At 36.6% G+C, this 62,720-nt stretch overlaps 4 protein-coding genes and 1 long non-coding RNA gene across 9 annotated transcripts; 1 reads left to right on the top strand and 4 right to left on the bottom strand.

Annotated features, from left to right (window-relative positions):
* Positions 1-6,350: 6,350 nt before the first annotated feature.
* Positions 6,351-9,391, bottom strand: LOC131003680 (uncharacterized). The gene is made up of 3 exons (XR_009094765.1): positions 9,003-9,391; positions 7,083-7,149; positions 6,351-6,567 (listed from the first exon to the last, which is right to left on the bottom strand). It is a non-coding gene; the product is annotated as an uncharacterized LOC131003680 (long non-coding RNA).
* Positions 9,392-11,617: 2,226 nt separating this feature from the next.
* LOC131003676 (transcription factor FER-LIKE IRON DEFICIENCY-INDUCED TRANSCRIPTION FACTOR-like) lies at positions 11,618-13,547 on the bottom strand. The gene is made up of 4 exons (XM_057930222.1): positions 12,897-13,547; positions 12,212-12,397; positions 11,960-12,136; positions 11,618-11,850 (listed from the first exon to the last, which is right to left on the bottom strand). The coding sequence occupies exons 1-4, from the start codon at positions 13,410-13,412 to the stop codon at positions 11,755-11,757; spliced, it is 975 nt and encodes a 324-aa protein (XP_057786205.1). The 5' UTR covers positions 13,413-13,547; the 3' UTR covers positions 11,618-11,754.
* Positions 13,548-31,008: 17,461 nt separating this feature from the next.
* On the top strand, positions 31,009-33,404 carry LOC131003677 (E3 ubiquitin-protein ligase RZFP34-like). Of its 4 annotated transcripts, none has more exons than XM_057930226.1 (13): positions 31,009-31,218; positions 31,299-31,404; positions 31,495-31,582; positions 31,679-31,738; positions 31,825-31,857; positions 31,951-32,028; positions 32,109-32,152; positions 32,264-32,304; positions 32,373-32,455; positions 32,539-32,630; positions 32,769-32,838; positions 32,929-32,970; positions 33,046-33,404. In XM_057930226.1, the coding sequence occupies exons 2-13, from the start codon at positions 31,310-31,312 to the stop codon at positions 33,169-33,171; spliced, it is 852 nt and encodes a 283-aa protein (XP_057786209.1). In that variant the 5' UTR covers positions 31,009-31,218; positions 31,299-31,309; the 3' UTR covers positions 33,172-33,404. The 4 variants fall into 4 exon arrangements, with proteins under 4 accessions (XP_057786209.1, XP_057786207.1, XP_057786208.1 ...); XM_057930224.1 differs by having other exon boundaries at positions 31,033-31,148; positions 31,238-31,404; XM_057930225.1 differs by having other exon boundaries at positions 31,048-31,218; positions 31,304-31,404.
* Positions 33,405-33,445: 41 nt separating this feature from the next.
* On the bottom strand, positions 33,446-36,402 carry LOC131003675 (protein SOSEKI 3-like). 2 transcript variants are annotated; one of them, XM_057930220.1, is made up of 6 exons: positions 35,684-36,402; positions 35,515-35,584; positions 35,310-35,425; positions 34,239-35,019; positions 33,898-34,151; positions 33,446-33,794 (listed from the first exon to the last, which is right to left on the bottom strand). In XM_057930220.1, the coding sequence occupies exons 1-6, from the start codon at positions 35,919-35,921 to the stop codon at positions 33,769-33,771; spliced, it is 1,485 nt and encodes a 494-aa protein (XP_057786203.1). In that variant the 5' UTR covers positions 35,922-36,402; the 3' UTR covers positions 33,446-33,768. The 2 variants fall into 2 exon arrangements, with proteins under 2 accessions (XP_057786203.1, XP_057786204.1); XM_057930221.1 differs by having other exon boundaries at positions 33,898-34,148; positions 35,684-36,376.
* Positions 36,403-53,165: 16,763 nt separating this feature from the next.
* Positions 53,166-54,234, bottom strand: LOC131003678 (uncharacterized). The gene is made up of 2 exons (XM_057930227.1): positions 54,078-54,234; positions 53,166-53,995 (listed from the first exon to the last, which is right to left on the bottom strand). The coding sequence occupies exons 1-2, from the start codon at positions 54,126-54,128 to the stop codon at positions 53,354-53,356; spliced, it is 693 nt and encodes a 230-aa protein (XP_057786210.1). The 5' UTR covers positions 54,129-54,234; the 3' UTR covers positions 53,166-53,353.
* Positions 54,235-62,720: the final 8,486 nt, after the last annotated feature.

Raw genomic sequence — 62,720 nt, 5'->3', positions numbered from 1 at the left:
TTATTCAATACTCAAACTCAAATACGGATATAAAATCTCACATCATTCTTACATCATCGAAAGAACATCTCAACATCTTAAAAAAAATAACAAGAAAACTTCATATAACTCCTCATCTCTTTACAAAGTAAATCAAACAAGGGATCTAAACCCTAATTACTCAAACTCAAGAAATTAAACACGTCATCAAAAGTCCGGGTATTACATACCCTCCCCCTTAAAATAAATTTCGTCCCGAAATTTGTACCTCTTGTAAATGTTTCGGGTACTTCTCTCACATCTTATCCTCAAGCTCTCTTTCCACTTCTTTCTAAGTATCATATCTCCATTGGACCTTATCCAATGCAATCGACTTATTACTCGATTGCCGAATTTTATGATTTAGCATCATCTGAGGTCTCTCTTCATAACTCAAGTCTGGTTCTAAGATCATTTCTTCTTAGTAAACCACATGGTTTGGGTCGAAAATATGTATCCTCTCAATTGTGACACGTGAAACACGTTATGCACATTTCCAAAGCTAGGTGGCAAAGCCAACCTATACGCTATTGGACCTATCTTTTGCAATATCTCGTAAGGACTTATAACTCTGGGTCTAAGCTGTCCTTTAACTCCAAATCTATTCATCCCCTTTGAGGGTGAAACCTTCAAGAAAACTTCGTCTCCTATCTCGATACTTTGTCTCACATCTTATAGGCAAACTCAATTAGTGGCAACACATTCTCCCGATGTACTCCTCTATCAAGGATAGTAGTTCTTATCATATCTTCTATCGTTTGCTATGCTAAAATTCATCCTTGTACCCAACTCTTTCTGTAACTCATCCATAAACGTGATGATTTTTTTTTTTTTTGGATCTCTCTCTGAGGTGATCTACACCGGTACTCAAAGCAATCTTATAATCTCACGAACGTACAATTGTGCTAACTTATCTGGTCCATATGCGATTAGGATCGGTATGAAATGTGCAGATTTTGTTAGTCGATCTACAATCACCCAAATTGCTGTATTTTCTCTTTGACTTTTGGGTAAAGCTGTCACAAAATCCATCGTTATGTGATCCCATTTCTACTCGGGAATCTCCAACGGTTTTAACTTCCCATAGGGTCGTTGGTGTAATGCTTTCACTTGCTGACAAGCTAAGCATCGCTCTACAAACAAAGCTATGTCTCGTTTCATTCCGTCCCACAAAAATCTCTTTTTTTTTTCCACAACCTGATACATCTGTGTGCCTCCTGGGTGGGCGGTGTAAGGCGTGTCATGAGTCTCACTCATGATCGTATTCTTAAGTTCATCATCGCGAGGAATGCATCTTCTCCCCTCAAATAAGATAGCATTGTCTGATTTTTTTTTTTTTTTTTTTTTTTTTTTGTAACTCTTGAGATCTCCTGCTCTTATCCTTTCTCGTAACTTGTTCATTGTCTCATCTTTCCTTGTGCTTCAATCACCATTTTCCTCAAACTAGGCATCGTCTCAACAATACTCGCTATCGTCCCTGGTGTTTTTATCATCTCTATCCTCATCTTGTCAAAGTCCTTTATAAGCTCATCATCTCTCGTGAGAAGACATCCTAACTTTGACGAGACTTTTCGGCTCAATGCATCGGCTACTACATTGGCCTTGCTAGGGTGATAATTAATGTCGCAGTTAACATCCTTTACTAATTCGAGCCATCTCATTTGCCTCATGTTAATATCCTTATGCTTGAAAAAGTATTTCAAAGTTTTGTGGTCCGTGAAAATCTCACATCTAACTCCGTAGAGATGATGTCTCCAATTTTTTTTTTTTTGGGCATGCACAACGGCTGCAAGCTCTAAATCATGCATTGGATAATTTATCTCGTGGGATCTAAGTTGTCGTGATGCATAGACTATAACTCATTCCTTCTTGCATCAAAACACATCCTAGCCCATTCTTTGACGCATCTGTGTAGATGGTATACTCTTTATCCATTTCCGGGACTAGCAGCACTGGTGCTGTAGTCAATTTCCTTTAAGCTCTTAAAAACTCTCTTTACACTCCTCTTTCCAATTGTACTTAACTTCTTTTCTCGGTCTTGCTATCATGGAAAATCCTTTAATAAACCTCTGATAGTATCCTGCTAAACCTAAAAAGTTGCGAATCTCGTTAGGCGTAGTTGGTGATCTCCACTCATGTACAACTTGTACCTTGACGGGGTCAACTTTAATTCTTTCGGATGATACAATATGTCCTAGAAAAGTTACTTCGTTCAACCAAAACTCGCACTTGGTGAATTTGGCAAAAAGCTTCTCAACTCTTAGCGTTTCCAACATCGTTCTCAAATGTTTTGGCGCTCCTGCTCATTCTTCGAATAGATGAGAATATCATCTATGAAAACTAGGATAAATTTATCCAGTTATTGATGGAACACTCGATTCATGTGATCCATGAAAACTACTGGTGCCTTCGTCAAACCGAATGGCATAACTATGAACTCATAGTGCTCATACCTCATTTGAAAAGCTGTCTTAGGTGTATCCTCCTGTCAAAATTTGAACTAGTGGTATTATGATCTCAAGTCAACTTTCAAGAAAAACTCGCTCCTCGTAATTGATCAAACAAGTCATCTATCCTCGGCAAAGGATATTTGTTCTTGAGTGTCAATTTATTCAGCTCTCGATAATCTATGCACATTCTCAACGTGTCATCCTTCTTTTTTGACAAAAAAGACTGATGCTCCCCACGGGGATACACTACGTCTAATAAAACCTAACTCGAGCAATTCTTGTAGCTGAATCTTCAGCTCTTGTAGCTCCTTAGGCGCCATTCTATAGGGTGCCTTCGACACTAGTGCTGATCCAGGTTCTAGGTCGATAGTGAACTCCAACTATCTTGTTGGTGGCAATCCTGGTAAGACCTCGGGAAATACATCTCTATATTCCCTTACCACTACTACATCCTCAAAGTTTTTACTTGATTCTCCTTCATCATTCAAGTAAACTAGGTAAGCTTGTGCTCCTTTCTTCTTTACCAATTTCGACGCCTGAAGTGCCGAAATGATTGGAACTCTCTTCTTTCTATCAATGCCGTGAAAACATGTCTGTTCCTTCCCAGGTGGTTGGAAAGTTATCTGTCTCTTCTAACAATCAATCGGGGCAAAGTTCTCTGCTAACCAGTCCATCCTTAGAATAATGTCTACGTTCCACATAGGCATTAAGTGCAAGGTTCTTGTTTTCATCTTTAGTGATCCTAACTCAAACTCTAATTTAGAAATCATGTGAGAAACTGTAGTAGCTCTTCCTACAGGAGTGATTACTCTCAACTTGGGACTAGCTCGTTTTGGTTCGAGTTTGAAGGTAACATGCTTCAAACACTTAAAGAATGCGAGGCTCCTGTATTAAACAGGATTCTAACTGATGCATCCAATAACTTGCCCAATACTACCTTAAAGTCCTGCCTTAAACCGGCACATAAAACTCAGACATCTCATCATCAGTATCCATCTTCTGATGAGCAAATCGTGATAGCTCACAGAATTCTCGGTTATACTCTACAACCGATTTCTTTCCTTGCATCAAACTTCGATAGTCAGCCTCTTGCTGCTTACTGTACTCCTTGGTACATATTTCTCAAGAGTAGCCTTGAATTGTTCTCAGGTGTAGTTTACCAGTTGCTCGGGTGTTAAATTCTTCTGACGTGCCTCTCACTAGTCTTATACATCAAAAGAATCTACTAGGATAACTCAAAAGTTGTAAGGGTTCAACACTAGAACGACATCAAAACAAATTGTTCAAGAGACTCAAATGAATGACCAGAGGGTAGAATGAAGTAACTACCAGGTCGAACAAAAATGACCTAGAGTAAGAACCCATCTGGCTTTTCAACCGAAAGTTGAAACACGTGGGTTTATAAACCCAAAACACGTCTACTGAGATTTGGATCATGCGGACTGGCCAGGTCCAACATAATCACTCCCCAGTCACACGGGATATACTATCCCGAACTTGGAAATTCTGTGTCTTCTAAACCCTCAACATACTATACATAACAAAACTTAAGTTCACACCAGCAAGCTAAAAGCTTAAACTCAGGGTCCTATGTTCTAGACTCTTGTTTCGAAAGTTCAATATTTTTTTACTCTCCTCTCATGTTGCGGTGGTGGTGGCGGAGTATTATCCCGCCTATCCTTCACATCACACTCTTGATGACATCTTTGAGGCATTTTTAAAATCACAAAAGGAAAACTCAACTCGACCAACGCTCTAAGCATCCTCAAAACTCAAGTTCAATTTACTAACTCAACTTTAAGGAAACCCTCACGGTCACCTTAACATTCATCTGTAAGGCAATAAGCACTCACGAAATGCTAACAAAAAGACCACTCGAGTCCACAAAATATATCCATCAGTAGAATGCCTCTTTATAGAGGACTTACATAAAGGGGTTATATAAACCCTACGAAAACCATAGTATCTATCGTAATGTCCCTTCTAAACCGACACCATTAATAGTACTATGTCTCGGTCTGGACCTCCTACGGTAATTGCTACCAGTTAACTCATCTAGTTGCTACTTTAGCACACTAGGAACATCCATCTATTTAACATCAGTAGGGTACTATATTCGCATGCTCATCTATCATCATGTCAAAAGCTCAAGTATCAGTATCTCCTAAGTAAGTTATATACATCGCAAAGTAATTGAAAACTAATAAAAACAAGGGTGTACCGCTCATACTCTCAAGATCATCCTTAGCTCTAGCCTACATCGGCTTCTCTTCTCATCCTCATCAACTCTAGCCCTCCTCGGCTACTTCTCATCCTCATTATCGTTTATCATTTTATCATCTTTGGTAACTGATACTCAAGGATCGACTCGATATCTACTACACTCTTCTAGAGTCCCTGGTAGAAAACAAGCATCCGGTCAGTAGATCCGCATAGAAAATCTGGGTATCTGTAACAAATCCCATCTCCTGTGGGTCCAATGCTCAAGACGACATGTCCCATCATATTGAGTGGCTTTCTTCCTTGCTCAATCCTACCACTCGATTGGTAGCACGGGGACTAGGTGCACGATGCCATCCAGTCTAGTAACAACCATAAGGCTTTCATCCTTTCATAGTCTATGAACATGTGTTTGAAAATCTGCTAGGGTATCTCTGTACCACATACTGTACGCCTCGTCCTCGTATCCGATCTTTCCTGAGTTCGATCTCACAACAGTCCACTTTCGTGCAGTGCCAACAGTCCTGGCCAACCTATAAGGAGAACTTAAAGGTGACTCTAGGAACTAACTCTACTTAGCTCCAGCAACAGAAATAAACAAAACATAACTTAGCAAAACTCCTACTAAGTAGTACTGTTTTCTTAAAACTCAAGCTCAAAACATCTAAATTCTCATCTCGTCCCATCTTTACATAGTAGGTAACCTCTCTAAACAATGATATTAGATCCCTTAATCTAAATCATCGCGACACAGTAAGACAACTCAAACAATTCTCTCTCAAAGCCATCTCCAAAGACTATGGCTCATGATACCTTCTCAAGTACCATTCAGGTTGCGTGAGCAAAACTCGCGTTACAAAACATCTCAAACATATCGTACAATATCTCATTGCAGCATGCTAATAACTCATCATTAATCATGCTATTATACTCAAGCTCATAACTCAAACTCATAACTCATAACTCATACCAACAAGTACTTAAAGCAATTGCTAATTCTCTCAAGCTTTAGCTCTAAGTTCTCATTTCATCCTTCTACTTAGTAGAAAATCTCTCTTAACAATGACATTAGATTCCTTCATCTAAATCATCGTGACTTATCACAACTGCTCAAATACATCACATCATAACTCATAATTATGCATCCTCAATCATATAACATCATATGATATAAACTCTCTCATGATTCATCATGTAACATCAACATCATACTCTTACAACATAATAACTCATTATTAATCATGTTGTCATCCTCAAACTCAAATTATGCATCTTCAAAGTGTAACATCATAACTCATCATATAACCTCAACATCATGCTCTTCAAAATTTAACGTCAAATAAACTTTGAAATTTTACATACCTCGTTGAGCCTGGTGTGATGGTGCGCTGAGCTCACGGTTGTTAATAACTATTAGCCTAGTAACTCATTCTAGACTAAACTCAAGACTTCTAATTCAGAGCTTTCCTTCGCTCTGATACCACTCTGTCACAGCCCGCCCTAACTAGGGATAGTTAGGCCGAGTGATCCACGACTAGGGATGGGGTTAAAGAAGAAGGGGAAGAAAATGGGCGTTATTTATAGCCGTAAAACTTACTCATCTTAATAAAACTCGTCATTTTTATTTATTAATACTCAATTGAAAACAGTCTATGAAAGACAGCATAAAACTTAATTAATATCATTAATCAAGTTATACATCATATGCAACCATTCTCTTAAGACTCAAAGTATGACATAACATACTATAACATCAACAACATCTTGCAGCGGAAAGTAGCTAGACATATGTATGAAGACATATTCTAGACAGGTTAACTATTTATTAACAACCCTGGAGACTCCGCTCATTGCAGCACCATCATCACATCAGCTCAACCTGCACATTTAGAAAACATATGCAGGGCTGAGTACATAAGCACTCAGTGGGCACGTATGCCTAGGTATAAAAATACATGCTTCAAAACTGTAAATTGTCATGCCATCATAATCAGTACAGCAAGGGAGTTTTTCGCTAAAAATGCCCAAGCTTACTAAGTTCATTTGTGATTCTTAAAGTTCGTCTGATCAGACTATGTTCTTTTGTAATCTATCATATCTGAAACTGTGTGCCGGAGAGGTGGCCACCTCTCACGGTCACTTGACCGGCCAACCCGCTAGATGACTCACGGTCACTGGTGTACACTAGCCCTGGCAGGATAGCTATCAACTGCTCAGGACCCGAATTCGATTGCATCATTGGCAAAGCCAAAGCAGATAGATATCATACTAAAATTTAAACATTTTATGGCAAGACAATACTTGAAATAACTTTAACTCAAAGATTTTATCATGAAATAACTTGCTTGAACGTAACATTTAAACTCATTTGATATATATGAAAGTAATGCCCACCTCGTTGTGTCTCTGTATCAATGAGTAACGTCACTCTCTCCCTCAAGTCGTTACTTCCCAAAAGGACCTTCATCGTTATGAAGAATTGGTGAGAAGTTATAAAAGAAACCTCGATTAATAATCTAATTTCTTTTATGAAACATTAGTATCTCTAATGTTCATCTCTCTTGATTGTTAATCAATATAACAATTATTATCTCTCGTCATTACTCATTAATTATAACATCCTTATGTTATAATTAGCAGCGCTTCAATTAAAAGAAATATTTAACACATCGAAAAGTCCACTTTCTTAGCAGATCTATTCGCTCTCATCTCGTCTAATTAACGAATTAGAAAGTTAAACTTTCCATTAGGCATGTATTTGAGTCACGGGTCAACAAGAATCGACTATGCTCAAATTCTAATTTCACTAAAAATTTCGGCATGACCTATTCATATATCATGTCAGCCACGAGATTTCAACGCGTGAATCTCACTACGTGAACTCGTCTCTCGACTCAAAACTTAACATCTTGACATCTTTTCAACGCAACCCAAACAATTCAAAATCATCAAAACTCTTTATCAGTAAACTATCATTTATACTCGACACCAATTGTTCGAGTGTCAGATACCAACATTTATGTGCGTTAATCATAACTCTCACAACTCACACCATTTAGTCATATCGTATCATCCATCAAAACAAATATAATCAAGTTATTTTCTAGAAAGTTTTGCTGTTTTTGTGTCATCTTTAAAACTTCATAACAACCAACTCAATCATCATAAACTCTCATACCAATTGATCTCAAAAACTTCATGAAGTGTAGTTCACTCTAAAAATGGTAGTTAACCAAAAAGGTTAAAGATTTTTGGAGATATTGCTCTTTTAGTGCAGGCTGTCAATGATTGACAGTTTCTGCCAATTTTGTTTAGGCCATTAGAAACCAAGGCGAACCTTAATAAAATTCCATCAAATTTAATCAGCCAAAACTAAAGGTATCCTTGAAGATTTGGTTAAAATTTCACAAGAGAAAACGTTCATATGATCTGCCAAATAAACAATGAAACTCATACACTTTTACTGTTGGACAAATATGACAGCAGAACAGGGCATTTTTGAAATAATAAACTGCTCTGTTTCAGAGATCATAAAAATCGAAATCTTATGTTTTTAGAAAAGTATTGAAGTCTAGTTTCGTTTAAAAAAAACGGTGATGCAAAATCCTTCATGGATTAATAGATATAAACGTTTTTGTGAAGTCTACCAACAGTTAACAGATTCTGTCAAGGATGTTTCAAAATATCTTTAAAATAGCAAACATCATCCAAAAGACATGAAATTTTGCAGCGACGAAATACACATATCATAGATAAACATACTAAAATTTCAGAGCCATCAAGCAATGAAAACTCATCGAAACATAAGCTTGAAACTGCTGTAAAAGTTTGACAGAATTCCAGTTTTAATTTCGTTCAACAATTATCATCCATAAATTGTAAATCAATTAGCATGCTCATGTGATATCGTAGAACACATATACGCAATAATATTCATTATGCAACGTCCCAAACTTCACGAATTTAAATAATCATACTCTAAAAACTTATACAATTTTCGTGCTTGGAAAAATACGAATTTAATATATATCGATTCTAGCATACCCCTAAGCACAAATATCAAGTCAAAACGATCAAACAAAAATCGAAAGACAAGCTAATATGTGAAAAACGGGGCTGCCCTCATGGGTTTCATAGCTACGGTCCGTTCCGTTCTTACTCCCTTCATTAAACATGCTCAACATCTACCCAAGAACAACATACTAAAATTTCACGACGATCCGACGTCGTTTCAAAATAAAGTCGAGAATCGACGTTTTTCGACGTCGACGAAAATCGAAAAGAAAACCATCAAAACGTAGGTAGAGATCTTACCTACTTAGATACGTGATCGAAAAGATGATCGGCGCTCGTCTCGGTGCTCAAATCGGAAGTCAAAAGCTCCAACACCAAAGAAAATGGTGTTATGCGTGAAGTGTGTGTGTGTTTTAGGTGTTAGTGTGTGTGTTGTGGCTGATATCAACGTGATATAGTGTGAGTGAGTGGGTTTGGGCGGTTGGGGGGGTGGTTAGGGGTAGGGTAGGTTAGATATTTAGTCGTTAAATATCTCGTCTCGTCTCGTTTTAACGACTAACTACCCATACTCTTCGTTACTCGCCCTCTCAACCTCTACTCACTTTCATTACACTCGTAATTCTATATAAATATAGAAAATACAAGCTCGTTCTCGAAATTCTGATAAACGAGATCTACACGTTTATCGAGAAATCCCGATTCACTATTCACTCATCGTAAAAAAAAATAAAAACTTTCATTATTGGACTCGTATCGAAAAACTAAGAATATTTCTCGACGACGTGCACGTAAGATTTTGAAAGTCGACAAAAAGACGAAATAGCAGTATTTTACTATTCATCATCAAAAAGTCAAAATTTTCAAAAACGTTTTAACGGACTCAGATTTCACTTCCGAGTTCATCGTTCTCATTCAAATAATTATCTCGAATTATTCAAATACTCAAACTCAAATACGGATATAAAATCTCACATCATTCTTACATCATCGAAAGAACATCTCAACATCTTAAAAAAAATAACAAGAAAACTTCATATAACTCCTCATCTCTTTACAAAGTAAATCAAACAAGGGATCTAAACCCTAATTACTCAAACTCAAGAAATTAAACACGTCATCAAAAGTCCGGGTATTACAATTATGAAAATTAATGAGGTTGTTCGACCAATTTTGTAAGATCAAGCATCCGAACCAAAGGCACGAGGTCGGAAAATAAATTACGAAATTGACATGAAAAAAACAAAAAGCACTTGATACTTACTTGATGGAAGCACGTATTTGGATTGTTTGACGGCGGCGCAGAGATCGGCGGCAAGGCGCAGAGATCGGCGGCAAGGCCTAGCCCCCTCTTTCTGGGCGGCACATACGTATGAGTTATGTCGATTACTTTACTGCCTCTTTCTGTGGCCACAATCACTGGACAAGAGGATGATCTGAGGGGAAGAGGAGCCCGAGCCTCAGGCGAATGGGTGGCGGATCGGCGGATTCAGGCGGCGGCGGATGGGTAGGGATTCGGCGGATGCGTCGGATAAATGAAAATAGACGTTGGATTTTGATTAGGGTTGCAGGCTTGCAGCGAAATGAAAAAGAAAACAAAATTTAAATTTGTAAAGTTTTTACGACATAATCAATTCCGTAGTTAAAATTAGATTATATAAATAATTAATATTCTTCATTTTTAACGACAGAATATTTCCGTAGTTAAATTTAATTTATACAAATAATTAATAATATTTATTTTTAACGACAGAAATAATCTGTCGTTAAATTTAAATTATTTAAATAATTAAAATTTTTTAGTTTTAACTACGGAATAATTCCGTAGTAAAATCTTAAAGACGGAACTTCCGTAGCTAATTCCGTCGTTAAAATATTTCTGTAGCAAATCCGTTGTAAATTCTGTCTTTAATTGTTGAAATTGTATGCCGTCGTTGGTTTGTCGTTATTCCGTCATAATTTTATGACGGAATCTTGTTCCGTCGCTAATTCCGTCGCAGTTCGGCTGTTTTTTTTGTAGTGTAAAGAACTTTAAAACGTGAACACAATATATTGGGGAAGAAAATAAAATATGATGAATTAAATGAAATTTGAGAGCCCATAATTTTTTTAGGTCTGTAACTTAGCCGTTAAATGTAGGACAGTTTTTTTTCGGATTTGCATTTGCAAGACAATTTTTTAAAATTTGGCAATTGAACTCAATTTGTCCTACGGATGACGAATTTTTGTCCTACAATGGCAAAATCGAATTTTTTTTTCTACATTTACACAAAATTGCCAAAGTTACGGATCTAAAGAAACTTTGGACGCCTCTCTCTCTCTGTTCACACGCGCGCACACACACACACACACACATATATATATATATATATATACAAGGGAGGGCTACGGTATAAAAACTCTTAACATATAAAATACGAACTAACTAAAATGTATGAATTCTGTGTATAGAACACCTATGAATTCGCTGTGTAAATGTATGAATTGCGAAAAATAAACTTTTTGCTACCTATGAGATTTTGAACTTAGGACCATAAATTCATCCAAGAAGGTGATGAATCAACTGTAGATCTTGATGATCTAAAGGCTGAAAATGATTCATATTTTATAGTTTAAGATGTATTTTTATTTTAGCCCACATATATGGATTAGCTAACATAAAAATCTATTTTAAATATAAACTAGGTTATTTTCGTTTCTTGGATCGCCATGAAGATTTAAGGTGGAATAATCACTTTGCCTAATAAATTTATAGTCCCGAATTTGAATTTTATAAGGGTAATTTTTTTAAAACTCATTATTTTTCACATAAAATTCATCATGTATTTACAATTCCTATATTAATTTTAAAATGAGATTGTTATCTAACTCTACCTTATACATACACACATATCACATAAAATGTGAGAGCTAGAACATGAATCCGAACGGGGGAATTTTCTCATGTTGGCATTATAGTAATAGCCTCAACATTGAAAAACAAGAGTCGAATAAAGAGACTACAAGATCAAAATCAATTGGAAGTTTAGTTAATTAGTAAAATCCCTGCAGATCATTATGATGTCTGAAAATCAAATCCCTGGTTGAGAAAAGCGCTAGCAATCCACACCTTCACACTCTGCAAGTTCACCTCCACTCCCCCTTCCATCGTCTGCTCATTTTCATCACAAACAAAACATATCCACATATATATCAATTAATTAATTTTCCAAAAATAGGAAAAAAATAAATATAAACAGCATAAAATCATGCATGCTTACATGCAAAGTGAAGGTGAAGACATAATTCTGATCAGAAGATGCAGCCAAACTGGAGCTCCGGACGTCGAAGGTGGTGAGAGATTCAAGAGCACGGTAGAGGAGGGCGGCGACGCCGTGGCCTCCGTTTGCCACAATTCTCACGTAAAACCCTCTATCCTCTACTTGCGACACCTCCATCTACACATACAAATTACTTAAATAATCACCTTCATTTACGAGACTGTAATTGATTAAACCCTAATTTTTTTGTACCTTAAAAATCTTCTTCGTTGTGGGGTAGAAGCAGGTTGTTGAATTGGATTTGCTACCATTTTGAGTAGTTTTTTTATGTTGAGTTTTCTCCTCGAAACCTGCGATCTCAGCCCTTATCTTCCTCGCCTGAATTTGCAGGTCTTGCACGTACAACACCGCGTCGCCCACTATCGAAGCTTTATCCATCTTTAAACATGCACAACACTAAATTAATTAGCCTCTCTCGGATTGTTGAGTAATGCCTAATTTTGTACTAGTTTTTCACACGATTGTCAATTTTTTAAAAATCAATGCCATTTTAACTAGTTGAAGTGGCAAATTAATATCATCATAACTACATCAGTTCTTAAGCCACATAGACATTTCGGGCGCCCACCTAAGCATTAGCTTAGGGGCAATCGACGATCTTGTGAAAAATCAGAAAAAATGAAAGTTTATGTATTTGGAGACTGAATTTTTAGTTTATGTGCAAAATCAGAACAAATGAAAGCTTGTGTATTTGGAGGCAGAAAAAATGAAAGTTTATGTATTTGGAGACTGAATTTTTAGTTTATGTGCAAAATCAGAACAAATGAAAGCTTGTGTATTTGGAGGCAGAATTTATAGTTCGCGTGCAAAACCAAAATTTGGTAAAACTAATTCGTATATTTAAATGCAATTAATTATTCCTTGTTAGTATTATTACCTTAGTGATGTTAGGAACCAAAGAGCGCAAGGCATAGAGCTTCTCCTTCATGCGGCCTCTCCTCCGCCGCTCCGACACCAATGTTTTCGATCTGTCAGCCTTGCCGGAAGCGCTTCTCGAGCCGGTCGCGGTGGTGGTGGTGCCTGAGCCCGACGACTGATCATCCTCATCCATGAGAAGTTCCTCCTCCTCCGCCTGGGTAATCTCGCATGCATTCAGCAGCCCGAATTCATGGCCTGCGTCGAAATCGAAGAGCTCCGCCTGCGGCGGCGGAGGTGGAAGGAAATGGCAGTCCTCAACGGCGGCGGCGACATGAATGCTCTCATCTCCGCGGCAGTATTGGTAGTCTTGATCGAACAAGTTGAAAATAGGTTGATCATTTTGAATATTTTCTCCACGAATGAGATCGATGAACTGATCCACATTGGCTTCATCCATGAAATCGATCAAACCAAATTCACTTGCATAATATTGGGGAAATGGGATCCCTCCGTTTTCATCATCAAACCTATCCATTTTCTTTTCTTTCTCTTCTTGGTGTGAAGATTCTTGTTTATTTTTTGGGGTATTTATATTATGAAATTATGGTGTGAAAAGCATCTAATATGCGGGTCATTTAATTTGTAATTTTTACTTAGAAGCTGTCGAACTGAAAGAGGTTGAAACGAATATAGAACTACTCATCTGTTAATTTATTTATGTCATTAAAATAAAATACTATACTATTTGACATCACTCATGTTCTTATATATTTATGGTGATTAAGATGTTCATGAGATTCTCCACTTGTGCTTACACAACATGCACCGCAAACATTGGCCGACCACAGAAACAAATTAATCCTCTTTTATATTTAATTGATTGTCAGTTTCCAAATTAGCATGGAATAATGTATGAAAAAAATAATCCTCATCTCCCTGGATTTGTCCTAAATGATAGAATGGGTGAGTGTATGATCCAATATGTATCGAGTACACATGTATACCAAGTTCTTCGAATTGAAATTGCTACTTGGTCGAGCGAGTTTCAGCCTAGCGGTGCTCACTCGTTGGGCTCGCAAACATGTTCGAATTCATTTGTATGCAAATATCTTTGCGAGCTAGTTCGCAAGCTAATGCACGACCTTCATGCTAAAAGTAGAAAATATAAATATAGTTAAGAGTTGATTTTGAATATTTTTCAAACTTTTCACGAGCTTTTAAGGAGCTCGAACTCGAACACCTTTTATAAGAATATTAGACGAATCGAGTTTGAATTCAAGCTCAAACTCAAATACGACATTATTGAGTATCATATCACACGAGTCGAGGTCGAACTCGAACTCGAACTCGGTTATATACAAATTATAACTACATATAGGCTCTTAAAACTAGAGAACTAGAGTTATTATTGATATATTCTTCAATTCTAATTTTATAATGTCGAAGTTATTAAACTATATAGGGAGTTAAGAAATGTAATACTTAGTGTAATATTCATAAAGTTCAATGAATGCTAATACTCATAATTAAAGTTCAATGAATGGTGCGACATCTTCCCTGTAACTCACCAACCCTTTCCCCAGATGGTGGGGTGGGATGGGGGGACCAATAGTACTCATGTATAATATAATGGGTTAATAGTGTTTTATGTCCCGAATTTTCAGTATTTTTTATAAAATGTCCACAACTTTCAGTTTTTTCTATTAAATGTCCCGCTATACAAAATTTGATGATGGATTGATGACAAAAACCCTCGAACTTTCAATATTTTCCAACAATGGTGGTTCCTAATATAGTTTTTCAACAATGACGATCCCCATATTTCATTCGGCGAGATAAGTCATATTTCTGTCACCCAATTTTGTATAGCGGGACATTTTATGAAAAAACTGAAAGTTCGGGGCTTTTTAGGGAAAAAATAAAAGTTCAGGATATTTTGTGAAAAACGCTGAAAGTTTAGGACATAAAACACCATTAATCATAATATAATTAATTAAATAGGAAGAAAGTTTCTATCCATTTACCTTGGACAAACAAAAGACTCACTGCACTATAAGTGCGGGTCGACCCGATCTGAATTTGATTCGAACCTTATTCAAATTCTAACTCAAACTCGTGTTTAAATCGGGTCGAATTTAAATCTGAATTGATTCAGATTTACGTGCACTTGCGTGATAATTAAACCAACATAAATAAATATTGTCTAATCGATATTTGAACTTGTTATATCTCGGCTGATGTAGGATTTTTAGGTCGGTTAAGATTTTTTGAGAGGGTATAAAATTAAGATCGGTTAAATTTTTCTTTGGTGAAGGTTAGATCAATTAAGTTAAAATATATATATATATATATATAGGGGGCCGCTCCAGTGAGACCTCCTAATTTTAGTGAGATCTAGGACACGATCTGGTGCGTTTATTTTATCAATAATATGGCTGATATTGTATCTCGAGGGTTATTTTTTTTCGCAGGGTTCGAATCCTGGAGGGAGCAGAATATTTTAAATTTTGTTATTCATCAGTATATACTGCATTGTTCATCAGTATATATTGCATTGTTCATCAGTATATACTGTCATGTTCATCAGTATATATGTCTTATTCATTACGAATTTTTTAAATTTTATTTTTCATCAGTATACGCATCTTGTTCATTAGATATACGTTTTGTTCATTAATATTATATGTTTTATTCATTGTACTCATGTTACACGAAAATTAGGGGGTCTCACTGGAGCGCGCCCCTATATATATATATATATATATATATATATATATATATATAGGGTGTGGTTCTAGAGAGAACTACATTATTTGTGAGAACGGGAGAACCATCAAATCTAATGCATTCACTGTAAAAATTAATGCATCCGCTGTTAAAATTAATGCACTCAAAAAAATAAAAAAAATGCTCCCTTCAGGATTCGAACCCAGAATCTGCATTCATCCAACAAGATGATGCATCCACCGTAGATCTTGATGATCGAATGGCTGAAAATGGTTCTCCGATCTTCTTTTATTTATGGTTCTTTCCTGAACCTCTCCCTATATATATATATATATATATATATATAGGGGGTGTGGTTCTAGAGAGAACTACATTATTTGTGAGAACGGGAGAACCATCAAATCTAATGCATCAACTGTAAAAATTAATGCATTCGCTGTTAAAATTAATGCACTAAAAAAATAAAAAAAAAATGCTCCCTTCAGGATTCGAACCCAAGATCTGCATTCATCCAACAAGATGATGCATCCACCGTAGATCTTGATGATCGAATGGCTGAAAATGGTTCTCCGGTCTTTTTTTATTTATGGTTCTTTCTTGAACCTCTCCCTATATATATATATATATATATATATATATATATATATATATGGTTCTGGAGAGAACTACATTATTTGTGAGAACGGGAGAACCATCAAATCTAATGTATTCACTGTAAAAATTAATGCATTCGCTGTTAAAATTAATGCACTCAAAAAAATAAAAAAAATTACTCCCTTCAGGATTCGAACCCAGGATCTGCATTCATCCAACAAGATGATACATCCACCGTAGATCTTGATGATCGAATGGCTAAAAATGGTTCTCCGTTCTTTTTTTATTTATGGTTCTTTCCTGAACCTCTCCCTATATATATATATATATATATATATATATATATATATATATATATATATATATATATATTATCGATTCAGTCGTTGGCGAGATGAATTTGGTTCCAATACCAATACTACCATTTTTATTTTTAATTATTTAATATTACCAAAGTTTAAAAATATTTTGTTTGTCTTGATCGATTAAAAATAAAGAAAAAAAATGAATTAAATTAAACAGATTGCAATTCTGTCGAAATTGAACCCAATCGAATTTCAGTTTGGGTTTAATTATGGTTAATTTGGTTCGGTCATAAAATCTTGATCGATCAATTCGATTTTCGACCGTATGCTCATACTAATTATCAATTATCATAAGTTCATAACTATCATCATTCCGAAACATAACGTCTAAATTATCTAGTATTAATTTAAAATCTTAAATGAAAATGTCATTAATTTGTAGCTCAAATGACTTATATTATTAGTCGTCTAAGATTTAAAAATTAGTTCTATTTGTTCTGTTGTTTCTAATAAATATTCTATTTCATTGTTAGTTATCCATGCAGTGATCTTTTCATTGATACTTCCCCTTCTCAATCTAATAACCTCACTTCTTTTGAACACGGAGATTAAAAAATTTATTTTTTAGGTGGAAAGTAATGTGGTTCAAACTAATTAAGTATATTTTTTTATTCAAAATAGATAACGAGCTTATTTTAGTGGAATGTACCAAAAAGGAAAACGAGTTTATTAGAGTGGGACGAAGGGGGTAATTATTATGAAACAATTAAGATTAGGATATAGTATAATCGTAAAATATGTGTTCATTGAGATTTATAGATTAATTACTTAAGAGTGAACTAAAAAAATATCCACATGTAGTAATAAAGATAATAAAAAAAGTCATTAAAATAATAAAAAATAGTCACTTATATAATTCTACAATTTTTATCCTTATTATTATATTCTAAAAAATAGCATGAACTTAACCTCATGGTGAAATTTAAGATTATTGCAAAAATAACCCATATTTATCTCTATTGTTCCGTTTATAATACAAGTCAATTTTTTTTAACCAAATTAGGTTGATCATTTGATTGAGTGCTATACATCTAGACATCTGACCAACTGAGCTTTGATCATCCGACCTAATTTTGACTATTTGAGTTCGATGTATTTATATTTCTAATCTGAAAAGTGGTTTGAAAGTTTGATATGGGTTATAAATTGAATACTTGAAATAAGTACGAGCTAGTTTTGTAATAATGGTAAATTCAGGCTATTATTATAACAAATCACAAACACAAAGTTCCTTAGTCGCGAATTGACTTTATTTTGTCTATAATTTTGATCACTATTTTATAAGCAACAAAAATACCGCAATAAAACGGTGTAATTGAAGTATAAACAGTAAACAGAGTATCGTATCCACGAATACTGATAAACGAAATCACTCTAAATAATCATAATAAAAACTCTAACAATATTTAGGCAAAACACCAAAATGATGAATGAAATAAAACTAAACTCAATAATGCAAAATAGAGCAAAATAAAAATCAAATAAACAAATCAAGTATAAAAGACTGACCCTAGAGAAAATGTACTATTGTTAATCAAGCACATGCATTCAACCTATTGATTCAACAATCACTTTTAGTCTAGCCCTGATGAAAGATCGCTATAACTATAATATTCATAATCTTCTCTAATGAACAACTATGAAAGTAAATTAATAAACCCCTTATCACATTCAAGTCTCAAATGAATAAATTAATTCCAAATAGCACACAAAGAATAACTTTCTATAGCCCACCTATCACATTCATGTCTCAAGGCAAAACCATATCATGCATTCCTAATTTGGCTGGACATGCAATTATCACATTCAAGTCTCATACTAAACAGCTAGACATGCAAACTATTGGCCAGATGATTTACAAGAAATCAAGCACCAGTAATCATAAATCACAAGTTGGAGTGCAAATTGATATCAATACATCAAAAACATATATTCAATCAACTATGTACAAACCCTAGGTTCAGATAAAGAAACTAGTCAGACATCAGGAAATAAATTAAAAACATAATAATGAAGAAAGCAATAAAAGAATTGAAATTGATAAAACTCAGAATGAAATCATAATAGACAGTTTGAATATTAAAGTCTTGAATCTTGCAGGAAAATAAACCTAATCTATGAAAGCTATAAATTCTAAATGTAAAACTGAAAAATATGAAAAGAGGAAGAAAAAAGGTGTTTAATAGGTCAACGAAAGGACCTATATATAGGCACAGGGGAAAAATACAGTACGGAGTTAAGAAAATACAGAAAAATCGCACAAAATAAACACAACCGGGCTCGACGGTGGTCACTGCGTTCTTCACAAAATTCCTCCTTCCGCGAGCGACCTTCCTGGCGGTCACTGGGACCCTCGCCGCTGACGCTGTATTTCCGGCGATCCGCACGGCGGTCGCCAGCTGGATCGTCAGCTTCTTCACAGATTTTCTGTTGTCGGCGGCGATTCGTTGGTTCGCTCTGTTTCTCCATTTTTTGAGCTCTTCGAGGTCATTTTCTCGATTCTTGCACTCGGAACACTTGAAACCCAATTCTTGGATCTTCATCATCCATATTTAGTTTTCAAAACACTCAAACCTGTATCAAAATAACCAAAACTATACCGAAACATAATATCACAAAAGAATATACAACTCAAACCAAAAGACATCACAAATAGGCATAATCCTGACACTTTATGCACTAAAAGACAATATAAAATGAGTGTTTCATCAAAATCATTGACAAGTTCATCAAAATTATTGATATGTTCAAGGTTTCGCAATTTTGCAAAATACTTAATTTCTCAATTGAACCTAACCATTGATCTACCCATAATCTAACGGATGAGATCGAATCTTAGAGAAATTGTATGTAAATGTATTGAATTTTATGTAGAACACGTATGAATTCTTTGTGTAAATGTCTGAATTGCGAAAAATAAATTTTTTGGTACCTATGGAATTCGAACTCATGACCATGACTTCATCCAACAAAGTACTGAAAATGGTTTCTACTTTTTATTTTAAGAGGTATTTTCATTTTAGCCTTCTCCTATATATAGAGTTGGGTTTCGGTAGTACCGTGTCCTTGGTAGTATGTAATACCAAATATAGACAACACATTTTGTACATGTGGCGCGCTAATAACGCTGCATGTGGCATATGGCTTCCAAGGCAAAATACACGCAGTGGTAAAATAGGAATAAAAAATTCGTATATTAAAAAAAAATTATACTAAAATTTATTTAGTGCATATATATGTACACAAAAATACATATATATAATCACAAAAAATGCATATATATATCAAACATAAATATGCATAATTTCCACATAAAATGCATTGCATTGTTATGCAAAGTTATGCATATTTGCGTTTAATTATATGTATCATTCATGGGGTCAAGGGCGAGAGGTACCTGACCAGTCGCCTAATACAATGCATTTTTGTGTTCAATTATATGCACTAAATAAATTTCATATATTTAATTTTTTTTTTAATATCCAAAATTTTTATTCTCATTTTGCCCATGCATATAAGAAATAAGATGATAGAGAGATAAAAATAATACATTTTTTAAATAATCGTCATAGCATCCATACTAATTACTCCTTAATAATTTATAGTGATTTGTTTGTTTGTTAATTAAATTTGTATCATTTTATGTCATTTCTTTTATTAGTTATGTTTTAATGTTGAGTTTAAGTCAATCCTCTAGAAAAAATAAGACTATGAACCATTAATATTAACGAAAATTAATTTATATTTATAGAAGGTAAAACAATATTTAAAAAAAAAAAAAAAAGATGCAGAAGTGGCTCTTCTGTGTTGCCGCCAATATATATACATGTTATTGAATCAATGAAAAGAGAATAATTATTTATTACTAATGCCTAATTTTAAGTCCATTGACACTAATTCTATTTGGGCTCAAAAATATATTGTACGAACCGCTCAAATTGTTTTGACTCCTGAGGAGCTATTGCCCAGGAACCTTTTACAATTACTTTCGAACTTCATATTTCAACATGTTTAATCTTCTATCAACAAATCCTGAATCCGTACATAAATAGTTTGTTACCCAACTTACCCTAACTCTTTCAGAAGACTTATATGTACGAGTTGAGGGTTTCAATTGAAAATACACTAATGAAATTAAGTTCCCGTCTGGGGAAATGCTGTCTGAAAAACTTGAAAAAATCAACTTCGAGTTATACATGATATATAGATTCTTCAAGATAAGTTTGACATCGACAATGAAAGTTGTCACACCCACTTTAATTAATTTATAAACAAAAATTAATTGATCGTCAAGGTATTTTTATACTAGTTCAGATCTCGTATGCGTAACACAATCAACTTCGCTACCACACAACAAATTAATTCAAATCTGTATTTAATTTCAGTTGTGTTCGTAGCTTTCAATTGGTTGACTTTTGGCGTCAAATTGGACATGATAGCTTACTAATGTGAACGCAAATGGCGGTAAAGATATTCGCTCGACCTTATTCTAATGTATTAGCGTAAGAGATGACCTAAAACTGGATTAAGACAACATTAAAATTTCCAGCCAATGGCATCACACTGCTTAACTAACTTAATCACTATCTAATTGTCGCCACTTATCCAATTGAAGTCTCAATTAATATGCAGATTGTGGTTATTGTGTGATCTAATGATGGCGGCACGTGCCTTTATCTCATTTATATACTAAAATAATCCAAACCCACATCCAGCCACAGGCTTGCCAAGCCTCGTCCTCGCATCACGTTCAATTATTTTTTATTTTATTTTGTAGTTCATATTCATATCGTTTTGTAATTTCAGCTCCAGTTATTTTTGTTCGATTTGAATTTTATTTAAAATAAACTAGCTTAGTTATATTTGTAATTTTCATCAATTTCAGATTTTTGTCTATCTGTTCCGGTTCGGTACTGAACCGAATTTTTTATCAGCCGAAATTTTAGCACTTGAGATCACTGTACCAATTTTGGTGTTTCAATTTTGATTTTTTTTATTTCACTTTCTTCTTTTTGTCTTCAATTTTAATTTTGTATACCTTAGTTTACTTTTTATAATTATTAATTAAAAATGATTTCACATTGTATATAATTATTTTTATTATTTAATTTTATGTTTATTAGTTAATAATTCATTATTAGGATTGAAATTTTCATAATTAGAATATATAAGTTTTTAAATAGAATTTAAGTATGATTTACATTATTATAATGAATTTTATTTTCATAAAAAATATTACTGTTAACTTAATAGATATGATATTGGATATGTGGGATGCAACGGCAGGTTGCACAAAATGTAAGTGAAGCCTACCGAACCCCTAACGGCTAGCCCAAAAATTATTATTACAAATTAATTATTTAGATCATTGGAGAAATTCCTCTCAGTATTAGCAGTCCCCTTGTTTTGGGCCTCAAATCTTGTAAAGAGGGGGTTTTTATTAGTCTAAGCCCAAGCCCATTATTGTTTCAAGCATGGCAGTATCATCGTTGTGGACCACATTGTTGATTGCTATGAACTCATAAAATGGCTATGTTCAAATAATGAAGCCCAAAACAAACAAATCTGTAAATCAAACCCCTGAAAATTAGTTTAGTGAGGATCTTGAGATTAGGGCTGATAAATCGGTTCCGGTTATCCGGTTAAAACCGAAACCGAACCGAAAAAATCGGTTATCGGTTAACCGATAACCGGTTTTTACCGGTTCGGTTCGGTTATCGGTTAGCATATTTGCTGTTAATCGGTTAATCGGTTTAACCGGTCGGTTAACCGGTTAAACCGAATTAACCGGTTTAGTATTAAATTAATTAATTAAGTTTAGGAACTAAAGGTAAATTTGACTTCACTTTTTACAGCTGTACTCTTTCCAACTTCCAAGTAACATCTGGATTGAATCCGAAAGGCCTCCTCGATTGTTTCCTTTTCCACATTCCAAGATTGTCTCCTTTTCCAAATTCCAAGATTGTTTTCCTTTTCCAAATTCCAAATCAATTTAGTCTAGGACTTTGCTGAAATTAGTTCGACACCATCATCGCCGGATCTAGACCAACCACCATGATGGAGGAGCGCGAAGACGGTGGCTCGGTGCTCGCCGGTGTGCAGCGCCCGACCATCTGCCGCCGGTTGCGTCGCGTCCGAATCGCGCGGTCGGATTTGCAGAGGGCCGGCGATCTCTTCGTTCACCTGCTGCACCTCTGTTACAATCCCGCAAGGGCAGGCTTGGCCGCGGGCACGGGAGGCGACGGCGAGGTGGCGGCGAGACCGCGCGACATTCGTCCGGCGAGGCCGTGTAAAGTCCTGGCTTCGAGCGAACACGTCGCTGCTTCCTCCTCTGAAGCGCCTCTCTTCGACTCGAGCTTGGACACCAACGCAGCGAAGACGACCGGCGGGATCCGTCCGGCGAGGCCGCGTGAAGTCGTTCCGGCGGCGGTGGTGGGCTGACGGGAAAGGCAGCGGCTGCTGCTGCTAAAACTTTGGAAAAAACTTGCTAAATCTAGGGTTTTGTTGAAATTAACCGGTTAGCCGGTTAACCGATTAACCGGTCCGGTTTAACCGGACCGGTTAATCGGTTAACCGAACTGAAAATCGGTTCGGTTTTCGGTTATTATTTTGACTGTTATTCGGTTCCGGTTAACCGATAAACCGGTTCGGTTATAACCGAACCGGACCGATTACCAGCCCTACTTGAGATGATAATACTGCGTCTAATAAGATATTTCCTTTTTTTTTTTTTTCTCTTCCTGAAAATTAGTTACTAATATATTTTTCAAGGAAAAGTTAAAATAATATACTACTCTTACGGAATATTTTCAGCATCCGCCCCCACAATTAGGGATGTCAATGCAGCCCGAAACCCGTGGGCCGACCTGAATAACCCGACAAAATTAGAGGGTTAGGGTTGAAAAATCGCAACCCGAAAAAACCTCCAACCCGATTAGCCCGCACCCGACTAACCCGGAACCCGATAGGGCTAGCCCGAAAACCCGATGGGCTGGCCCGGTGGGCTGACGGAATTGTGACTGATGCATCCAGTTACAACTTCTGCTATGTTTAGATCTATGGTATTTGCTTAAATATATATATGTAGCCTCATTTAAAAAAGTGAAATTAATTAGTTAGAATATATATGTGTGTGTGTGCAATCTCATTAAAAAAAGTGAAATTAATTACGAATTTTTTGTAGAAATTGATTATTAGTATCTCATTAGTTAGAAATTAATTATTAGTATCTCATTTTAAAGTGATACCATTTTTTTTTCTGTCAATGATACGTGCATGGCAAATCCATTAATTATTAAGTAATAATCCAGATTGATTCTAGTGCATTGATACATGTTAAATTTTACTATCTCATTTTAATATAATTTTGTTTATGTAATCTTGAATATCTTATATTTTTGCATTTCATGCTTTGCTATATAATTTATATCTTTAATATCTATGTATATTTTATACATTATACATTAGATCATTAGGAATAATAAAATACAAATGATAATTTTATTTTTACGCCTTTAACCTTATTAGCCCGATGGGCTAGCCCGAAACCCGAAAGTTTAGGGTTAGGGTTGAAGATTTACAACCCGAAAAAATCTCCAACCCGATTAGCCCGCACCCGACTAACCCGGAACCCGATAGGGCTAGCCCGAAAACCCGGTGGACTGGCCCGATTGACATCCCTACCCACAATTAGTTCAAACATGTATCCCCTGCAGTAAATTAAACACAAATATCTTTAACACGCATATCCTAATATCCAAATCAAATACATTTGTGAATTATTTAATTAAACATGAATAGAAGGCGATTACATCAGAATTTCACATCATGGGAAAAAAAAAAAGACGGATTAAAATAGAAGTGAGTAACGAGGACGTGGTAGTGAGTCATCCTACTCTGTATGTATCCAACAACTTTTGTCTAATACTAAAAAACAATAGTCCCTTCTATGCTCAAGTCGCTCACGCGCCAATATCAACACATGTTCCCACTTCCCATTAAACCATCATCTTTCATTTATCGTAATCTCTCGTTCCAACTAGAGTTGAAAAAAATGAAGCCTAAAAAAAATCAAAGCCCGTCCAAATAGCCCATCGACCTAATCAGGTTTCGGGCTTTTCGACCCGTCCATTTATTTATTATATTTTATTAATTTATATATATATAAATCCCTAAAATACTAAAATACTAGATTAGTGTGTTCTACGTTTATTTATATATACATAAAAATTTGAAAAAGTATAAATCATAATTGATATATTTTTTCAAAAAAACGGCAGAAGAAAAATAAGAAAAGTGAAAAAGTAATTGATTTAGCAATGTACTGAAAATCAAGAAAATCAAAACTGATACACAGAACTGTGTATATTTAGCTATGTACTAGAAATTAATTTGTTCGTGATAATTGAGAATATGGAGTCCAAGACTTTCAGTGCATGAATTTGTGATGCTTTGATTGTGTTAGTTTTTTTCCTTTTTTTTCTTCATCTTACAGTTAAATGTTAAAATTGTGTTATTGATGTGGCTATCTAACAAATCACGCAACATATGATCATTTATATTTGTGAATTAATGATCTAATTTTATGTTAGTCGATTTAATTTATTTTATTTTAAAAAAAAATTATAACAAAAAAAATAAAATTTTTTAAAAAAAATATTGGACGGGTTTGGCCTGACCGCCCGATGGCCCAAGAGGGGCTGGGTTGGGCTTGCTAATTGCAGCCCGGTCAGATTTTGGGCCGGCCCAACCCGACCCAATATTATCCAAAAGCCCGATGGGCCCGGCCCGGGCTGTCCTGCCCGACCCATTTGATAACTCTAGTTCCAACTATCCCGAAGCATTAAAAAGTCAGATTTTTAGAATTATAAATGTATGATTAATAATTTTTTATTTTCTCTTTTAATTAATTGTCTCTCTTCTTTCTCCCTATCTCTCCTCACCGATTTCTCTCTTTTGTTGCCACTGTCTCCACTTCTCTAGCAGAAATCGTTGACGTCACATTGACTCTTCTTGTCGTTGCGGTCATACCCTCATCTCTTTATCTCTCGCTTGAAAGCCCTAGATCCCCAAAAACAATCGTCGTCGGCCTCTCTCTCTCAACGCCATCGCTCTCTCACTCAGACTGCACATCCGCCTCCGCCGCGGTCGCTTCCCGCTCGGATCCGCCTCAGATCCAGGGTTCAGCACCGAAGAATCGATGGTAGTGGTGTTCTGCAGCGGCTCGTAGGAGAGGAGGCATGGTAGCTGTTGATTGAGAGAAGACAACGTCGTCGTTTCCAAGCCATAGTTATTCATCTCATTTCATTATTGTCCCAAGTGGGGCCTGATCCCGAGAAAAGGTTTTTAATGTTCTCGGAAATTTAAGCCAAGTACAAATTCTTCCAATTTGTGACCTAATCATGATTTGATTTCTAGATTGAGTTGGTGTTTACGTGAGGGTCGTTGACTTTCTCGACATAAGCCAAAAGCACTCCCTCTAATAAAAGCCTTCACGGTCGGTTGTCAAGGACAATAGCAGAACTCTTCTCCTAACTTCCCTCAAAACAAAAATCGAACAACTGAAATTTCAGTTATTTCAACTACATTAAATGATCTTTCAAATTGGTCAAAGAAATGAAATTAAAAAGTGAGGCGGGTCAACTGTTTTAATTCAAATTTAATCTCTATCGAATTTTAATCCAATATTATGGGAAGTGGAAGTAGACTATGGTATGCCTATGTCAATAATAGGTCCTTTTAGGGCTCAATGCTTCTTAGTTTAATTTCATGTACTGAGGTGTCCCAGTATATGGTTGGTCAAAATAGTTTTCTGGCATAGGGTATCACTTGCCTTTTAACACAAGTAAGAATAGATTTAATTATATAATGGATGTGCACGTGACAAGTGAGAATGGGGGCACATGCATGCCATTGATAATTTATAACTGGTAGACATATAATGTAGTGACATCTTGATCAAGGAACGATAAAAGTGAATATCCATGGATTCAACATCTTAACCAGATTGCCTTTTATTACTGATATTTCTTGTTTAATATTTTCAGTTTGTTTAGCTTATTCGAGTCAAGTTGAGTTTAGTCCCTTCAGATTTTCAAGGAGTTTCTCGTGAGTAGGCGAAATTAATTCCACCCCACTATTTTCTATTTCTATTTTGTGACATCGATTCATGACTACACCAACTCCCTTTCGGATCGACCTTAGCTTATCACTGGCACTATGCCTATCTTGGGCAATGAGAATATAATTTTTTTTGCATGAAGTCGAAATGACAACTTCGTCATTCATTAACCACCGAATTCTCCGGATACAAATATCAATGATCTAGGTTGGTTTAAAGCAAATTAAAGTTTACAAACTGAGTCATTTTGTAATAATGTGGACTCATTAGTGAATGCAGTTACAAGTTCATTTGAAAAACTCTCTCCAACTATACTTAATAATGTGTTCTCAAGCCTACAAGGTTGCATGGTGGAGATTTTGAAGGTAAATGAACATAATAGTTACAAAATCTCACATGAAGAAATGAGCATTAATTAGACATAATGAATTTTCATTTAATCTGGAAGTTCCACACCAGTTTGTAAAGGAATGCATTTCCTACCTTATGGAGAATGAAATTGTAAAAAGTATGGATCATCTAATGAATGAGCTCAGTATAACTAAGCATTCATTATATGGAATTGAATACCAAATGAATTATTAAGGTATTCAACAACCACGAATAGTGTAGGTTTCTACATGACATTTTTGTCTCAGGCAAAGATATATTTTGTAAAGAATGTAAGTGAATGCAGATATGCCTTTTGTACTTGGAACAAATTAAGAAATGAAGAACAGTTTGTTGTTTTAACCATATATGCACACTGTCACACAGTAAACACACACACAAGGACAACTTGGGCACATACCAAGCTATGCAGCCACACATAGTATATACCAATACATGCAGCCACACTGAGGCATATACATACCAACAAATGTAGCCACATAGCACACAAGGTACACACTAACCTATGTAGCCACACATGGTACACATCAACACATGCAACCACACATGGCCAACAAACACAACAGCATCCGCACATAGCCTATAACAACAAATACAACCACAAAGAGGCAACATCTCACACATTGAAGATAATCATATATGTGAAAAATAACCAAACATATAATGAGCACAAAACTATATCATCTCAAAATCAATTATTCATCACCCAAAGAACCCAAACATGCATTCCACAGTAACATAAAAAGACAGTAAAAGGGAAAATCTCACCCAAAACAAAGACAAAAGCAAAATCTTCATCATAACTATAACAATCGGGGATTCATCCATCAAGCCCGGACAAACAGGATCTACCTCTAATATGTGACTACCAACCATATCATTCCATTTTCCTCACATAGAAATGAAGAAGGTAAGAAGTTAGACATAAAATTCACAAGAGAATGAGATGACGAAATACACTAAGAATCAATGCTCCTCAGAGTGCGTACGAGGCGTCGAAAGATTGGAGTCCAAGCAGATGGTGAATCTCAGCCTCCTTCCTACTCACACCTAGCTTCAATCTCATCTACACCGATTGACGCATCATCTGTGTAACGACCGGGCTCCAAACTTGACGGCTGTCCCCATAGACCAACACAAGTCTTTTTTAGTGTGTTTTGTCTTTACTCACATGCAACCTGAGAATCTTTCCACGGGGTCACCCATCATGAAATTGCTCCACGCCAAACATGCTTAACCTTCGAGTTTCTTTCACGTAGTCACTAGAAAAGAAGATGCATCTTGTTAGTATGAGTAGCATCAATGAAATAGGTACTTCACATAATTAGGGCATAGAATGCTTTGTTTTATAACTTAGGGCATTTTTACTATCAAACTTAAGGATGTGGGCATTTTTGCCTATTAACACTTCTTGGAATCTCTCTCTTTTTGGTTGTTCTGATTCGTTCATGTACCCCTCCGCTTCGAAGGCTTAATAAGAATCGCTCTTTTCCATGCCTTGTGCACTGACGATCACTCCTTACTTCTACTCTGGGCATTACATGCCTACAGCTTCAGCTTGGTTCGTCCCCGAACCACACCAAACCGTGAGAGGTTCAGCTCTGATACTACCTCGAGTTTCAACCTTTCAAATTCTCTTATCTAGGTCTTTTGTTGAGTTATCATTGAAGCTAGTTGTCCTTTGCCTTTTCTGCTAAGTGCATCTGCCACCATATTAGCCTTTCTTGGGTGATATTGTATGGTGCAGTCATAATCTTTCACGAGTTCTAACCATCTTCGATGAGCCCATGTCTGTGCTCATTTTTCTTGTCTTTCTAGGTCTAGATAGAGTATTTTTCCCTTTGTTTTGTTAGAGTCAATCACCTGGGTGGACAGGGCAGGCCCAATTTTTGGGCAAATGGTGCTTTTAAGGCATAATGCTGTTGCATTCTGCGAAAGATGACGGATTAGCAACCTTGGAGTATGAACTGCATATATTGATTTCGTGTTTGTGTTGAAAGATCTTTCCTTTCCATTTATTTTTTTTCATTTTTGGTGTTTGTGGCTGTATTTATTAACTTGTACTTAGGATTTTATAGAGGTGGACTTTGGCTTTGGTGGAAAGTTGAAAAAGTTAAGCCTAAAAAATTAGAGGCAAAAATTGAAAAGTTGCTAATTTTGTAATCTGCCACCAACTTTTTAATGAATACAGTTTTCTATGTTAATGCGGTCAAATGTTCATTTTCGAATATTTTTATATTTTTTTCATGCAATATTCAGGTATTTCACCAACTCTGAAAGGAATAGTACAACCTTTTCCTATTTAATTAATGCAGAAATTATTTAATTAATCATAATAAAATTAATTATAATAATGTTAACTAAAAGTCAATTTATAAATATTAAAAATAAAATAAAATAATAATAAAATATAAGCAAATAATCATCTAATCCATCCGTCCCACTCCAAATGTCTCCTTTCTTTTGGGCACGGAGATTAAGAAATGTGTATAAAGTAAATAAAGTGGGTATAAAGTAGATAAAGTGGGTTGGTAGAAATTGTTTAAATATTAAGTATAGAGAGAAAGTGTATTGCCAAAAAAGGAAATGAGACTTTTGGAGTGAGACAACACAAAATAGAAAATAAGACATTTGGGGTGAAACGGAGGGAATAATAACTTATTTATTTTAGGGCAAATAGCGTCAAAATCCCTATACTTTCCCCGTTTTCGCATATTTCCCCTGACTTTAAAAATTCGCGATAGAATCTTTGACTTTAAATCCCGTTCGCGTTTCTCCCTAAAAAATGACCGGCGAATTATAGAATGCTGACATGGAGTCCGAAAATCCACGTAGGATTAAATTTCGGCGTATTAAGCGACGTAGTTTTACTTAATAACGTAAAACGTCGTCGTTTCCGGATCAGAATTTTCAGAACCGCCCTCACCGCCGGCGCCGGTGCCGTCTGCGACCTCAAAATTCTCATCATCTCTTTAAAGAAACACGGCTTCAATTTCTCCAAAAAATTCGAACTCGTCACTTCTATGGCATTTACAGTACAATTAGGGCATCAGTCTTGGCTGAAATTTCTAATTTGCTGTTCAAAATCCACAGAATTGATTGAAAAAACTGAGGGTTTTTTTCTTCAACGATCTGCTTGTTCTCCGCCGTGGGGGACCAAGTCAGCCGTCGTCGAAACATTTCATCACATAAGAATCATCGATTTGGCAGCGCCGGCCTCCGCCATGCACTGCTGATATATTCTTACCGTCTTCGTCGCCAACGAGCTCCTCCAATTTGCTCAGGGCCTCGAGATTCTCCGATCTGCTCCGCCGGCTGCCCGCAGTGCGGATGAGCTTGATGACGGCGGAGCGGTGGAGGGGGGACTTGGGAGTCGGGATCCTATCGATCTCGCTCTTCACATTGGCGACGCACCACGTCTGAATAAGCCACCGGAGCATGTGGTTGGGAGTCAAACCGGCGGATTTGGACAGCGGCAGCTTAGTAACCGGGAAAACGACGACGTTTTTGGCTGATTTACGTGACTAAGCAAACTTAGTTAGATGACTCAGCAAAATAATGCCACACAAATGACACGTCATTGTAGTTACTCGCCGGAAACTTTATTAAGGAAAAATTACGAAATTAATCAACGGTTAAGGATTCTATCGCGAATTTTTAAAGTCAGGAGAAATATGCGAAAACGGGGAAAGTATAGGGATTTTGACGCTATTTGCCATTTATTTTATTACCAAACACATCTAGTTCCTTAAATTTCGTGTCAAAAAGAACTTTATCATGTTGGCTAAGATGGAGGGAGTATGATCTTGCAACAGCTCCATATATTTCCTAGAGAACAAAAAAAAAAAAAAAAGAGAAAATACATGAAGACACGCGCTGCCTTGAGAGTTGGCTTCGAAAATGTAATTGATCTTTTCCCCATTTTAGTTTGTCGGAGACAGATTTAAGCCGTTGTTTTTCCCGCCCTATAAAACCGGTGTGCTTGCGATGTCTGACTGCGCATCAGATCAAATCGTCGTTTAGTAATAAAGGCAAACGGAAAGAATCTAGAGATTTTCGCGTCCAGATTTTTTTCGTATATATCTCCTGAATATTTGAATTGAATCTTTTCATTAGAGGATACATATTTGAATCTTTTTCTTAAGGTATGTTTTTTGTTGGAAGGCAACCCATTAAGGGAGAAACACAGTTGAACAAATGGATGACGATCTGTTGAATTTATTAGCGCAGTTGAATATGATGTGTGAATTTAAGGAAGAAACTCCAGTCCTTGTGTTGGACGACCTGAACACAGATGGGATTCAAATGGATTTGCCTTCTGCCAATTATGGGTATTTTTTTTTTTTTAATTTTTTATATTTATGAATTGAGTTTCTTCTTTTTGTAAATTTCAACCTTGTAATTGGATGTTTGAATTTAAGGTGCAAGCATTACAGAAGGAGATGCAAGATCAGAGCTCCTTGTTGTGATGAGATTTTTGATTGCAGACATTGCCATAATGAAGCTAAGGTCTCTCTCTCTCTCTCTCTCTCTCTCTCTCTCTCTCTCTCTCTCTCTCTCTCTCTCTCTCTCATATTCTTGCAATAATTCTGGTATTGTTTGCAGAATGACCTCGAAATCAATCCGATTGATCGGCACGATATTCCCCGCCACGAAGTGAAAAGGGTAATTAATAAATCTTTTAGTATATAGTTTGATTTTGGAATGCAATCAATTGTTGATGGACAACTTGGACTTATTAATTTGCGCAGGTTATATGCTCCATTTGTGACACGGAACAAAATGTAAGCACACTAATTTTGTTCGAATATAATGATTAACTAAAATTGGTTACGTTGTTGGTTTATTAAATTTGTGTTGCCTGAATAAAATCTCAGGTTCAACAAAATTGTATAAATTGTGGAGTTTGCATGGGGAATTATTTTTGCGACAAATGCAATTTCTTTGATGACGATGTAAGAACATCTTCCCCCCTCTTTCCCACAATCTTTTATTCGATGCTTTAATTTACCTTGTTTCTTTAACATGAATTTAGGTGTCGAAGAAGCAATACCACTGTGACGATTGTGGAATATGCAGGTGAAATTCTCTAAATACCAAATTGTTTTTTATTAATTAATCATCGGTCTAAACACTTGCAATAATTTGCAAACCATACAATACATTTTCTGAATCATTTTTTCATTGCAGAACTGGTGGGGTGGAGAAATTTTTCCATTGCAGCAAATGTGGTATGAAAAATACATCCTAACTAATTAAATTGGTTGTAAAAAGCTTCATCCATTGGCTTCCTGCACAGGATGCTGCTATGCGTTATCCATTAAGGATACACATCGTTGTGTAGAGAGAGCGATGCATCATAATTGTGCAGTTTGCTTCGAGGTAACAACATATCTACATTTAATTAGTTGGAGAAGCCAAACAATTAAAAATTTTGCATTTTCTTACAACATGTTTTGGTGCAGTATTTATTCGATTCCACCAAGAACATCACTGTTCTACCATGTGGACATACCATACATTTGGAATGTGTTCATGAGATGAAGCAACACTACAGGTCACCTATCCCAATCACTACCATAATTTGAATCCTTGCAATTTAATTACAATATTTAACAACTGAAAATTGTTTATATACCCAAACACATTTCAACCATTCCCTAGCCGATTCACTTGTAGTGTTTGTGGTGTTCAGATACTCGTGTCCCGTCTGCTCCAAGTCCATCGGTGACATGTCAAACGTATGGCAAAAGCTCGACGAAGAGGTGTGTGTATGTGTGCATATACACCATCTTTTCTATTACATATATATTAATCTTCTAGTTATTTGACTAACTGTATCTGATTTCCAACAGATTGCTTCAACTCCAATGCCGGAGATGTACAAAAATAAAATGGTAAGAAGAGCATTGATGTGTCATACTACTATATTTATTTAAGACAAGTATCTTAGCATACATGAATTGATATAGGTTTGGATACTATGCAATGACTGTGAGGAAACATGTGAGGTGCAGTTCCACATTATAGCATACAAATGCTCGGGTTGCAATTCTTACAATACTCGACGAATTCAAGGTGCCCCCGCCTCCTGCTGATAAAACGACGTCGCTTTGAGACTGAGTAATCTTTGGAGGGGAGGAGACTGCATCAACTCAAAAGCTCATAGGAAAAATGAGATTGTTTTTAGGTTTTTTACTTTAGTATATATATTTGGTTTATTAGAGCTCCCAGTTTCTCCTGCCCCAATCACTCAACATCTGTTACTTTTTCTTATAATGTTGACAGCATTTTTACACCTTTCAATGCAAAGTTTCCATATTTATAACAAGCAAATAGTGGTATAAAGTAGGGCACTGGAATACAGAATATATTCTCTACCAAAAGGAACGGAATTTATCTAATGCTTTTCATTTATGTTTAATGCTTTTACAACTGTCAAAGGAGAAGTTGAAATTTGAAACCTGAAACCAAGAATCAGATCTGGCCACATTTGGAGATTCACTTGTTTAAGTTGGAACCTCAATATCAGTTTCTTGATTTTGTACTAGGATGTTTCAAGATTGATCCCACTTCTCATCTCTGCAATAAAAATCCACCTCCCCCCCCCCCCCCCAAAAAAAAAAAAGAAAAGAAAAAGAAAAAGTGTACCTAATTTTCTCTCACTTAATCCCACGATGATGCTTTGGATTGTATTATAACTCGAGCTCCTGAAGCAAGCCTGTAAAAGAAAAAGTGATAGAGAAAACATTTTAACTCTCAGTTTAAATGGGAACGAAACTCTGAACTAGGTAGCTGCCAGTTTAGGGGAAATGAAACTCAACTTTCTTCGATTCTGATCACGTTCTCTGCAGAACATGGCTCTGTCGTCCTCCTGCTCCGGCTTGAGGCGTCAGGGTCAGTGATTCGCGAGCTTTCCCCAATCTCAGATGAACGTCGTCTCTCAGATTTAGGGGATCTCAGTAGTTCACATCTTAGCTGCTTAGTGAGAGAAGCCTTGATTGACAATGGGACACATTTTGAATTTGTGGAACTTCCTTCTTCCTTACAATTGATAGAATCAATGTGCTGAGTGCTTCTGAATGCCACATTATTTTTGTTAACTCCCAACTGATTTTAATTGATTAGCAGCAAAATTTCAAGAAAAAACAATAACTGATGATACCTATCAGCGTTGTAAGAAGAAGATCGTTTAAGAGTGGGTGCAACTTCTTCGAGCAAACTCTTCTCAGCCAAACTCCCACTAAAGCACTTCTTATCTGCAACCCTCTTTCCCATCGCACGAGGATTCTCAGGCAGGTGATCGATCTCTCCCAACGTTAGTGAAGTCGAGAATGGGGACTTAAAATTGGAGCTAGAAAACCTTGGCACAAAGCTGTGATCTTTCTCTTGCACATAGCCGCAGGAGATTAGCTGTGTTATCATGTTAATAATCTTGAGCTTTGTTCTTGATGGGAATCGGTACCCTTCTTCTTCGAGTATCCTAAAGCTGTTCATCTTCCTCACATCAGCTCTAATGAGAGATTCCAACGTATCCGCCCCACCACCACTTGATGCTGCAGCACCGGCAGCAGAGGGAGGTGGCAGAACAGAGTTCCCGGATCTCTCTGCATCCTCGGAGACTTGAGTTTGATGAGGTTCCAACGAGCCATCATCAGTTGAAACACCTGTCTCAATGACTGCGCAGGCTTGTGAATCTGTCTGAGTGGAAGCATTAGCAATGCCCTCACTCTTGTACTCTGTCAGGCATAAAGGACCGTTCCAAGACGAAATCTTCCCCACACCCGATTCTGGGGATGCAGCGGACGCACAAGGGGGCTGCAGTCGAGGTGACAGCTCATCATCCTGCGAACTCTTTGTAGTTCCGCCATTCAAGCTAGACGAAGAAGACGATTCCTCCTGGTTCTGGGGGCAGGGCGTAAAAGTCGGAGCAGGACTAAAGCGACCTAAGAAACAAGATTCGTCAATTTTGCAGAAACTAAGCACATCTACCTATTCAATCCCTTCAAGAACTGCACATTCATCTCAAAAGTTGGAGGTTTATGCTCACCAACTCAAATAAAAATGACAATTAGATTGAAACAAGATTCATCAAAGCTGCATATTCATCAAACAAGCTGAAAATTATGATAAAGAACTCGAATGAAAATGACCTAAAGCAATCTAAGAAACAAGATTCATCAATCCAATCCAATCCAAACAGCAACTTATTAAAGAGAAACAACAATTAGATTACCGGGATCCGAATCTTCAAAGATCTCCGAACCCTTGAGAATGTACTCATTGCCATGAGCGGGATGAATTACATCATCATCACAAAGATCATGCCATACATACCCATTTTTGTAACTCCTGCAGCCACAAAAATTGTGGTAATTTGAATATATTGGATTTCAAACTCAGAAATGAAATAAAAGGTTTACGTAGATAACTAAGTTCACCTTTTGCAAGACCAAGAATACAACGAGCCGATGCCTCTGCCTCTCAAAACATTAAGCCTTTCAATCACGTCTTCAAAACAGAGCATTAAAAGGAGAAAAAAAAAAAATCAAAATCAAGCTGCAGCTACATTTGTAATTAACAAATGATTTCCAAAATTCACATTACTACCTCTCAAGTAAAGATCATCACTGGACAGAGGGACTTCCATGAAGTGCGGATGCTCAAGCTGGCGATTCCGGCATAGATAGTAAACAACCGGAACTTTCCCAGTATGATGCGGCGGCGGCGGAGGAGGAGGAGGCGGAGAGTTATAATGTTGATTATATCGATATTTGGGAGATTTCTCAGTCCAAACTTTTGCTCTATCCGGACTCAACTGCCTATATTTCTTCATTCTCCCATCCATTACTCCAACCCTCGAAATCCCAATCAAATCCAAATATCATCAAGCATCAACAAGAAGCCAAAACCAACTAAATCCTCGATATCTTTTCATCGCCAGAGCTCAAGTATCACGCAACAGATCCACGACCACGCAACCAAGCATCAAAACTAGCTCAAGCTTTGAGAAGCCGCAATAAATGTAAATATATCCGGCACATGTTCGATGAAATGACAGAGAGATTGATGAGAGTGACGGGATGGGGGAGTGAGTGCCTGAATTTGAGGGGAAGGAGCATCAATCTTTATGGTGATTCCACTTGGGCTCTTTTTTCTTTTCTTGCTTTTGTGGATTCGATTTTTGGCCTTTTTATGAATTTGGGAGTGGAGTGATACAGTGTGGTTTGTATGGTAGTGGGGTTATGCTATTGTTGATTCAGTTGAGAGTTTTTGTGGACCCAAGATTTTGTTTCGGGACTTATTATGTTTGTTGATTTAGAATGTTTAGTTTGCGGTGAAACATTTGGAACAATTTACTTGGTTTACATTTATGGGTTAATCTCATTTTTTTGCCCATACCTTTCTTTTTTCTACCTAACTTTATTTTATGTACAGCATCATAACAGATTGTGTAAACATAAAAATAAGATTGCCGTTATCTTTGTCAAAGCCTTACATTAGTCTGTATCTATACCTATTATACAATACTCTAGTTTTACAAAATGGAGTACAATTTATTTATTACTCTCATCCCATCAAAATATGTACTTCGTCGTCCCATCGAAATATGTACTTCGTCCATCTACAAAAACAAATTTCATTTAGAGCATCTCCAATGCATGGTGTTTTAGGGGATGTCTTAGATGGTGGTTCCCATCTAAGACACACCTCTCTCCAATGCATTGGTGCTTAGAGGGTGTTAGATTTTCATTTCCACAAAATTCATATTTCTATGCTTTTATTTTTAAATTTTCAATTTCATTAAAAATAAAATTAAACATTACAATAATTAAAATAAAATTAAAAACATAATTAAAAATTTATCGAATGGAGGCTTGTGAAAATGGAGCAAATCCCATCACTGGAAGCCTCGAACCGCCTTGTTGCTCGAGGTATTCATCGAATTCGAGATCCATTACAAGCAAAATGTAGAAGAGAGAATTGTTGTTGGGATGAGAAAAATTTTAACGAGAGAATTGTAGTTGAGAAAGTGGTGAATTTGATATTGTGGAAGAGTGGTATTTATAGAAGGGAAAAAAGGAAAAAAAATAAATAAATAAAAAGTAGTCGTTTAACAGCAACGGTCGAATTTAAAAAAAAATTAGAACGGCTGTATTTTAATTTAAAAAATGAATTTCGGATTTTTTTTTAAATGGGGCGCGTTCGGAGGACGCGCCAACCATTTCCTTCCTTCGTCCCGGGTCTTCGCCAAGACACCGCCTCACACCTGGCCGTGTCTCCACCGCAGCCGCCCTCCCAGCGACCCGCGTCGATCCCCTCTAAGCAACGAGCATTGTAGATGCTCTTAGGAGTGGATACGAGTTTTAATAAAATTATTAAAGTTATCGTAAATAGAATAAATGTACAATTTGTAGGGATGATATTAATACCAAAAAATAAAATAAAAATATATTATTAATTAAAAATGGAATAAAAGTATAACTTATGAGAAGAGAATGAGTGAAATGACTCTTTTTCGTGGACAAAAAAAAAAGGTAAGTAGGATTTTTATTTTTTTTGTATGGATGGAGAAAATAACTTTTTCTATTTTCGTTTGTCCCATAAGAACACTCACATTGATTGAGTAAGCTCCTCACTTTGAGTGAGGGACCACTTATGAGTAAGGAGCCAACAATGACTCATTATCTTACTCATTTTCTTTAATTTTGATTTTTGTATTTTTTATTGGGTTAAGGTGCAGATCCACCCCTGAAGTAGAGACCCCTATAGCGTTTACCCCCTCATTCTCGATCTTGGTGCAAACATCCCCCCATAGTCCAAGAAAATGGTGCAATTAAACCCAGACCTCTAACGTCGTTAACGTCCGTTAAACGTTTGGATTTAATTGTACCCTCTACTTCAGGAGTGGATCTGCACCTTAACTCTTTTTTTTTTTTCAATTTCCGCAACCCACCTCTGGTATCAGCTTAGCCGCCCCTGTACTTATCGACTCTGGCTTACACCTTGTCAGCTCGCACGTGCCCAATCTCTCGGTCGTTGACATGCGGCAGCGCAAGCAGGTCCAGGACCGAATCCTACTTGGTTCAGATCCAGATCTGTATTTTTTACTTAGGTCCGAATTCGATCAAGATTTATTGGATTAAAAAAAAAAAGGAGATCCAGGTCCAGATCCATAAAATCCACAGGATTTCGAGTCCTGACCCGGATCCATTATTTTTTCTCTTTTAAAATAAATTTATAAATATTGAATTAACCAAAAATAAAATCATAATTATCGTTTAGAGTTTTACCAATTATTCAAAAATAAATAATTAAACCATAATCTATAAAAAATATTATAAAAATTCAAAATAAGTAAACATATAATAATCAAGCACTAAATAAGTTAAGGTATTGTAGGAGATGCTACTGTGCGGGGCGGTGAAGAAGCTGGTGGTGCTGCTGCATGTGGGTGGTGGACAGTCGACAACCAAGAGATTGGGCGCGTATGAGCTGACAAGGTGCAAGTCGGATCCGATGAGTACAAGGGCGGCTAAGCTAATGCCGGAGGTGGATTGCCGAAATTAAAAAAAAAAAAAAGTTAAAGTGCAGATCCACCCCTGAAGTAGATGGTGCAATTAAACCCAAACGTTTAACGAACGTTAACGGTGTTAGAGGTCTGAGTTTAATTGCACAATTTTCTTGGACTATGGGGGGGGTGTTTGCGCCAAGGTCGATAATGGGGGGCTAAACGCTATAGGGACCTCTACTTTAGGGGTGGATCTGCACCTTAACCCTTTTCTATTTAACTTTAATTGCAGCAATTTAAATTACACAATTACTTAAATTTAAATTACATTAAATTACTAAAATTTAAATATAAATTTAAAATTTTAAAAATTGAAAAAATTGCAATAAAAAATACAAGCCCAAACATTTTCAATTTTTCTTTACTACTCATTTAAAATAAAAGCTCAAACATTTTTAGCTCAATTGTAATTTTAAAATTAAAACTAATTTAAAATAGAAGCCCAAATTAATTTCAACCCAATTATAATTTTAAAACCCTAAACTACTCATTTAACACAGCCTCCTGCTCCTCCGCTTCATCTTCACTTCTTCCCTCTTCTTCAATGGCACAGCAACTGTCCTCCAGGTAATGTTCAGTTTTTTTTTTAATTATGCGCGTGTACTACACGCATGAGGAAAAATGACGGATGACCTTACTCGTTTAATCGAGTCATACTCCAGTAAGCGTCCTCCCACATCGAGCTTACTCGTTGGGAAGTGATAAGGAGTGAAATATACATCATATTGATGATAATCGAGATAGAGGATAATTGATTATAGGATTAACTGTTAAGTACCAATTTCCCCCCTATCGATGGCGTCCCTTTCGCGAATAACACCCTATAGTCAGGGTAAGTGCTGCTTACTAGCTTAACGTGGCAAAATCGAAGCAAATTCCCACCGCTACTTAACGGACGTTAACGCCGTTAGAAAAAAATATTTTTTCTTCTCTCTCTCTCTCAATTCCAGCCAAATCTATCTGCGACGCCGGAATCGAACCCAAACTCAACTACAACATGTAGTTTCCGGCCAGATCTCCCTCCGCCCTCCACCTCTTCGCCGCCGCCTCAATTTAATCACACTGACACACACATCCTCGCACGATCACCTATGTTCTCAATATTTGTGAAATCACAACAAAAAAATAAAAAATAAAAAACCAGATCTCCTTCTCAGTTTTGCACCTCCCGTGGGTGCTCCAGCGTAGCCTCCATCATCTGTTTCAGCCGGCGAGCAGCAGCAAAAATCATCCGTCGTTGCCGCGCGTTCTCTCTCTCTCTGAGTCGACACTTGCGGCCGTTATTCACCACCGCGCGGTCCATCTGCGATTTCGCACCTGTTCACCACCGACCCCCTCATTCTACCGCTTCAAATCCAATTAATTTGCCAATCAGAGGCCCGTAAAACGGAGCGAATAATGTCTCATCATCCTCTCATCTTGGTGGTGAAAATTTTCCAACCAAACTCAACTGTAGCATGTGTGTTTGAGGGAGGAAGAAGGTGGCGAATTTGGAGGGTTTCGGGGGCGGAAGAGGAGGGGGAAAGCTGTTGGGTTTGGAGTTGGAGGAGAAGAGGGCTTTGATTGCGGCGGAGGCAGACGAAGGGCAGCGGGAGGAAAACAGGCTGTTTGAGGAAGAGTTATCGATGGCGATCGACGGTCCTACACCGGAGGAAGGCCGCAACGATAGATTTAATGGAGAGGACGGACAGATTTTGAGAGAAAGAGAGAGAGAGAGAGATGGGCCCACCATAAATAAAAATAAAAAAATATATTTTTTCTAACGGCGTTAACGTCCGTTAAGTAGCGGGGGGAATTTGCTTCGATTTTGCCACGTTGAGGTAGTAAGCAACAGTTACCCTGACTATAGGGTGCTATACGCGATAGGGACGCCATCGATAGGGGGAAATTGGTACTTAACCCTTGATTATATTATTTCTTGTATATACATAAGTTTATCTCCAGCAAGAGAGAAAAGCCAACGCTGGCTGATCCCTATGAAATGTGGGAACCGATACTAACTTCGACTTGGAAAGAATGAAAGGTATAAAGCCAACATGGAAGTCAAGAGCTGGTTCATGCCAGCGCTGACCTAGCCAAGACAATCGAAGATCGACATTGCAAAGATAATGACACCCGACAAAAGTTGACCAATCGGTTTTCATTAGTGCTACTGAAGATATAGTTAGTTAGACACCATGCAGTGTACGTGAACATTGTTAGATTTACCGTTTTATCCCTTTGTATCTATTGTGTAAATAGTGTATTGTATTCATTTAGATCGGGATCAGGCATCTCTTTCTGAAGAGCAGAAAATATGTAAAGTGTAAATTCTCTCAAACATAATGAGAACTCCGGCAATCTCCCTTGGATGTAGATCATTCGATCAAACCACGTAAAATCTTTGTGTTCTTTGTTCGTTTCATTTAAAGGTGTTGATACTTATCTCATCAACTGGCGCCGTCTGTTAGAATTTTGAGCTAAGGCGTTGATATGTTCATCTTTTTCAAGCAAAGTTCTTCTTTGGTTTCTGGAAAAAATCTCATCGGAAAAATCGTGACAATTCGCTCTACTGTTATTTCCGTTAGAAATTGGATCTAGATCTGGTTGCTTGGAATTTCATGAATCAAGCCTTAATTTTTCCATATCTCCTTTCACAACGATTTCTTTGGGGGTGAGATTGAGAGGCTTGTCGGCCATGAACAATGGTTCCGGTTGTTTTCTTAGAATTCTAATTTCTCGGCAAAGATCTGCAACTAATGCGCTTCGTGAATCTGCTAAGAAGATAAGTTATTTCTGCCTTTCTTTCTCTAAATCGAATCTGGTTTGGGCTTAATTAAGGAGAATGGGCTAACTTATATCTAATTTTGTGAAGTTTAATTGGGTTGCTTGCTGTGTTTGGCTCTCATGATCATACCCGATGGGTCTACTTTAGTTTAAAATTGCATATGCTTTGTTTGAATCTATGAATATTTGTTCTATTTTGATTATGCCATAGATTATGGAGCCGGCCAAGCCATCGCCGGAAAAGGAAAAATGGGGAAAATTCAAAAAATTCTCATAGCTTGATTCGGCCTTGTCGCCGGTCACATGGACTCCGCCTGTTGCGTACCGCTGTCGTGCGTGTCGCTGACCTCCGATAATTTATTCCCAAATTATTTCAGGGAAGAATCATGTATTATTATGTTGATATGTGTGTCAATCTTGAAAGCCAGCGTTGGCAGCTCAACTCAAGTCAATGCTAGTCGACAAGGGGTCAGTTCTACCAAGAGTCGGGCTATCTTCAAGAAATTTTTTATCCAAAAAGGATGGCTAGAGAGGGATATCAAAGTAGTACGGGGACGTATGAACACATTCCTGACAAGCCATCGCTGCCCTCATGCCCGAAGTTGATATAGGCTTCTGAGAAGCTCGAGTTATCAGAGTCGTCTTTCTTTTGATGGGATATACCCTTTGATAAAAGAGGAGTGAACAATAGTGGGGCCAAAAGCAGAATGTTTCAGTAGCCAGGGTTGTGTATGCTAACTCAAATAATCACATTTTTCATGATCCGCTAAGCGCTCTGAATGCCGACATTGCACGACAGCCTTGTGTTGGATTGATGAATCTCTAGTCTGATAGGGGTAGGGGTGCCACCGGGCCGCGGCCCGCCGATTCCGGGCCGCCGGAACCATGGAACCTGAACCGGTCCTTATTGGATTTGAGCGGGCCGGTTTCCGGGCCCGAAACCGCCGGTTCCGGGTCGGGCCGAAAATCGACGGTTCCCGATTTTTCACTTTTTTTTAAAAAAAAATTTGTATCATTTTTAATGAAATTAAATTATTTGTGTTTAAATTTCATAATTTTCACTTTACAAATGTTGAAAAATGTTAAAATTACTCAACTTATACTATATATATAGTCTTATAAATTATTATGTAAAAAACTTAAAATGTTAAAATTACTCAACCTAAAGTCTTAAATTACTTAATAACTTATATACTATTGTCGTATAAATATATAATTTTTAAATATATGTTGTGTTTTTAAAGCTTGTAATTACTGAAGTTACCAAGTTAAATAATTTTCAAATTTACTCAACTTAAAAATCTTAATAATATAATAATATTTTTTTATGTCATCTTTTTTTTAAATGACAATTGAATTGAAATAAAATAAAGGAAAAATAATTAACACATTGAGAATCAAAAATTCAAATGAATTCATAAAAATAGATATCTTTATTGAATTTATTCTATGTACCACAAAAATATTACAAGGATATAAATTACATAATCTTCAAAATTGAATAAGTAAACTAACTAATACTAACTAAATAACTAATTTATCCCTAGACCTTATAAGTTACATATTTATAAGTTATATATTTATAAGTTAGGTTGAGTGATCTCACATTGAAAAATGTAGGATTCTTTACAATGTGTAGTACATTATAGATAGTGAAGCTACATTAAGTTGAAATTATCCCACATTGAAAAATGTAGGATTCTCTACCATGTGTAGTACACTATAAATAGTGAAACTACATTTAGTTAAAATTATCCTACATTAAAATATGTAGGATTTGAATACAAAATTTAAAAAAAAATAAAAATTTGGCCGGGAACAGCGAGCTGCGGGCCACCCTCCCCTTGAACCGTAATCGGACCGAGCTCCTTGGCGGGCCGGTCCCGAAATCGGCCCGTGGTCAACGGTTCGGGCCTGGACCGTTGACTTTCGGGCCGGTTCAGGGTCGGTCCGCCGGTCCCGGTCTAACCGTGGCATCCCTAGATAGGGGTCACACAATAGCCTCACGCTTCATTCGTGGGATTTTAAAGCTAACAAGGAAGCTCCCAGCTCTGGCACATTAGGATTTTGACGAAGTTTTTGGTGCAAAGGGATGGATAGAAAGGGATACTAGGTGTCACCGTTGTCGCATTTATCTCAGTTGTGCATTATTTATTGCTCTTTCCGCATTGTTAAACTTCGATAAAAAGAAATGTTCAAGTATTAGCATCCCTGTTCAGGTTTTCTTGGGTGCAGCAGAGACTTTCAAGATCTCTCGAAGCAACGGCTTTTCAGCCCTGCGTTTATTCTTGAGTCGAGGGGTATACGACAGCCCCGCATCTATTCTTGAGCTAGAAGATATTATGCGACAACCCTGTACGGGACTTCTCGGTGCAACAGGATCTCAGCCTTGCTCAGGTCTCTATCGTGTAACAGAATTTCCAGCCCTGCACGGGATTTCCCGACGCACCGGGAACTTACAGCCCTGCTAGGGCTGAAACTCAGATGGAAATGGGAGATTCAAGTTAAAGGGTCAGCCCCGCTTCAATCTCTAAAATAATGACAACCCTGCGTTATTTGTGGGACTCTCTGAGCTGAGCAAGGGCTATTGAGGTGGGCATTTCAACATTTGCTTATTATCGAGACTTTGTGACCACCCAGCTTTGCGGGAATGAGGGCCATGAAGCTAGCCATGTATCTAGGCTCGACAGCCCTAAAATATTTATTCCTTAAGAGGATGGGACGCAACAGCCTTGCGCTTATTCACGGGAATTCTTGACATAAGGAGGCACACAATAGTCTTGCTTGGGACTGCTTGGTATAATAGGGACTTCCAGACCTGCATTTATTCTCAGGATTAGGGGTATATGACAGCTCTGCTCGCTACGTGCTTGGGTCTCGGGCCCAACTTTTGGGGAGAAAAATAAGAAAAATCAAGGCTGTAAAAAACTCCAACAACATACGGGAAATTCTATTGACAGAGCTGAATGAGGAAAATAAAAATCGTCTAGCGATGACTATCTAAGCCACCTTTGAGGTGTGCCTTTTTCATGAGATCAATAAAATATTATGGCATCTCGGCCATGCCTCATATTCCAGCCTTGGTACTCCAGCTATGTGAAGTGTTTTTCTCTAAATGATTTCTCAATGATCTGCGTACTATTCTCTAAGCCACTTCTCAGTGTGCTCTATAAGTTGCTTTGACCGCGAGCTATAAGTCATCTCTGACATTTTTGTCATAAACAAGCACCAAGCAGGACATGTTTATTTAAGTCATGCAAATGTCACCAGGGGAAGTATGGTATATACCCTCATATGCCTATAATAAAAACTTTTTCCATGAACACGAGGGCAGAGCTGACAAAATTTTTAAGAATAGTTGGTGCGGGCATAGTATAAGCTGCTTTAGTCGTTAGCTATGCAAGCTACCTTAACCGCAAGCTACAAGGAGAATCAAGGTTGCTTAAGTCGTGAGCCAGACGAGCTACCTTAACTGCGAGCTACAAGGCGAGTCAAAGCTGCTTAAATCGTGAGCTATAAAAGCTACCTTAACCGCGAGCTACTAGTGGGAACAAGGCTGCTTAAGTCGTGAGCTAGACAATCTATCTTAACCGCGAGCTACAAGGAGAATCAAGGCTGCTTAAGTCATGAGCCAGACGAGCTACCTTAACCGCGAGCTATAAGGCGAGTCAAGGTTGCTTAAGCCGTGAGCTACACTAGCTACCTTAATCGTGAACTACTAGCGAGAATAAAGTTGTTTAAGTCATGAGCTGGATAGGCTACCTCAATCGTGAGTTATAGTCATAAAATGAATTGCTTAAATTGGGAGTTGCATGAGTTATGGTGGTTGCAAGCCATAGATAGAACGGTTGCTCAAACTGAGTTGTGACCATTTCAGGCATATTTTAAACTTAAAACAACTAAATCTAAACTAAGCCAAGGCCAAGAATTGCCAATGCTGGCATAATGACCAAGCCAAAGCTAAAGATAGTCAACGCTAGCACGACAACCAAGACAAGGCTAAAGATAGCCAGCGCTAGCACGATAACCAAGCCAAGGCCAAGAATTGCCAACGCTGGCACATTGACCAAGCCAAGGCCAAAGATACCTAACACTAGCACGATAACCAAGGCAAGGCCAAGAATTGCCAACGCTGGCACAATGACCAAGCTAAGGCTAAAGATAGCCAACTGTAGCACGATAACCAAGCCAAGGCCAACAATTGCCAACGCTGACACAATGACCAAGCCAAGGCTAAAGATAGCCAACGCTAGCACGATAACCAAGTTATTTGTTAAAGATAGCCAGCGTTGGCACAATGACCAAGCCAAGGCTAAAGATAGCCAACACTAGCACTATAACCAAGGCATTTGTCAAAGATAGCCAGCGTTGGCACAATGACCAAGCCAATGCTAAGAATTGGCAATGCTGACAGGACAATCAAGCTAATGCTAAGAATTGCCAACGCTGATAGAACAATCAAGCCAATGCTAAGAACTGTCAACGCTGACAGGACAACTAAAGCCAATACCAAGGATTGTCAACGCTGACAGGCGACAACTTGGATCAATAAATAGAGAGTATGGAGAGAAATTCAATGCTCTCACAAGTAATCATTGATGCATGATTGAACCAATCACAAGCTTCGATGATCATAATAAGTATGATAAAATTACTAGAAAATGAGAACCCATAAATAAATAGAATCACAGTCGAGTTGGTTGGAATAAAGTTTTCCAACGCTGATGCAGAAACAACGTTGACGGGTATGTGGGGGCAAAAATAGAGAGTGACACTCTCATACATACAATGAATTGATCAAGTCATTGATGAGCAATGTATGCCAATCACGCCTGGGAAACGTAATGACAATATGGAATTAGGGCAAAGAGTCAGACTTGATAAAAGGAAATTATTAGACAAGAAAGGCAAAACACTTGAGGTTGCCTGGACGGCAGCCTTATTAAGGTCATCCCTGAACGGTAAGATTTTCCAAGGTCACCTTTGATGGGGCATAGCTGAAAGAATTCTTAAAGAATAATCGGCATGGATCTAAGCCGCCTAAATCGCCAGCTATAAGTTGCCTTGACCGCGAGCTATAAGTTATCACAAGCATATCCTTAGCTGCTCAAACCGCGAGCTATAAGCTGCTTTAACCGCGAGCTCTAGGTCCCTTCTGGGTGTACTCTATGCCACTTCTTAGTGTGCATTCACTTCCCAGCGAGGGTTATTTCACAACATTTCTTAGTGTTCACTTGTTTCTCAACGATGGTAGCTTCACGTCACTTCTTAGTGTGCATTCGCTTCTCAGCAATGGTTATCTTAAGCCACTTTCTTCTCAGTGTGTTATTCTCTAAATCACTCAGTGGTGATGGTTATGTATTGTTCTTCTCAAGCCTGGGTTTTCTTATGCGCTCAAAGAAATGAAAGTTGATTATCTTTGACAACATTAAAGAATTCAAAGGGAAATCGAGTTAGTGACCGCGACTCTAAAATCAAGGAAAAGTATTATCTTTATTTGTCGATAGTGCTGATGATAAAAGAAAACACTTAGACAAAATTTCGTTGTAACAACTAATTTTTGTCACCAGGGGGAGTAGCTGATGAGGAGTGAAATATACATCATATTGATGATAATCGAGATAGAGGATAATTGATTATATTATTTCTTGTATATACATAAGTTTATCTCCAGTAAGAGAGAAAAGCCAACGCTGACTGACCCCTATGAAATGTGGGAACCGATACTAACTTCGACTTGGAAAGAATGAAAGGTATAAAGCCAACATGGAAGTCAAGAGCTGGGTCATGCCAGCGCTGACCTAGCCAAGACAACCGAAAACCCAGCAAAGGCAAGACTAGGTCGCGACAGCGCTGACCTAGCCAATACAATTGAAGATCAACATTGCAAAGATAATGACACCCGACAAAAGCTGACCAATCGGTTTTCATTAGTGCTACTAAAGATATAGTTGGTTAGACACCATGCAGTGTATGTGAACATTGTTAGATTTATCGTTTTACCCCTTTGTATCTGTTGTATAAATAGTGTATTCATTTAGACACCATGTATTGTATTCATTTAGATCGGGATCAGGCATCTCTTTCTGAAGAGCAGAAAATATGTAAAGTGTAAATTCTTTATGTTCGGCAAGCTCCTGTGGATGTAGATCATTCGATCGAACCACGTAAGATCTTTGTGTTCTTTGTTCATTTTATTTAAAGGTGTTGATACTTATCTCATCAGGAAACTTACTCGAGTAAGCCCCATCGAGTACCAATGTGGGTGCTCTAAGAACGTATCACGTTTATTTTGAAACATGACCCTATTTTTTATTTTTAATCACAATCACCCATTTCTACACGACCACACAATCAATTTAACCACAACCACTTATGTTTACATGGTTAGACCATTTCTCCACTCAATATAATATCTACCAAACATTTCTTAAAATCGGTGTTGTCCTTCCACCTAGCAAAGCACATGAAGCTGCTTGACACCCACCACCTACTCGACTAAATGTCGTGAAGAATACAACATATAATTTTGGCATATATCATTTTATTTTTTTCATGATGCTGATAGCTCATTTATGTTTTGCCACTTGAGATGTCATGTTAGTTTCAAATGTAATTTGAAATAGTATTAAAATTGCTCGAATCATAAAATTTGTGTATTTTCTACAACTTTCAAAGTTTATGGAAAAAATTAAAATAGATCCAAAATTTGTGTATTTTAACCACAAAAATCCAAACCAAAATATTCAAATAATGCATGTTGTCCTACGTTTGGTTCTCTTAAAATTGCAATCAGATTTAGAGGGTGTTTGGCTAAGCTTATAACCTCTTTAAAACAACTTATAAGTTGTTTAGGAGTTTATAAGCACCTTCAAAGTGTTTGGCAAAATAAGCTCCTAACGAGCTTATAAGTTATAAAATTAAGCTCTAAGAGCTTATAAACTCTCCAAAAAATAAGTTCCTCTATCCGAACATATTTTCTCATTTTTTTTATAAGCAACACTCATTTTACAAAAATAACTCAACTATGATTTTTTATTTGCATTATATATCATTCTAATTTTATCTCTTTTCAATTTTATCTCTCTAATAAAAAATTTCTCTCTTTAACTAAAAATGATCTTTCTAGCTTATAAGCTTAATTATCCAAACATTTTGACAACTTATAAGATCTTAAGAAACTATATCTTATAAGCTCTTGAAACATCTTATAAGCTTCAAAAACGTATAAACTCTTTAAAATAAGCTTAGCCAAACACCCTCTTACTATGATGTTACAATTAAATTCAAGTAAAATACTTGCTTGCCAAGTTAAAAGTTTGCAAAACTCGAGTTCAGTTCGTGCAACTCAATTAATTGTATAAAAATAGAATAAAATTAGGTATTAAATATAACGAACAAAGTAGTTACGAGCTAGCTAAGCCTCTATATATTTAATAATCTTGGAGTCGTTTCCCTAAATAGCTCATTGAGTCATGAGTTGGTTCGACTCGTTCGTCAAACCTTACATCATTATCGTTCCTCAATTAATTCAAAGGAACATTAATGGCACAATATTCTAGTCAAGTTGTGTTTCATGATTTAGGTGGAAGATTACCTCTCCAAAGGGGAAGAAAGTTCTTGGCTGATTGCAAGTCTGCAACTCCATCAGGCATTAATTTTAACTACTTTGTAAAGTTGTGTGTGTGTGTGTGTGTGTTCTATTGGTGGGGGTCGGGTTGGGGGGAAGGTGGGTGCTAATAGGCTTATTATAGCTAGAATTCCATCCCAAAATTGAACTTTTTTATGAGTGGGCCAAACACTTATATCTTCCAACTATATTATTTGGGTCGTACAGAAATTCAGGCCCAAATTTAACATGTTGTACATGCATCTTGTCTCTTCCATTTGTCAAGTTCAAGATTTCTTTTTAAATTTTTGGGAGATCATTCATGTCTTTTTTTCTTTTTTTCTTTTTTTAAGTTACACCGTATGTTTTTTTTTTATCAGAAAAAAGGAAATCTTATAAAACAAATGGTACCAGTACCGACAGAAGGTTACACAAATTCACAAGACACCTTCCCAGTCATCCAAGAGGAAAAACTGAGCTCCGGAAAAATTAAAAATCTTGTTCCAACTCCAAAATCTAACTTTGATGTCGCGGATCACATTCTGAATATCCCAGGGTTTCCCTTCAAAGCGGCTATCATTCCGGTTCTTCCACAGTATCCAGATAACACACATCCAAAGTATTGTAAGAAATTTTCGGCTCTTTATCTTCCCCAAATTGGCAAAAGCTTTAAAGTGCTCTTCGACATTGTGTGGCCAAGGGCCACTGATCCCCAACCAGTTCAAAATTCCGTTCCATAGCGCCGTCGTCTTCGGACATTCCAGGAGCAAGTGATTCATTGTCTCGACTTTGTGACAACATGCATTACACATGGTCTCTTCTTCTCCGAGGTGAATGTTCCTTCTTCTAAGGTTGTCGCACGTTGGAAGTCTCTTTCTCAGAATTCTCCATGTCACAATTCTTGCTTTCTGTGGAGCCGGTGTGTCCCACACTTGTTTCATCAGCTCTTTGTCGAAGCTCGCTTGTGAATCCGGAATCCCTGCGCTTTTGATCAAATCATAGGCTGACTTAGACGAGAAAAAACCATCTTTTGTTGCATTACATCGCCAAGAGTCTTCAGTGCCTGCATTCGGAGAAAAAGGAGAGATAGCAACCATAAGATCTTTAGTCATCTCGATCTCTCTATCAAAGAGAGCACGCCTCCATTTCAGAATCCTTGAAGGTTCAGACTGGGATGTAATTGCTCTTAAAAGTTTTAATCAAATGGACATGTGAAGTACTGCAGCCGTTTGGGACGGTAATAATAAAAGAAATTGTTGCTCTAATAATAGTTAATTAATAATCCTTTATACTATTTCGAAGCTCCCAACTCGTGCATCTCGTAACACATTTGTCTGTACCTCATAATTATTGGTGTCTTGGCGCTAATAATATATAATCAATTACACGAATAGCTTACTTGCAATGACAGAAGCATATATGGCCGTTGCCGACATAATCTATGTCACGAGTTTGATTTTTAATGTATCTTGGTTTTGTCATAAATGATTGTTCGATTCTTTTATTAGTAAAGTTCAATTACTCGACATACACACTAAGTAAAATATATTTCAATTTATCATTTACAGATTATTACGATGTGAGCAGAGCTTAATTATTTAGTGCATATTACAATAGTGAGCAGAACTTTCCTTAATTTGAAGTGTGTTTCTGAATTGCAATTCATTTTTCAACAAAGAAGAAAAACGAATTTTGGACGACAGGTTTTGGAGCATCCGCATTGGGTTACATGATAGCTTACCTGATGAGGGGGGACCACATTGAGTAAGGAGGCCGCATTGGGGGTTACATGATAACCTACATGACTTTTTTAGTTTTGATTTTTCCATTTTTCATTTAAGTTTAATTGCATAAATTTAAATCACACAATTTACTTCAAATTTAAATTACATTAATTTTGAAATCCTAAAAATTACATAAAACTTAATAAAATAAAAACACTAAAGTTGGACGGCTAAAATAGCCGTTAGAAACAAAGAAAAAAAAATGGAAATTGGCTAAATAGCCGTTGCAAAAATCGGCGATTTTCAATTAAAAAAAAAAAAAATTGGCGCGTGTAAAACACGCGCCCGAATTTAGAGAGATCGTGAGGCACCCGTTCTATCGCGAGGCTCTCGAGTGATGGAGGGCTGCATCGCTCTACACGATGCCGAGTCTACTCGAATAAGCCGCATCGTGTAAATCGATGCGGATGCTCTTATATTCTCTTATGTAAAAGGCATTTGAAACACAATAATTGAAGGTGGCAAAAATTGGAGGCAGGTTAAACTAAATGACAGAAGCAAAAGTTGAAAGAGTCCAAGAAAGAAATGATTAAGAGGGATATAAATTCAACTTAAGACAAGGGGTTTAGATCCTAATTGTGATTTGTGGGACCCACTCAACCTCCCGACATGCCGGCCCATCTCCACCTCATGGTTGTTGCCCATACCCATCAAATTCATTTTTTCACACACATAGTCAATTATAGAAACAAATATTTATCGCAGAACATGCCCTAATAGTATAATATAAAAAAAATAAAATCTTGCATATTGAGCTTCCAAATCCCATACAAAGCGGGTGCCGACGAACTATCTAGAAAATACAAAACACAAACAATTTTCTTTCCAAAACATAGTAGAATGTGAGTACAAGGCTACGAGCATGCATCTTCATTAATGTGAAATTCAAGATATATAAAAAAATAGATCATGCTCACATTCTTGCTATTAATGGGAAAATAAATCTCTCTTCTACATTTACAAGACTACGAGTATATTTTAATTCCCAAAATTTTAGTGCACACGAACTATCTTGAAAATGCAGTAGAGAAATTAAGATTTATTTTCCCAAAAATAGCAAGATATGTGAGGATAAATTACAACTTACTCCTGACATTTTATCAACTTGAGATAAAATAAAAAAGAAAAACTTCTTATATACACTAGTAATAAATATCAAATAAATAGTTAGATTTTCAAACTAATCAATTGGTATGAGCCCTGTCATCCAACCTATAAAAAGATAAAGCACTAATATGTAAAATGTGATGCTAATTTTGGTTCCGATTATTACTATAGTTTTTTCTTCTTCTTCTTTTTCAGTACATATATATATATAGGGTACACAGTATATGTTTCATGTATGAATTTTGATGTTAAGTTAAGCATGTTCTAAGCACGAGCTTATCTAAAAGAATACATATATTGAAGAGAAATTGTTATTGTCCAAAATTAGTGTAGAGATATTTACCACGGGAGAAGTAACAAATAGTTCATTATCATATAACCTCCTAATATATTTGTCTCTTCATTTTTTTGATTTTGGGTTGTTAGCCCCTCAATATCTCATAAAGGGTGTAAAATTCCTCATATTTCTGATGGACACTTAACTCCATCCAATATTTTTTTTTTCTATTTCTCAAGTGGGATATAAACTGTCAATTGAAGGATAAGAAGCGCAAAATACATATAAGATCCCTAATTCTTAAAGTTTCAACTGAAGATTATATTCTTACTGACAACCATTATATAAGCAAAATATTTTTTATAACTCATGATTGAATCTACGAAATAACACACATGAATATTGAAAATATCAACTGCTCAAATTATTAGCATACATATTAATAAAATGCATGTAAAAATAAACTAAAGAAAAAAAAATGAACATTTTCTTCTTTAACATAGAAAAATTCAGTGAAACCTGATAGCAAAAGAAAATAGAACTAAATGAAGCAATAAAAATTAAGGCACAAAACATGTCTGATTCAACAAAGTTTGAGACAATATTTCAGGATTATACCAAATAAAAAAAAGTTCATTATTCCTAATAAATTGATAAATATAGAGTGGGACCTGCTTGAGAAGTAAAAAAAAAATAAAATATTGAACGAAATTAAGTGTCCATCAAAAATAGAGAGGATTTAATTTGCACTCTTTATAAGATGTCGAGGAGCAAACGACCCAAAATTAAGAAATAAAGAGGTAAATATGTTAGAGATTATACAATACTTCTCCAATTATCAATATACATACCTAAAGAGCTTTGGAAGGTGCCCAAATTAAATACCATAATTTAACTATAAAAATGGACTCAAAACGAAACAAGGATTTAAACGTCTAATTATATGTGGAGAGAGACTGAGACACCCCAACCAAAAATGCTGGCCCAAGAAAGCCTCCAATGGTCAATTCACTTAATTTTCCCCTTCCTAAGTGGAAGCACTGTACAAATTCTACATCAACTTCTCAAATCTTCCTAATCTTGACTACCAATTCTAAAATTTCAATGACAAGACTCACAAACTTAGATCACTTAATTAATACATGAAGTTCACTTAATTAATACATCAGTCCTTTGTCGTTTGTCGTTTCAATTCGTTAGACCAATTAGTAATTTCAGGCGGACCTCGTTTTGCACCTGTCCAATCATTAACGGTGCCGATGTCGTCACCATGACGTAAGAAGTGTGGGGGCAGTGCTGGCAGAGTGGACGTCGGCGGCACCGCCACCGGCGGTGGTGGGATCTGATAGGGGTCCACCGGGGGCGGAGGGTGGCGCCACTGCGGAAGAGACCCGGCGAGGAGGAGGGTCTGGAGCAACGGCCCCGCTCGCACCACCGCCTGCAGCAGCTTTCCTTTTTCCGGCAACGGCCCCTTGATCGCCAGCGGAAACTCCGGCGGCGGCGGCAGTCTCTGCGGCGAGGAGGCGATGCTCTCGTCGCAGTCGGAGGAGGAGAAGGCGTTGGCGGAGTCGATTCCTCGCGTGGGGTCGTCTTCTTCGATGCTGGAAATGGCGGAATTGGGAGCTGATTGGTGGAGCAGAAGCTTCTCGAACAAGATTCTCTTGCAGTTGTCTCGAGCTTCGTCGCGTTCTTTGACGGCGGCGGCGAGCAGCTCCTTGAGGTGGAGGATTTGGGCGTCGCGCGATTTGAGGTCTTCCTCTGCTCGGAGCCTGGTTTCTTGCAGCTCCATGCTTAGCACAAGGAATTGCTTCAGCCATGCAACGCTCAGAAATTGAGAAATGCAGACGTGAATAATTAGGTGGGAATTGAAATGAAAATGATTTATTTACCTTTTGTTGGTGAAAATAGGTGGAGTTGAGAGCGTGATCATCAAAATCCATGAATATATATTTCCTTAATTTACAAATGAGATAATGTGGGGTTGGGAACTCATTTCTGCTTCTTTTATAATAACGACTTGTTGGAACTGTTCCCTTCAATCCTGTTTGTTTCTTTTTTAGATAATTCTATTTCTGTCTGCGCCGTGCCATAAAATCACTGTTTCTTTTCGAGTGTTCATATTTGAAGTTGAAGTGGCCTTTTTTTCCTATTCAAAATATGGGAGAAATTAATACTACTCGATAAATGTATATGTTTTTCAACCATTAATTTCATAAAAGTTTATGTTTCTTAGTCGTTTTGTACTTTTCTAAATAAAAAGTTAATAAAAATTACCCCACGTGAGTTGATTTGGCAGGAAATAAAATGGCATCTCCAACCATTTACACCAAACTCAAACTCAAACTCATTTTACAGTATATGTTATTTTCAAGTTTCAACGGTAATTCTTCTCCAACCATTTACACCAAACTCAAACCCAAAAGAATATTCTTTAAATATTCTCTTTCCACTTACTTTTTATACTTCTTCAATCATACTTATATATTTCATTCAAATTATACATTCGCCCCAAATTTTTAATTAATAATTTCATATTAAATTAAATACTATACCAAAATTAATTTATTATTATTAAATAAGAAAAAGATACAAAATTTTTAAATAAAATTCATTAAAATTACATAGTCCCGGAACCATTTCATTTTGGAATCCAATTTTGAAATTAATTATGTTGTTCGACCTTTGTGAACTCCAATTTCATTTTTGGAATCCATTTTTATTTATTAAATAGAGCCCTTATTTTTACAGCACAATATAATCTCCAACTCCCAATTAAAAGTCCAAAACAAATTAAAGGAGCCTTATTTCTTCTTCAACGAGTCTTCTTCAACCGCGGCTGCACATCTTCATCATCTTCTCAATATTTCAACATCTGCTCAAGTCGACGCCTTCTCAATATTCACCAAGAAGAGGAGTTAGTTTGCAATTTCTAAAATTCAATAAAGTGATTTGGTGTGGTGAATAGTGCAACACCAAATTTGGTGTTATAATGTTCAAAAAGTGGCCCCAAGTTTGGATTTGAAGCACCATTGGAGTGAATTTGGTACTACAAAATGAGATTTGCAGTACCATTGGAGATGCCCTCACATGTTGAGGGCGTGTTTGCTAAGTACAAGATTATGCTTGATTAATAATTTTTGGAAGGCCCATTATTCACAAGGCTTGGTTATTAGTCTTAATCTGTATTAGCTTAACGAGCTTATTTGGCATTTAATAACAGATTTTCGTTTGGTAACCCATTCTGCAATTCAATAATAGGACGCGAAATTACTGTATTACCCTCTTTTAAATTTAATAAAGACACTCCCTACCCCTCTCTAATTACAATCGTCATCCCTGATTCAAGAAAAAAGCACACGAAAATACTGGTACTTTGGAGGGAAAGTTTTGGCTCACGTTCTAGCGTTTTCCCGCTGCTCTGCCATCTGCGCCACAAACCCTCAATAACTGGCACTTTGCAATTGGAGGTTGAGATTAACCGTTGTTGATTTTCTAGATGTCTTCTTATATCCAAGGTAACGGCTTGGCGATTAGTTGAAAATTGTGTCTAGGGTTTATGAAATTCGCTGATAAACTTTCGAATTTTGGTGCGGAATTATGTGGAAAATGAATAACACTCGTTTTTACCTATTGGGGTTTCAATTTTTGTGGCTATGTCATTGCATTTCAGACAATGCGGTTCAATATGCGAATGAATGTGGGTTGGATTTTTTTCCCCTAAATTCTAGCTTGCTCTTTTACTGTTTTTTTATTTATTTATATAATATGTATTTGTTAGATTGGATACAATACTTCACACCTTGAAATGTGGCATGTTGAGTGTATTTTCTGTGTGTGATTTTTTCGACTATTTGTTAAGCAGTTCATCATGGTTAAAAACTGAATTTGTCGATGTCATCAGTTAGCTTTTGACCATCTATGATTGGAGTGTATAGGCCCCTGTTTGATCTATTTGTATGTTATATTTGGTAAGGAGTTGAGACGGGGAGCAGCGATGCGAGTCGTAGTCGGGCAAACAAAACGGAAAAGACTCGCCGTTCTTGGTCTACAAGGGAAGAGCATGTGTTGCTGTCTTCGTTGAAAGAATTAGTTGCGAATGGCTGGAAGTCGGACAATGGGTTCCGGGACGGGTTCCTCGGCAAACTTGAGGACGCCTTGAAGAAGGAGCTTTCGGGCACCTATTTAAAAGCTACACCACATATCAATTCCAAAATCGAAACTTGGAAAAAGAACTATTACTCCTTGACAGCCATGTTAGGGAAAAGTGGGAAAGGATTCAATTCAAACATGATCGACTATGACAACGATCAGTGGGAACAAGTCGTTAAGGTATTTCGAATTGAGCAAATCGTTGTTTCATTTACTTTAGAGAAGATTGTGATTTCTGGGTATTGGTAAAATAATTAGGTCATTTTATTTTAGCTCAATGTGACCTTTTGCTTTTCATAATTATTTCTATTGCTATTCTAGGTACAATAAAATTTACCTCACAAATTGATTTAAATGCTTTGTTTGTTTAAAAGTTTGTCTCTCTTAGCCAATCTTATCTTCACACGTGAATTATTGTAGCCTGTTTCTGTCTAGTGAATATTCTCGACTTCAAGTGTTAGTGATAAACTGATACAACTTACAAGTGGAAGCTGACATATATTTTGACGAATTTAATCTTCTCTGATCCTTTCTCCATTGGAGCTTTAATTCTATGTTGTTATATCTCTGGATGCTGACATATTTTTTGAGGATTGCTTGTCTTAGTTTCATGTGAATGGATATTGTGCTGAAGATTGAACTATTATCCGTCGTGTATATGTAATAACCACTATTTCAAATGTTGTGTAGTGTGATCCGACTGTGCGTCTCATGCGTCACAAGAGTTGGCCGCTCTTCGAGGATTGGAAAAAGATCTTTGGCAAGGATCGCTCGATTGGTGACAAGGCAGAGGACTTGATGAATGCCATCAACGACATGACAAGTCATGATAATCTTGCACGGGACACAATTTCGGAAAAACATGGACAAAATGTACATGTGGAGGATAAGATTGACATTGATGCAGCCGAGGATGGCGTATGTCAAAGTCAGAAAGAAGGTGAAAGGGCATGGGCACCGAGAAAGAAGCGCAAACAGGATGAATGACTAGATGAAGTGTATGAGCTGCTTGTTGAGCTCAAGCGCAACACGGATAAGCGGCTCGAACACATCAGGAATAGAATTGGCTACAAATTCGATCTTAGCAAGGCACACACTGAAGTCTATGAAACATTAGTCGCAATTTCGGGTCTATCCAAGAATGAGAAATTCAAAGTGTGCGAGATATTGTGTGACAAGGTGGAGAGACTCGAGTTGTTCATGAGTCTCCCGAAGGAAGCTAGATCTGACTACTTGTTGCGCGTTCTCGAGACCCGCGGGCAGTATAATTATTATATCTGCTTTTTGTCTTGTGGTATGGAATGCATCTATGCATTAAGCCACTTTATGATATTGTTGGACCTTCGTAGGCTTTTGATTAAGTTTTTGAATAGTTGCTAATTGTTGCTTACTTGTTGTTGCTTATAATACTAAGTACTCTTCCGTATGGAACTCAATGTTATTGGTTGACTTGGTGAATTTGCCTTTTTGGTTGTTTGTGGTGGCTTTTGAGTTATATTGCATGTGGTTGTGGTTTTACTTATTGATGATGAGGATTTTAAGGTGAACACTATTGAATTTGTAAGATATTTCTTGTTAAAAAAAGTTTCAAACACGTCTCTTGCTTTAATTTTTATGTTGAGTTATGACAATGCTATTTAAATCTCCTTTAGTTTCTGGTAGCATATATCTATGAGTTGTAAAGTCCGAAAAAAAAAAGCATCATTCAATATATCAGTAAAGATTTCCATGTCTTTGATCAAGAAAAATAACTTGTTTTTTAGTTAGTTCTTCAGTTTAATCAAGTGAACGAAACATTAATCAAATTTTGATTATGCCAAACTCGAAAACCAGTTACAGAAAATCGCAACAGCCCAACAAAGATGCACATTTCTTCCCACAAACATCTTTCCCATGCATCTAGATTACAACTTTTGGTAAACAAACAATGGAAAAAATATGAAGATTTGCCAAGCATCGCAAGAGTCAGAAGATATGAAAACCAAAAAATACTCATCCCATATTAGTAATCCCATATAATTTCGGATAACACAAAATATATGAAGATTAGGGAGAAGAAAATACTTAGAAATATGGAACTAATTCAAAAGCTAACATGAAGATGTGGATAACATAACATAAATAAAATGAACGAAAGGAATTTTGCCACGATTATACTACTTCCACGAGCTCCATGAAGACGCACAAGAGCTATCACCAACACCGTGGTCATCACTCGGCGTCGCTGCAACATTCTTTCCGGGGAACTTGTGCTTTTTCTCAATTTGTGGCCATATCGTGTTGGTAGTTGACTGTTGTGGTTGATCTATACTAGACTCACAGTTATCTTGAAACATACGGTGACAACTCCTTGAAATAGTATTAGGCGGTGGGGACGTCACCTCATCCTCCGAGGAGTCTTCATAGCCTTCGGCGCGCAATCTCGGGACAAGCTTAGCCGTTGGGGAGTCCTCAATAAGAATCACTGTTCGAGAATGGTTTAGTTCGATCTTGATATCGCCGGCTCGAATAAACTACATAACCTATAGTATTCGGGCTCTCCCTTGTGGTAACACGCCTCGAAAAATTCACCGTCCTTGCCACAAGAATTATCATAGTTATATTCATGACACTATATATTCATTCTTCCAAATCAAGAATATTAAAAACGGCCTCAACATGACTTACCTTAATTATCTTTTCCCACACGGGTGGAATGTCAATTATCATATGCCGCTCAACATCGAAGTGAGTTGCAGTGAGGCTCGAGATTCGCTTGAACGTCTCGTACCACCCTTGCAAGAATGATAGCCTCTGTTCGACGTTGACAAGGCTAAGCTTTGCGTCAAACTTTTTCTTCAACTTACTAAGAACGTAGAGCTTAGCGTGTGCGGATTTGTACATATAGAAAAACATCATGCTATTCATATTTGACGGTAGAATATAAACACAAGAGTCATGGTGTTCTTACCTTAAACCACTTTCATCTAGGATCATCACACTCTTCGGGAATTGGTTATGGTTTCACCATTAGAATCACATAGAGCTTTAAAATTGCTTTCAAGATCGTGTGGACATAACGAGATATCGTCTACCTCGATCTCCAAAAATCAAAATAGACAACACTATTTTTCTTATAATGAGCCAAAATAGATAAAAAAAAACATCGCCATTTTCTCCTCAACACTAACAAATGTCCCTTTCTTTAAGGAACCTAATTGCCTAAGCAAACCACACAATAGACTAAACGTGTTGCGATCCATCCTAAGGTTTACAATGCAATCTGTATAGCTAACACTCGTCATCCTACTGAGGCATTTGATTTGGTCGGAATTTTATACAATATTGCATACGGCTCAATAGATTCATTGTGTTTTCGCTTTTGTGTTTTCAGCATAATAAGTACCTCGATTATTACTACAAGTTGAAATAAAAATTGACGCATAATCTCCTCAATCAACCATGATATTTGCATCCTATTATTAAGTCTGTCGTTTCTCATTTTTTATAAACCCAACAACAATTTCCAGCAGGGTAATCTGCAATCTATCAATGAAAATGTATCAACCACATTCAACAAATGAAAACAACAACAATGCTGCACTCGTCATCAGCTAGTATGCAATCACAATATAATAACTAAGTTCTTATTGTACCAAGCAAATATGAGAATAAACACCAGTAGCTCAAATTAGGTACCAACAGAGGTTGCAAACACAAGAACCAAATATGCAAACCAAAGAACCATCTAACATCCCTTCATTCATCCAAATCATCCAAACAAAAGAACCATCTAAAATCAAATAGTTATCTCAACAAAAATATGCAAACACAAGAACCATCTTAATATCACTTCATTCATCCAAACCATCGGTACAAAACTTATAGCAAATAACTTCCAGATTATACACCTCAGACAATGATTAAAATTGATTCATTATAATGGCAAGAGTTGTAAAAATGAATTTAAAAAAGAGCTGAACTCTAACCTCCAAGCAATCAAGTGAGATTCTGCCCTTATGTATCCGACGAGCCAAATGAAGTTCTATTCGATAGCAAGTGGAAGAACCCAAACCTTGTTCATTATCAAAAGGAATTGAAAATAAATAAGTATGAGAGAATGCTCAAACATAAAAGATTTCATTGGGTTTCAGAACAATTCAAGCAAGCTTTCGCCTTTTTTACCCAAATCCAAGTTTATAAATTACCGAACAACATATCGATGGATGCACGAGTTCGAATTTCAGAATAAAAATAACAAAAGAAACAATAGAGAAATTAAAGAATATGAAACCCTATGACGAAATCAGGCACCAGAAGAATAAAACCGCAAACCAGGAAAACAAAACCCTACTACATACCGAATCCGACACTGCAAACCTAGATATATAATTGCGAGGGGCAAATCGATTCCTGGACTGCGCTCTGACGAAGAAAATCGAAGTTCAAATTAATGGAAGCTCGAAGACGACGACTGTTGTTCTATGGGAATGGCGGAGTGTCCAAGGCTGTTATTTTCATTATTTGATTTCGAAAATCTAATTTTTGGGGGTAATATTGAAATTCAAAAAATTAGTCTGAGGTATTGAAGCCCTCCAAACACTGAATCTAGCGCCCTTCGCTGGTTAATTAAGCTAGAGATTTCTGGCATTTAACTACGGGCTAACGGGCTCCGTCGGGCCGCCTTGCTAAATAACCCAAGCTAGCAAACAATGAAAGCAACTCAAGACTAAATAACAATTTGGCATTACCTTATGAAGCAAACACGCCCTAACTATGTAAACTGTGTACGAATATTAATCATGCCAATCGTGTACAAAAATCAAATGTACCAAATTTTAAACGGTTATGAATATCACCCGTATCTACTTATCAACAATAAAATATTTTTAAATTTTACAGTAAATATAAATTATTAAGTTTATTAATTTATGATCTATACTATATTGCGACTTTGCCCAAATATAAAAGCTAAAAATGCAACTTTCAATTTAAAATCAATTCCAAAATTGAGCGATAATTTTGAAATTATAATAAAATTGAATTTTTATTAGTATACTATATTTAACCTTTTTATACTTTTCTAAAATTGTAAAATTCAGTTAATTATAAATATTTGATATGCATAGCAAATTAAAGATCACTACAAAAACTTTCAATATATATATATATATATATATATATATATATATATGATTGGGCTACCATGAGAGCACATCTTAAAATAAGAAATAAGAGCAATTTTTAATGTATGAATTTTATGTAGAACACTTATGAATTCGTTGTATAAAGGTGTGAATTGTGAAAAATAAATTTTTGCTACTTTTGGGATTCGAACTCAGGACCATAAATCCATCCAACAAGATTACGAATCAACCGTAGATCTTGATGATCTAAGGGCTGAAAATGATTCTTATTTTATATCTTAAGAAATGCTCTTATTTTAGCCATTCCCCATATATATATAAGGGCATGCTCCAGTGAGACCCCCTATTTTTCGTGTAACATGAGGACAATGAATAAGACATATAATACTAATGAACAAAATGTATATACTGATGAAAACTAAAATTTAAAAAATTAGTGATGGATAAGACATATATACCGATGAACGAGACAGTATATACTGATGAACAATGTAGTATATATTGATGAATAACAAAATTTAAAATATTCTGCTCCCTTCAGGATTCGAACCCTGCGAAAAAAAATCACCCTCCAGATACAATATCAGTCATAGGATTGATAAAATAAACGCACCAGATCGTGCCCTAGATCTCACTAAAATTAGGGGGTCTCATTGGAGCGGCCCCCTATATATATATATATATATAGGAAGAGGTTCTAATAAAAACCTATGTTAAAATGAGAACTAGGAACCTAATCTTGACCTTTTAAATATTAGATCTAGTGGTTAGGATTTAGTCAACAAAAGAAACTGTGCATCTATTATATTTTACTGTGCAATTAAAAAATATGCAATTTATGCAATTGAAACCAACAATGCAAAATACTCAAGCAAATCGAAATTGTGCATCTATGCAATTGAAACTGTGCATCTATGCAATCGAAATTGTGCATATATAGTTTAATCTCAGCCCTCTATTTTATTTAAATCAATGGTTTTAAATTGGTTCCTAGTTTTCATCTTAAGAGGGGTTTTTATATTAACCCTACCCTATATATATATATATATATATATATATATATATATATATATATATAGGAGAAAGTTCAATGGATTCATGTTTCCTTATTTAGACGTATCAATTTAATAAGTTACTTCTCAAAATGCAAAGTTAGTCTGTCAGACAGCTGTAAGACCATCTCGGCCAACCAAAGCCAACCAAGAACGATCATGTACGGCACCAGAAAATTGTAAATTTTTGGAGATGTGCTCAAAA

The sequence above is a fragment of the Salvia miltiorrhiza genome, unplaced genomic scaffold (genome assembly GCF_028751815.1).
Source record: "Salvia miltiorrhiza cultivar Shanhuang (shh) unplaced genomic scaffold, IMPLAD_Smil_shh original_scaffold_252, whole genome shotgun sequence".
Classification (NCBI taxonomy): domain Eukaryota; kingdom Viridiplantae; phylum Streptophyta; class Magnoliopsida; order Lamiales; family Lamiaceae; genus Salvia; species Salvia miltiorrhiza.
The sequence above is the reverse complement of the archived record's forward strand: the minus strand, read 5'-3'. Positions and strand labels throughout refer to the sequence as shown.

Bases quoted from the DNA above. Each gene is read 5' to 3' on its own strand.
- LOC131003676 (XM_057930222.1), bottom strand. From the start codon at position 13,412: ATGGATAGGTTTGATGATGAAAACGGAGGGATCCCATTTCCCCAATAT. The intron at 12,137-12,211 runs GTACAAAAAAAT...TTGTATGTGTAG, and splicing joins CAACGAAGAAGATTTTTAAG to ATGGAGGTGTCGCAAGTAGA. The intron at 11,851-11,959 runs GTAAGCATGCAT...GAAAATGAGCAG, and splicing joins TCTTCACCTTCACTTTGCAT to ACGATGGAAGGGGGAGTGGA.
- LOC131003677 (XM_057930224.1), top strand. From the start codon at position 31,271: ATGGATGACGATCTGTTGAATTTATTAGCGCAGTTGAATATGATGTGT. The intron at 31,739-31,824 runs GTAATTAATAAA...TAATTTGCGCAG, and splicing joins CCCGCCACGAAGTGAAAAGG to GTTATATGCTCCATTTGTGA. The intron at 32,029-32,108 runs GTAAGAACATCT...ACATGAATTTAG, and splicing joins GCAATTTCTTTGATGACGAT to GTGTCGAAGAAGCAATACCA.
- LOC131003675 (XM_057930220.1), bottom strand. From the start codon at position 35,921: ATGGATGGGAGAATGAAGAAATATAGGCAGTTGAGTCCGGATAGAGCA. The intron at 35,585-35,683 runs GTAGTAATGTGA...TCTGTTTTGAAG, and splicing joins TGATGATCTTTACTTGAGAG to ACGTGATTGAAAGGCTTAAT. The intron at 35,426-35,514 runs GTGAACTTAGTT...TTGTGGCTGCAG, and splicing joins TATTCTTGGTCTTGCAAAAG to GAGTTACAAAAATGGGTATG.
- LOC131003678 (XM_057930227.1), bottom strand. From the start codon at position 54,128: ATGGATTTTGATGATCACGCTCTCAACTCCACCTATTTTCACCAACAA. The intron at 53,996-54,077 runs GTAAATAAATCA...GCATGGCTGAAG, and splicing joins CCTATTTTCACCAACAAAAG to CAATTCCTTGTGCTAAGCAT.